The sequence below is a fragment of the Sander lucioperca genome, chromosome 4 (genome assembly GCF_008315115.2).
Source record: "Sander lucioperca isolate FBNREF2018 chromosome 4, SLUC_FBN_1.2, whole genome shotgun sequence".
Lineage (NCBI taxonomy): Eukaryota > Metazoa > Chordata > Actinopteri > Perciformes > Percidae > Sander > Sander lucioperca.
This window is the reverse complement of record NC_050176.1, coordinates 43,158,590-43,230,678: the sequence shown is the minus strand read 5'-3', so window position 1 is coordinate 43,230,678 and position 72,089 is coordinate 43,158,590. Positions and strand designations below refer to the sequence as shown.

The 72,089-nt window shown below is 39.8% G+C and overlaps 3 protein-coding genes across 9 annotated transcripts in view; all 3 read left to right on the top strand.

Moving 5' to 3' along the window:
• The window catches only part of LOC116040449 (rab11 family-interacting protein 4A-like), a 7,110-nt gene extending 6,120 nt beyond the window's left edge, over nt 1–990 (top strand). The window contains exon 3 of the mRNA XM_031285794.2: nt 833–990. Coding sequence (XP_031141654.1) covers nt 833–924 — 92 coding nt within the window. The 3' untranslated portion in view covers nt 925–990. The remainder of the gene's footprint in view (nt 1–832) is intronic.
• Nucleotides 991–21,178: 20,188 nt separating this feature from the next.
• On the top strand, nt 21,179–49,184 carry rab11fip4b (RAB11 family interacting protein 4 (class II) b). 2 transcript variants are annotated; one of them, XM_031285791.2, is made up of 14 exons: nt 21,179–21,760; nt 33,143–33,393; nt 33,933–34,118; nt 36,045–36,179; nt 39,006–39,041; nt 39,934–40,033; nt 40,589–40,692; nt 40,977–41,117; nt 41,504–41,585; nt 42,608–42,745; nt 42,934–43,092; nt 45,229–45,309; nt 45,771–45,914; nt 46,770–49,184. In XM_031285791.2, exons 1-14 carry the CDS (start codon nt 21,683–21,685, stop codon nt 46,887–46,889), a joined length of 1,755 nt encoding a protein of 584 aa, XP_031141651.1. In that variant the 5' UTR covers nt 21,179–21,682; the 3' UTR covers nt 46,890–49,184. The 2 variants fall into 2 exon arrangements, with proteins under 2 accessions (XP_031141651.1, XP_031141653.1); XM_031285793.2 differs by lacking the exon at nt 45,229–45,309 and having other exon boundaries at nt 21,180–21,760.
• A 1,076-nt stretch (nt 49,185–50,260) lies between these two features.
• Nucleotides 50,261–56,865, top strand: LOC116040593. Of its 6 annotated transcripts, XR_004102717.2 has the most exons (5): nt 50,266–50,558; nt 53,324–53,807; nt 53,979–54,115; nt 55,932–56,584; nt 56,690–56,865. XR_004102717.2 is itself a non-coding variant. In XM_036000188.1 (4 exons), the coding sequence occupies exons 2-4, from the start codon at nt 53,332–53,334 to the stop codon at nt 55,954–55,956; spliced, it is 753 nt and encodes a 250-aa protein (XP_035856081.1). In that variant the 5' UTR covers nt 50,261–50,558; nt 53,324–53,331; the 3' UTR covers nt 55,957–56,865. The 6 variants fall into 6 exon arrangements, 5 of the variants coding, with proteins under 5 accessions (XP_035856081.1, XP_031141938.1, XP_031141937.1 ...); XM_036000188.1 differs by having other exon boundaries at nt 50,261–50,558; nt 55,817–56,865; XM_031286078.2 differs by having other exon boundaries at nt 50,265–50,558; nt 53,313–53,807; nt 55,932–56,865.
• The last annotated feature ends 15,224 nt before the right edge of the window (nt 56,866–72,089 follow it).

The following is a 72,089-nucleotide window of genomic DNA, read 5'->3' as shown; positions in this document are numbered from 1 at the left end:
AAAAACAGAACCAAAAGGAAACATCACTCCAAATGAATGATAATGTTGCTCCGCAATTGCTGGAAATGTAAATGACCATCTATTGCAAACAAGATATCAACTTAAAACGTGAATATGCTTATGTTTTGTTTACTTGTTTCCTCTGCTCTCAAATGGCCAAAATAATTAGTCATTGCAGTTTTAAGGTAAAGTTTTCATTCCATGCATCAGTTTATTTAGCATTTTGCTGGATAAGGTGTTGCATCTTTACCTCATATCAACTCTGTAAGCCCTCCCCTTGGTGCCACTTCTGTTTCAACGAATTTGGGTATCTAAATAATAGATCGGTTTTATAAATTACACCACTTATCTGCTCTCTCCTACAAGTTTGATCACAGAGTGTTTTTTTGTTTTTTTGTTTTTTTGTCCTGATATTGACCCGCTGTTTTTAAAGTGGTTTGGAAGCATCAGAGAAGCTACTTCTCTACTTCTCTAAACCACAGGAGTGTCCGGTTGTTGGGGCTTTTGAAAGGTTTGCAGAACATTGTCTTGTTGAAAATCAAAACTAATGTGATGCTGATTTTCTTCCTTTTTTGAATTTGCTATTTTGAAAGTAAATACAAGTAATGGTGTTCAGGTGAATAATATAAATTGAAAACCTAAAATATAAAGTCACTTAACACCACAAAGACAAGCCTGCCAGTGCATTATCTCCAACCAAAATACAACACACAATATACAGCTGTTTGTCTCAACAAAGTTATTGTGTATTTAGCAGCACATGCTTTTAGAAATGATTGTAGTGCAGAATCTCAAACAGACTGAGATGAGTCATGCCTGCTTTTCTTTGCAGGTTATGTTGGGATCCTTAAAAAGGAAAGAAGGACACAGTTCATCACAGGGCCATATGAGACAGCTAAGAGTTGCTATCGGGTAAGTTTTTAAGTGTGTGTCTGTGTGTGTTGGATATACAGTACTGTATCTTGATTAATATCATCGGCACTGCAGCACATTAAGTGTGCAGCAGGTTAATTGTGATACAGCAAGAAACTACAGAAAGTACTGTACTTGGCAGCTTTCCTCTCTATTATTTTTACAGTCCACATGTGCACATGTGAGCAGCTGTTGGAGGGGAGTCTCAGCAGTCTGTGGGCTATACCACAGTTTAGAAGATATATGTAAAGTAAATAATGGTTATTTTCTGAATTATTTCTTTTTAGTGTTTAGTCTTAAATATATAGTTTTCGGTAATCCATGTGCAATAAAGAAGAACATGTGCTAAATGTTCATCTTCAATAGCCCTCAATACAAGACCAGTTACACTATGTATTGTGGGCATTAAATATATTTTACAAAAATGTAACAGCCATGTTGAGAGTCAGAACGACAGCAGTCAAGTGCATGCAGCTTGTACTTTTACTATTCTGCCCACTTGGTGGTAGTGTTCAGCTGCAGATGTGCAGTAGAAAGTATGTATATCAGGTTCACTTACACACTAAAATACTTGTATGTCAACAGGACAAAAATCCCTAATGAGTTCTTGGATTAGGTGCATTTCTATAAACTGATGGATTTGTTCTTCAAAATGTATTATTTTGGATTTTAAGCACCCTTGGTTAAATGATGAAATCTACTCTGGAAAGTTATTACAGTTTTAGTCATTTGGTCTTATTGCCACAAAGTCTTTTGTTCGAGTCCAACTGACGTTTGGGTACGCTGAGATAATTGGTTCGTTAATCATAGTCTAACTGAGATCCCTAGGTGTTACATGTGACGCATATTTCATGAACTCCTGTGGTTATCTCTTGGGAAATTTGGTATTTTCTACAATACCACTCCCTCTAGCATTAAGAACACGGGTACTTTGCATAGCAACAAAGTCAAATGAATGTAAGCTCCACTTCATAGTTGAGAAGTAACTGTTGTAGAATATTCTGTGCAACAGTTTGCGTCAATATTCTAGCTTTAGATTGTTTGTCTTTAAATGTGACCACAGGTTTAGAGAAGTTAAGAGTCTTTTCTCTGCCATTTCATTATACCAATGGAGAAGTGCTCTTAAAATATTCACACTGGGTGAAATACAATACGCTCACGAGTCACTACCTACTGAATCTTTCACGGGCAATACAAAACACTTCTCTTTTTTTGGAAATGCTGTCTCATTTGCAAACTTCCCTTTGAAACTCAGCTTATGAAGGTTTTCTGGTAGCAGTCATACCATTTTATATTCCAGGAAGAGGTGTGTGCTTTCATCCAAGATTATTTTTCACTATTTATTATTTTTTCCACACAGTGACAGGTACGTGTTGCAGTTATGGGTTTCGTCATCTGTTTGAATAAAAATGCATTGTGTTTTTACCCTGGAAATGTCTTTAGCATGACCGGGAAACAAGAAATTAGCCAGAATGGAAATATGCATGTTACTGTACTTACAGTATGTGATGTAGAGACTAGATAGAGTAGAGACTAAGGATAAATGATGACATTTTATATTGTGATAGAGGATTTTATCCATATGGCTCACACCTAACTTACAGTATTGGATGGCATAGTAATGGAGATGAGCATTGAGATGGAGATGATGAACAGCTCATGTGAGAGCAACTTGGCTGGTCTGTTTACATAATTGATCTGTTGTAACATTGCGTCTATCGGGCTGAGCAGCATAGATGGTCGTTTACAGGGAGTGTGTACATACAGTATACAATTTAAATATTCTACATAAAAGGACTTTCTCACTAAGACTTTTTTTCAGCTTGTTTTTATGTTTTATTGAATGTTTACCTCTAGTGAAATACGCTTTAAAGCTCTAAACTGCTGTGTGAAAAAGCAGCCACTGCATTGTACTGCACTGCACAGCCAGTTGATGCTACAGTATTGGTTTCCAGTGTAATTTGCAGATACTTCCTCTGTTCCTCTCGGTCTATGCAGAGCTTATCCTCTTGGACAGAGATAACCTTGAAATTAATAACTGCTATTTAACCTTTTTACTGATAGCAACCACATCTCCTCAGTCTACTGAAGAACTTCTTCTCTCATTTTCACATTAGAGAGGATTTCTCTCTCTTTTGCTGTATGAAGATATGTTGCATATTTTTTACAATTCGATTTATGATCTATAGAAGCTCAGTTATTTGAGTGCTGAGGTGTCTTGTTGTTAAGGAGGCGTAAAGTTGTGTTGCCATAGCAAGTAGAGGGGGGGGGAGGGAAGGGTGTGTGTGTGTGTGTGTGTGTGTGTGTGTGCGTGCGCGCATCAGGAGAGCAAGCTAATAAATCATCTCCTAAGTCTATTACACACACACACACACACACACACACACACACACACACACACACACACAAATATTAGTCATAACAGGGGAAAGACTCAGCATGGCCAAGGCGGGTGCTGAAATTAATTTTGGCACATAGCAAAGACAGATTGAACTAGTGTACTAAGCACCTATCCTGTGCATGTGCCTGCTAAAGTGTGTGGGGATGTCTTGGCCTATGTGCTCAGCTCCAGAGTAACAAAGACAGGGGTAGCAGGATCAATAGGAGAAGGGTGGGAGAAGGCTGTAAACGATACATTTTATGAACTGGAGTAAAAGACAGAAAATTAATTTCTAAATCACTTAAATCTGTCAAACATCCTTGATGATATTTAAAGCAGCTTTCTGTTGTGCTCCCTGCAGTGTGCACAGACAAATGCTCCTCCATGTAAACATTTTGGGACTCATATGAGTGACAGTGACCAACATATTGTATATTTAACCATGTTTTATACAAAATCAGCATCAACTGTTTTTTGGCCATGTGGGGACTTTGCAGCAAGCTGTAAACACACCACTTGTATATATGACATTACCACCTTATAAAGTTGCAATGACCAATACGTTAGCAAGCAGTTTACACATCCGACAAATAGGCAACATTAGCATTCATTTGGAGTCATGTCTGTTGCTACCCTACACTAAGTGTAAGTCCAATATTCACTCTATTTAGCTCTGTTTTTGTCTTCAGCTATTTCTAAGGGAAATATCTGGCTCTTTAGCTGTTAAGTGCTCCACTACTACTTCACCAACATACCGGTAGTTGCTGACGCCATGTCTATACAGGAGGTGTACACATTAGTATCACGTTAGCAGAGCTCTGTCTTTGTCTATACAGAATGTGTTCAGCAGGCACATGAACAGATAGACCCTAGGAGGTGCTCAGGAACCTGCTTTGGCCTCTCACTAGATAAATGTCCTTTTTGCAAGACATATTTTTCTGTTTCTTTTCTAATTTTATATATTTTTTAATTTATTTTTTTATTTGGCCCATGGCATCAATTCTCAATTATACAACAAGTAGATCCGACCAGGCAATCTGATTGGTCGACTAGACATTTAGAACGTTATCAAAACAGCATGATAGCACACCAAGAGCCGTTTGAGCACACCATCGCTAAAAGTATCTGCCATTTCCATGTCAGTATTACAAAGTTCAATCAAAAACGTTGTGAAAAAATGTATTAATGATAATAAATCATGAACAAATGTGGAACACACAAAAGAACATATTTATATAAAGTGATTCATTGGCTTAAACAACGCACTGGAGTTGACTTTTACTGGAAATGTTTAGATCACATCAGCTGTGCCTGTGATACGGCGCTATGTTGAAAAATAGCCTTCTACATGTGAAGTATAATAGCTAAATCTGTTTTTTCAGCAGATATCTTAGTTACAACAAGATTGAGTTAGCAAAGCAGTTTTGTGTTTATATGTGCGGTATTTATTCCGTTTTAGAAATCCTATGATCTTAACGTTATCTTAAGTTGGCTGGCTGACTAAACAGGAACGGACTACAAATCTCTGTGTCTGTTGCTTTTTTTATTTTGAGAGCGAATTGACCCACAATATGAATATAGTTTGATTATTTCTTTTATTTTGTTGGTAACCGTTGTATGTATAATCTCAATATTACGCTGAAGGGTGTGATTTAACGTCATATTATTGGCACATCAGTGATGCTTACGAACCTCGGCCCAAGTGCCTGTGTACTAGCCGCATCACTGCTGTACCGATAATGATGTTAAATCACACCCTCTTGTGTCATTTTTCTTAATTATTGATTAGCAGCTTTAACTAACCCAGCCTGTTTAATGTTGTTATCAAAAACTTGCCAGGGAGTTGTCACCACTAAAAAGAAATTACGCATTTGATCTGCAGTGATAATGCAAGTACATTATTGTTCTGGGTTTTGCAGGGTGCAAATGTTCCACTCCTTCCAGAAACTATTTTGCAGAGCCACCGTTGTTGCGTCCGGAGTTTAGCGCTGCCCAAAACTATCGTGATTGGTTTAAAGAAATGCAAACAACCCAGAGCTTTTTTTGTGTGGTGTGGCCAGACCTTACTCCACAGCGCTGTGGAGATAGGTCTGGCAATGTGACACTAATCACTTTTTAACAGCAGGGAACCTCAATTAACCTGATCCTGAAACTATGTGAAAACCGTGTGGTGGCCCAGATTTACTGAGCAGCTGCAGCAAAATAATCAATAATTTACACCTAATTTGTCCTCACGTTGAGGGATGTTAATTTCTTCTCCTTAGGGTTTCTAGCAGGTCAGAGGAATCATTTGAGCATTCTGCCTGTAAACTGCCTTCCTCTCAAAGCTTGTCTGCTCTTTCTCTGCGTGTTTTCTTTATCTCCTGCTTTTTTGCTTGATCTCTGTGTGCTCTCAGTTAAGGCACATCCTCCCTGGGTTATCACCAAGACGATTTTGTGTGTGTGTGTGTGTGTGTGTGTGTGTGTGTGTGACGGATGCAGAAGTGGGGTGTACAGGTCAGACATAAGCACAAAAAAATTGTTGCCATCTTGTCACCCTCTTCTCTTTTTATTAATGCTCTGCTCTAGTTCCCCCACCCCCCTTGTCTGCTTCATACTGTATATGCTCTTGTTTAGATCACATTTCTTGGTGTTATTTATTATCCATCACTCCCCTGCACTCTGCTGCACCCCTTTGCTTGTACTTTGTTCTTCCCTCATCTTTTTCTAGAATTCTCTTTCATTCATTGCTTCATTTTCTCTCTCTTTCCCCTTTGCTTGTCTCTGTCTTGATCTCCGTTCTGGTGATTTCTCCATCTCTTCCTACTTCCATCCTCCTCTTATCCCTCCTTCCACATTAGCACATCACATGAGTAGTGAGGAGGAGATTGCTGTGCCAGTCTCTGCTGTCATTTCATGGTCTAATTGAAGAACTGCGATGGAAGAAAAGTGAGACAGAGAGTTGCGAACCGAGACAGGAGAGAGCAATAATGACTAAAGTTAAAACCAAGAACAAAGAAAAACAAAAAGGGGATGAAAAAGGGATCCAGCAAGAAACGGAGAGAGTACAAAGAGAATGTTTGCTGTTTACCATTGTTTGTGCAAGAGCACGATGTGAAAATCAGCTATCCGAGCCGCACTGCAGACTATGAAGCAGAGGCAACATCCCTGTCACCATCTGCAACATGAACACTTCCTCATGAGGACTATCCACAAGCCTTCCTCAGAGCTGTGTATTGGTGGTCTTTGGCTATTTTTTACAGTTGAACTCTCTGTTTGTCAGTCAGCAATGTAATGATGCAATTGGCTCATGGTCATATCACAGTATCGTGGTTAAAATGACTCTTGTGGCCGTGCAGATTGTGACTGTTGTCTCTCAGAAGCAAAAGCGAAACAGTGTTGTTATGGAACCTCAAAACCTTCTAGTGAGGAAGTCTAAAAGACTACTTAATGCATCCTGTTTCCGACCAACTGTCAGTTGGTTTCTTTAAACCATGACTACAATCTTTCCGTAACCTTAACAAATAAGTTGTGTTGCCTAAAACCTGACCAAACCTAATCCATAGCAGTGGCAGCTCAGAAATGAATAATTTGTGTAACCTTCATATGCATTTTGGAAGGCACTGACAAATTATGTTTTCCATGTTGATTGGGGCACCAGCTCTGAAAATGCTATAGTAGCCTACTATTTCATTGTTAAGTTTGGCAAACTGAGTTTACTTTGCATCATGGGGAACCTCCATGCTGTGGGGATGTTGCTGAGGTGTTTAGGCCACTCTGCTAACTCTTGTTGCCACTGTGACCCTGATCAGGATAAACAACTCGAAAATTGATCGATTTTTATTAGTATCTTTTCTCCTACATATGTACTGAAGATCAGGCTTAGGATTACAAATGTATGAACATGACTTATGCCACTGGTTCAAAGTTTCCTTAGCAGGATGAAATGGTCTGGTTACATCTATGGTTCAGTTTGAATAATATCTAAGAACCACACTGTAATGAAATCCACTTATGTCAGATCTTTGTTGAAGATGGGGGCAAAAACTACCGGTATGGTTTGTAGAGGTTGACAAATCATTTCAGTTCTGTGTATGTTTTATGTTTTTGGCACACATGCGGAGCAGCATGTGTAAATTCCTGCAGGCATGTAATGTTTAGGCAATCCCAAACCAACACAACACAAACTTTCTGGCCACATTAAACGCCAACACAGCTGACTGATACCCACACTGACAGCCATGGAACCCTTACAATATGTGATGCCACATTGTGACCCATCTGGTATGATTTGATGTGATGGCACATTATGACAAGCTGTCTTATAGATTTACCATTTTCTTGTGATAAGTGCTGGCAGTGTGTGCTTTTTCTGTGATGTCTGCTAATGACCAAGACCTTTTCTCAGCTGCTGCTGTTAAAATCTTTTTGAAAGTCATACAGACGTATGGAGAGAGCTAAAGTTTGTGTTGCATCTTTTGTTAACTTTCTTACAGCAACAATCATTAAAATATTCAATGTACAAATGCATCTTAAAATATTTCTGAGAATTTTGGAAAATGTTTGTCTTACAGAATTACAAATATTTGTGTTTTAAAATAAACGTGAACATCACAGAGGTGTAACAGAGCCTAATTTCACATAGTGTGATGATTCAATCTTTCCTCTTCGATAGCAGTTAATAAGACAAGCTGATTTTAGGCCTAATGTTATAAATATTGCATTCAGGTGCAAAATGTATCATGTCAGCTGTAAATATATTACCCTGTCATGTAATTTTTGCAACCCAATTTAAGTTTTAGTTTGTTCTACACTTTTTTGACAATCCAACATTTACACCGGCTTCATGCCGTGATTGGCCAGATGTGCGGAGGTGAGAAAGTAAGCTGGGTTTGAACTCTCTCTAACTCTCGTTTTAATTTTTTTACACAACTAACAAATAGCCAACTATTTGTGGACAACAAAAACATGCATAAGTACAAACTACTTATTTTCGTGCGTGACCCGGTTCAGGTTTGCAGTGCATATGTAAAAGTAGTGTACATACAGTAAAATGACTACAGTACTGTAGCATTTCTACCACAGCATGTAGGAGGAGCAGAGCATGTAGGTTAATTAGCTGTCGCACATACAGCCTAAAGCAAAATCAATTGGTATTCATTTATTTGTTATATTGATAGTATATTGACTTTGACTACATCTAAAGGAGGTTATGGGAAGTAAGTGTACATGTGAATACACACCATGTGAGTTTTGTTTACCTCTGTCTGAGCAAGTGAGGAGAAATTGATGGAGAAGTGATGACAGTAGAAAGAATGACACAAGGGAAACTAATGGATTGATAGATGTGAAGGAACGAGAGTTTGGAAAGAGATAAGAGCTGTAGAAGGAATGCAGACAGAGTCTGAAGAGAGACGAAAGGAAAACAGAACAGGGAAAAACTAAAAAGATATGTGGACTAAGAGAACAGATGAACAACAGAGATGGATAAACTAAACAGCACCTTATCTAATTTATTAATCAGTGAATCATTTGGCCTGTGATGGTGAGTGACGGGCCCCATTACTGCAGATGACACTCATCAGGTCTCACTTCCAAATACGTTCTCTGTTCAGATGGAAACAGGAACGAATGATACGGTCAGGACGATATGGTCAACCGTGTGGGGGTCTGCACTGTTAACAATAAATTATCCAAACTGAAGAGCTACAATGCAGTTAAAACATTATAATTGTTATTCATCAGGATTTACTATGTTTGGAGTTCTTGTGACAAGTTAAAGTGAGAGAAATGGTACATGCACTATAATGTTGTTTTCATATTTGGTTGATTTTACAGTATTGTCAGAATTACTTGAATTGTAAAACTTCCTTTTATTTCATTCTATATGACATTAAAAAGGTAAGAAGTTTTGAATTTCACCTTATGGCAGCCTGGGGTCTAGATGTCTAAAAAACTCATTCTGAGCCTCTTATCTCCTAGTCATAATAGTCTATTCTTCAATTTAGCCTTTGAGTATGCATTATTTAAAGCTATCCGATGTAGGTTATGTCTGTGCCTCTCTGTGTGTCTGTGTGCGGTCTACTGAAACAGAGAGTTCATCTACATTTCCAAAATTTGGAAAAAAAACAAAACAATGTGATCACATGAAAAACAGTAACTATATTGAGCTGTGTGGAAAATACGCTCAATAGTTCACCCATCGATCACAGTGCTGCAGAAGTCTCCAAAATACCCTTGGGAAAAGCAGCCAGTCAACCCAAAAATGTGGAGTTGCTAAATCATTCTAACTCTGTTTAAGCAGAGAGTGATCAATGGATAGTATCAATAGAGAAATGCAGTGAGGCATTCTGGTAAAGATGGGACAAGGTGCATGTAGCTGCAACCGTCACCTCCCTTTTTCTATTTCATTTTTCTTGGTGCTTCATACTGTCCATTGCCAATAAATGCCATTTGAAAAATATTTTATGCAGAATATGGCACTCATTGCTGTTTCTATTGTTATACATCAAATTCTCAGAGGATTGGTAATGCGTACACAATAGGATGATTGGGAAGGAAGGGAATTACGTGTTGTTTATTTGGTAGAGCACAAGCATTGCTGCCTTGGCACCAGTGTGTGTGGCATAGTTGTTTAATTAAGGTTTTGAAAGACTTTGATACACATGCATACACACACATACACATACAGTACACACAGTCTGGAATAGAGACAAGGCCCAGCAGAGTCCCACCAATGACAGTCAAGGACACACAAAGCAGACAGGATTATTCTGTAACTATCGGGCTATAAGGGAGGACTGCTAATGAACAGAAACATCACTCGTTCACTTCACCCTGAGTCTCTCTCTCTCTCTCTCTCTCTCTCTCTCTCTCTCTCTCTCTCTCTCTCTCTCTCTCTCTCTCTCTCTCTCTCCCCCCCATCACACATGAACATGCAAATTTCTCACTCACTAGCAATGGCTATAAATCTTATACACAACTGGCTCTCACTCATTTCTGTCCAATTTGCCAAATTAATCTTTATGCATTTATGTGCTGTAGGTCTATATGTTAAAATGTTGTTACAGCATTTCTTTTGCATTAATACTCTTATATTTCCTGTGTTGTAGACCACACCAGCTTTCCACTTCCCTCTTTCTCTCAATTCACCCTCATTATCTCTGAAAGCCAGAATGCATCTTCACACAGAGAACCAATTAATACTTGGCATTTGATCACCTCAGCCGTGTGTGTGTGTGTGTGTGTGTGTGTGTGTGTGTGTGCACGCGCCATCACACCTAACAAGGTCAGTTAGATCTTTAGACCAGTTGCATGTTTATTCTCCCCACTGAGTTCAGGGGACTGTCTCTTTAGCTGTTACTTTGCATAGAGAATGGAGGCCCAACTACTTTTTTTTTACATAGCAGTTGAAGCCTGATAACGTGTATTCTCTGGATAAGCTTCCTGGTTTTACCTCAAATATGCTTGTGAGTGTGTGTGTGTGTGTGTGTGTGTGTGTGTGTGTGTGTGTGTGTGTGTGTGTGTGTGCGCGCGCGCGTGCCAGGGCTGTTTCTTCTACAGTATATTATGCAGAACAGAGTTGCAATATTTAACAAGTCACAAACTTCACTTCATTTGGAAGAGAGCGGCAATGAATGTGACAAGCAAGGCTGGAGTCAGAGTGGAAGGTGGTTTTCTGCCGTTATTTTTTAACTGGTTATTCTGTAAGTTGTTGTAACGACTGTGACTGTGTCTGTAAACGACTTTATTCTGACTTTGAACTGGCTTTGATACTGTGTTGCCACAGGTCCAGACAGTCTGTCAGTCGACAGAGGTCACCTCCTGCCAGGAGCATCTGGGTGGAGAGCATGAAGCATGAGCTGTTACACACACACACACACACACACACACACACACACACACACACATACACACACACACTAGCATACCTGCAATTATTTCTGTGTTGTGTACAGACAAGCATTGCACAGGCAGTCAGAAGGCAACTCATTTTCACCTTGAACTTGTCTTTGTGTGGCTATGCTGCTTCTTTTTCTCTATTGCTTAGTCCAGGAAGTTTCTCTTCATTCTATCGTGATTCTCCAGATGGAGAGTAGTTTTATTGTACACTCTCAGTGAAAGGTAGAGCATAATTGTACCTTAACTACAATGAAAACCCCAGTGGTGTATGCCTGACATGTCCATGTGTGTTTGAAAGAGATAAACAAGACTGTCCTCCCAGGAAGAACGACAGCATCAGTTGTTTCAGCAAGTACCTACAAATTACATATGTTTACATTCAAGTGACAAAGCTGTAGTAAAGAAGGAAGCCAGGTGATGTTTTTAGCAAGCAACAAAGTCCATGTAGTGAGGAGGTAGATGTGCATGGATGGGTAAATCAAACATTCAACTTTCAAATGACATGACCAAGCATGCCCACAATCATCCCCTAACCTTAAAGTGCCCATATTATGAAAAAATCACTTTTTCTGGGATTTGGGGTGTTATGTTGTGTCTCTGGTGCTTCCACACATATACAAACTTTGAAAAAAATCCATCCATGCTGTTTAGAGTGAGATACGGTTTCTGAATGTGTCCTGCCTTCAGTCTCTGGTTGAGCTGTTCAAAATCGGCACGGCTTGTGACGTCACAAGCCGGAACGAGCAGGCTAACTGCAACCATTAGCTCGTAGCATGCTAACGCTAATGCTAACGCTAGCATGCTACCTCGTTCTCAATAGCAAAGCACTGCTACAACACACACAAGTTCACCATAATCTACAAAAGAACTACTTACATGTGCGCCCTCATTTAGAAGTCTCCCAGCTAATCCTGCCTTGTAACTGACCGAAGTTGTAGAAACAGCCTGTCTTTTACTGTCTATGGAGCTAGCTAGCTGACATGATCTACATCTGAGCTACTGCACATGTGCAGTGCAATCAAAGATAGTACAGAAGAAGAAGAAGAAAAGAGGTCTCACTCTGTAGCTAAAACAGAGACCAGGTGAAAAGAGGATCTGCAGCAGTGAGAGAGAGCACTGCAGTACAACAAAAATATGGTGTTTTTTGAAAATTAAACCATGTAAACCTATTCTGGTACAACCTTAAAATACAATATGAACCTGAAAATGAGCATAATATGGCTGCTTTAACTCCATGTTTATTTTTGCAACCATGACGATGAATGTCCTTAACCTGCACTAGTAAATTAACCCAAACACAACGTTTCCCTAACCTTAAATACTTATTTTAACCCTTACCATGATCTTTTCCTAAACTTAACCCAACCTTAACCATATTGCTGTCCCATTATAAAACTGACCACCTATTTTGTCATTAATCTTGTAGGACTTGGGGAAAAAGCCAGTCTATACAGTACTGTATGTGTTTTTGTAAGCTGTTCTGTCCTCACTGTCTGTCTATCTCAGTATGTACGTGGGTGATCTCTACTGGCCCTTCCTTTTTTGATGACACCCTTCTTAACACTTTGCTTTGCCATCACTTTTAGCTGTGAATTTCCAAACAACTTTTCTTTCTGTCTGGGTGGTGCCTCTTTCATCGTTCCGTGCACAACAGAACAGAGTGCAGAACAGACAACATGCGAACTGGCACAGCTGTTAAGTGTCCTTTCTGCAAAGAATGAAGAAGAAAAGTATCACAGTACTCAGCAGAACACAGAGTGATTGTGCATGTAGATCTATCATCTACGTTGTTGCAAATGCAAACATCGATCTGCAGACATATTTCTTCATACACATGTCTATGTGTATATTAAACATAAAATCACATAACTATGTGTCAATACTAATAATTGGATATACACTCAAAAACACACAAATGTGTTATCATCACAGCTGAAATGAGAGATTGTACTGTATTTAATGCACCGATACTTAATATTTTAAGAAGCAATTCCACAAAAAATTACCCTTAATAACCCTCTTAGTCGCAACAGTTGCACAGACTACACTGTGCCTTTGTCAGACTGAATCTGGATGATGCTGTACATCAAAGTGTCAGATGGCTGAATCAGTGTGACCAACAGGATACATTCTGTCATTAAGTGTGGCTTTGGTATCCAGCAGTCTGCCTTCTTTCTCTTTACTTGTGTGGATTTTCCAGTTTTTCCCCAGTATACGCTATGCTCTACTGCTGGCCTTGTAAGGGCTGCAGACAGGAAATTGGACTGCTACTGGGTTTTTGTGGTAGTGGGAAAAAACATCACCCCTGTGCCATCCGTAAATGAAATACTTAACTCTGTCTCTCTTACTTTCTGTCCCACTTTCCTTCCTCCCTCCTTAATTTGCTGTCACTTTCCTTTCGTCTCTCTCCACTGTTATCTCCCTTGACCAGTGCTGGAGGTCTGGGCAAAGCTCTGCTAGTGTCTGTCTGTCTATCTTGTTATCCATAACATGTGGTCAGACCCTGTCTTCCTCATTTCAAAGTGGATAAACTGAAATGCTTGCAGCAGGCCTTTTGCCCCAAACCCCTCTCACTTTCTCTGCCCCCAAATCTGAGCCAGCATTTATTATGTTGTTCAAGGCTAGTGTGTAAAACACTGTACTCCTCCTTACTACCCCTGACTACATCCTTCTTTACTTTCTTTCTACTCTGCTGCTCGTGTTTTATTTGGGCCTTGCCTGATATAAGTTTTGTTTTTTTCCTACAAGCTCTTTAGATCCTCATTTTAGATCTCATTCTCTCTTTTCAGTTTTTTTTTTCTTTGATCCCCATTTTCGGCTTTGGTTTTCTCACTAGCTTTCGATCAGTCCACACATCTTTTTTTCTCTCCAGACTTCCCATCTTTCCTCTGTCTTTTTTTTGTCTTTTAATCCCTCATTCTCCTTTGTTTAATTAGGTCGCTGATTGTCCTGTGATGTGTGGACTGAATAGAAAACCTGTCACATAAGCTCAGTTCTGGATCACTGCCTCCTCCTTCTCTCCCCTTTTCTCTCTCTTTCTCCCCTCTTTCATAAACAACTCTAACTCCTACTCATAGTGGGAGTAATGGCATTGCACTACACTTTGTTGGGGTTGATTCACCAAACTGACTGGAAATTACCTTAAGGGCAACAAACCTTTTGTTTACAATTTAGAGAAAATAGCAATTAAATATTAGTGAAGTTGAGTATGATCACATTTTTGTTTTCAAATGTTTGTATTGTGATATTTTCTTACGCTGCTATCAATGATAAAAGTGACTTTACATTGTTCTACCACCGACCTGTTCCAGCTGTGAGGAGAGAGACTGATAAACAGCACATGTAGCAACTTTACAAGGCAATTTCACACATAAATGTTGCCTCCACCTCAGGGTCACAGTGCAGCCATAAAGGAAGTTTAACGCTTGCACAAACTGTTTCAACAGGTGTTTCAGCAAAAATCGTATCCCCCACAGTATCATAACAGGGTGATACACAAGAACGTACAATAAACTCACAGCTGGCACAAATCCTTTTTCCACGCAAACGACAACTGTGAGTGAAAGAAAGGAGTCATCTTGGTGTAAATGTTTACCACAGCCTACTCCCTGTGTCTGCACCCAGGTGTATTTAAAGGTGTCTTTAAACCAGAACACTGCTGTATTGCTTATTGTGCAACTGGAATAATAAATCAAAAAATGCAGTTAATGGTGGTCCCACTCGTTGAATTCAAATACCTTGCCCACTGTGTGTGTGATTTGTGTGTACAGTATCTTCTGATTTAGTTCATCTCTTTGCAAAGTGCATTTACAGAACATTCCATGACATTGGTCAGTAACTCCTTTCATGGTTCAGTGTCTTCCCTGTCAGGGCAAATTAGCAGCCATTGTCTAGTTGCATTGTTTCAGTTCAGCTCGCACCAAGTAACCTTTTAATAGAGGAAGTGAAAAACCTCCATAAAACCCTGAACATCCTGCAAAAGCTCTGTAGCACTTCTTCTTCCGCTCTGAGCTGCAACTACACCGGGGTTTTGAATTAATCACTAGAGTTTTGTAGTGTGAGAGATGTTGTAACTTACAAACACAAAGGTGTGTCTTTTTCTTTTTGTCTCTCTCCCCTTCCTGTCTTAGTTTTTATCAGACTAATCTTCCTCACTTCCTCATTGATCCCTCTGTCACTTGCTGTCCCAGTGGTCTGGTAGTGATTTGACAGATGGATAGCCACGGCGTGTATTGATCACCGGGCTTTGATCTGTTGTCAGTCAGATGCTAGCCAGGCCTGCTCAGCATTCCTACAGAAAATTCAGTGTGTCTCTTTTAACCAACAATCTATTTTTGACTCTTTTTAACATAGCAAACATCAGCTCACCACAGCATTGCATTGGCTAATAGGCCTACATGGGTAAAACTCAAATTGTGAGGCATGTTCACTGACTCATAACTAGTTGCAACATAATGGAGACATAGATCAATCCATCCATTTGTTATCTATACCCACATGCCAGTTTGAAATAACACTAAACATTGTTCTGATATGCAGTCTTATCTTAAAGTCCTTTGTTACCCAACAGCTGGTAAACATGAGTTTGTAATACAAAACATTTTGAAAAAAATTCTTGTTGGTCATAGATCTTAACATGTCCGCTTAACAAGGTTTTGTACTTGTAATGACTGGGAAAATATGTTTTTCCTGTGGAGCATTCAATAACACTGTAATTTGCATCGTTGCTGCATATAATATACTACTATATATATACTACAGTGTGTGTGTATGTGTGTGTGTGTGTGTGTGTGTGTGTGTGTGTGTGTGTGTGTGTGTGTGTGTGTGTGTGTGTGTGTGTGTCAGAGTACATTGTGTCCGTCCATAAACATGCATTCTCACCATATGAACTGTAATCAATACCTCAACAACTGGGTGTGAATTTTCCCTGCAGGCAACAATGACCCAGTAGCCTGGTTTCACTCATATTACAGCCATATAATCACCACCAATAGATAGACGTGTCTCATTCTTTACATATTTGACCTGCAGGATTTCTTCAAAATATTCTCTGTTATTGGATACATTACTACTTACGGTATATGTCAATTTAACTACAGTTCTGTAAAAGTAGATCAGACCTTGTTGTTAAGACTATTGCTCATATTTTAAAGACAAAGTTGTTCGTATCATACTAGATCTGCAGTAAAAGGAGATAATGTTGCATAGGTCCATGCAATACTGTACTACTCTTGCTTGCGAGTTCTGTATGAGTTGTAATGACTACACACAATGGTGTATATTGTTGCATAGATTAAGTGCAAGAAGAAGTGTGAGGAAGTTCATACTAGATCAGTGTTCATTCTTTTTGTTTGACAGTATTTATTTATAGCTTTTTTGTATATGTATGTTTGTGAGAATGTGTGTATTTATATCTATTCTGTGTTTGTCTATACAGGGTATGTGTACAGTCTGTGTTTATTGCTTCATGATGTCGTGAAACTAAATTGAAATTTCATATTGCATAGATGTATTTCTCTGCTCTGTCATTCTCTTCATTTTACCTTTATATTTCCCCCTTCTCTTCATTTGTCCTTTCCTCTTGTAAACTTCATCTTATTTCATCACACGTAATGAGACTCATGATCTCACTTTTCCTGTCGAGTTTGGCAAACTCAAAAAGTTTTTAGCCTTTTCAATCTCTCACTCACACTCTATCTGACCCCCTCCTCTCACCGCCTCATTATAGTGAATTTCACAGAGTTGTGCATTTAGTGCCTGAATGTTGTCAGATCTTAGGCTCTGTAACAGATGTCAGCTTTAAATATACTCCTCCAAACTCCAAACTTATATAATGATAGAGGATAATAATGGCATCGAAAGTGTAACATTTCAAATTATGTGTGGTTATCCTATAGGTTATCAATTATGCAAGAAATTATACATTAATTTTAAAGGATCAAATCTGTGAATGTGGCACGGTCTAGTAGTCTGATCAGTCCATGCCACGATTCAGACTAGGGTTATGGAAATTATCGGGGGCAGGAGCAGTATAGGAATTCAGTAGGCTGGAGAATCAACTGCAGCATGTAATAGTGAATACCCAAGGGTAGTGGTTCCATACCATTAGTGGCCAATGATCTGAAATGAAATTTACTTGTCACAGGTAAACTTCTGAGTACACGTGTGGCAGTGCATACATGCATGTTTACAGCAAATGTGAATCTGGACATGCATTTGAACTTTTTTCTCGTATGTCCACAGGAAGTAGCAGCAGATTCTTTGGCATTCTCACAGCACTCAACCCACATAAGCAGTTGGTTGGTAGTATAACCCTGCCTCGTTTATTTCTTGTAAGCTTCTTCTGCTCTCCTTTCCCTCCCTTACTCTATGGGGCCTCTCCCTCTCTCACTCCATCCATCTCTACCCCCACCCTCTTCCTCTCTATCATTCGTCTTGCTGCATTGCGAACCCCAGCAGCTGGTTGAGAATCCCCACAGAGCTGTTTCAGCTGCAACACGAACATGTTAGTTTTTTTATTTATTACTACTGTACAGTATGTGTGAATGTACTTAAGGGTGTATGTGTGTTGGCTTTAGCCCTGTGTCCATTAATCTATGAGGAGTATAATGCAGGTTTCTCAGTCCTTATCACTTTAATTTTACTTCACTCCTTTTATAACCATTACAGAAAGTAATGTAATAATAGCTTTTCCTCTCTGAAAAGCGTTAACTTAACCATGTTAACACTTTGTGAAAGCACTTAGTGAAAACCAGGCCCTTGGTCCATAACTATGTGTTGCCGTCTGAATAAGGCAGGTAGACATGAATAGAATTGTAAATGGCTTCTTTGAAAAGGGGGAAAGGGGCCAGCCCTCCAACAAATTGCACATAAACAAATAGCCACAGGCCATTGGCTGAGCCACTGCCAACATCTTTTAAAAGTGAAGGAGAAAGAGAGCAGGAGGGAGAGAGAAAGAAAGGAGACTGTAGGAAGGGTGCATTCCTTTCCACATAATTAGGTTTTATTTGGCTCCCTCCACTTGGATCATATCTCTCTCCTCCTCTTCGTCTTTCTCACCACCTCTCCCTCTTCTTTTCATCACTCCATCAGCGTTAAGAGTACTCAGATCAAGCATCAGGACTCAAGCGTCTCTGACACATACTATATGCGACATAGAGATTAGCCGGCATGCAGAGTATGAGTCATGAAATAAACACTGAAACACTGAAAACATGTCAACAGATGGAAGACGGAGAGAAATAGCAAGAAGGTAATAAGTTCACTAACATTTCCTTGTAATTTTAGCAGGATTAAGTTTTGGCTCAGCTGCCATTAGCTCCTGCTAGTGGCTGCTGAGTCCAGTAACTGGAAGACATGAAGTGGTGAAACCTGAGCTGACATCATATAAACAAAAGCTTGCAAACAGATATGCATACTCCCAGATTGTATCATCATTATAATGACAAAATAGGTTAATATAATTTAAAGACATATATATTATTCATGTTATAAACAGCCAGAAGGTGAAAATGAATGCACAAAAGTAGCATACAGCAAAAAAGAAACTATCATCCTTCTCTTTTTTTTTTGTGGCACACAGACCGGAGGGGATTTGTTGTGATGGCAGTGGAGTGTGTGAGATTCATGTTTCAACAGCATGCGGAACAGGTCCTTCAAGTAAAAGTAGGACAAGAAAAATATGAGAGGCAGGGATGTTCTCAGATAACACTATTAAGAGAGAGTGTATCATAATAACGGCTTGTATATAATGCAGAAATAAAGCAAATACAGCTGAGAAATTATTCACAGTGAAATATAATCTTGTTTGTGATCAGTTCTTTACAATGTATATTAACAAATACAGAACAAAGTAAAAACAGACTAACAAAAATATAATACATTCAGACTTACTATTAAGGGGTTAATGTTCAAGGGAATTCATACAGTAATTTGAATAATAATCCAAATTCAAGAGTCAGTTCTAGACCAAATATAAGGAGGAGTAGTACATGTGAGATATACAATTGCTACTGTTTGTAGAAACAACACTTTATCCTCAGCCTTTATTGCTTTGTGCAGCACAAATGAAACCAGGTCATCTTGTTCTCTTTGTGGAAGACGTACAGCTTCACAAGGACACATATACTGGTCATTAAAACAGGCTCATAACAGCACTGGGTCTGCCGTCATATCATGGTAATGTCCATATGCTCCACATTTCAGTTGTGGGCCATGAGGGTGTAGAGTTGGTTGAAATTAGGATCATAATGTTAGAGCCATTAAACTACAGCCACATTCACCTTTTTCACTAGGCTAACAATATGCAGTCTTGTCTTTAAAACAAGTTGAATTTGGAATGCAAAAAAGCTCCACTATGGACTGACACCACCAAACAATATTAACACACATGATAGTCACATTTTTGGAGCTCTAATTAGAAGAATTTGGGGATCTCCAGTGCTGACTCCAAGTATCCCTCTTAAGAGGGTCTGGTCAGCATCCAACTAGAATAGGACCAATTTAAAAGGAGTAGGGCATAGAGTGGCAGCTGAAAGAAGGATTGATATTCCCTGCAGAACTGAGATAAGAGTTGAGAGAGAATCTATGGTAAACATTATGAAGAGCCCACTCTGAGAATATTTCCCTACATTTATTTAAAACTTCTGTAGACTCTTTGAGGAATAGATTAAATGCTTTAGGGCACATCAGTAAGACCTTAAGTTCTGTGAAATTATTTAGAAATGTAGAAAATGGCACAGCAGAAAAAAAGTTGTTTTTGCAATTGAGCATATAGTTTTGCTCTTCAGAGGTGTTGGTGCAAAGGGAATTTGGAGTTTCCATTCTGCACATCATATAAAAATACCAATATGTTTATATAATCCACTATTTTATAAATATGAAGACTTTGAGTTTTGGCACATCATTTTTCTCAATTATCACATCAATCTGTAAAATGTCAACTTCTCAGGTACCATGAAAAACAGCTTTATGTGTATATTGTACACCATGCATTTTTGATAGGATTTCAAAAGAGATTTGAGGATTTTCTCCACTTTTAATCAAATAATCTTACAAATGAAACATGGACATGTAAGTCTCTTGCATTGTATGTCTGTTTGAGATATGAGAAGTAACTGGATTGTTGGGAGTTTATGCTAGAGTGGGGGGATACAGTTTATATAATATGATTATGATTGGATTGTGGTGTTTATAATGCTGCGTAGCGCTCCAACTAAATATTATTTTCATTATTGATTAATCTGTTAATTATTTTCTCGATTAATTAGTTAATTGTCCATCAAATGTCAGAAAATAGTAAAGAATATTACAACACAATCTTCAAAAATATTTTAAAGTCCAAGTTGGCATATCCAAATGCCAAAAGTCCAAATTCAATGTTTAATTTTTTTTCTGACTAACAGTCCAAAACCCAAACAAATTCAGTTTAATAACATAGAAGACTTAAGAAAACCAAAAAAGTATTCACCTTGGGGAACCTGGGACCATAGTATTTTGGGAAGTGTTACTTAAAAAGTATCCATTATTGAAATAGTTGCTGATTAATGTTGAGTTTAAGCTCCTAACTGTAATGATACAGCTTAATTGGTGTCTTCTCCTGTTTTTTAAAGAACAAACTGCTGCTGTTATTTTCTGAACAACAAACAAATGCCTCTGGCTGCTTTGCCATCAACTCTCTCCTTCTCTCCTTCCCCATTGTGACTAACCAGTACGTCTTTTCTTTTTGACCCATCTTGTGGAATCTGCTGCATCACTGAAGACAAACTGTTTCAGTTTAAAGACAACAATCACCTCAATCCCCCTCTCCACACAGCCCACACAGGGACTGGCCTCTGACACAGAGCCAGGCAGGACTTGATATGCAAATATAGCCTGAGTAGGCGGCAGCCGAGAGCAGAGTGTGCAGCAATGTGAGGACTCTCACAGGCCCCGCCCACAGAAGCCAGTTGCTAAGCAACGATCTGCAAGGGGGGAGGAGTGGCCATGAATTCAACAACTGTTGCCTGATCTGAGCTCTCTCACTGTGTGAATGCAAGTCAGCCAGCGAACCAGTCAGCGAGAGAGGGAAAGTGTGTGAGGTGCAGAGTCTGTGCTTGTGTGTGTGTGTGTGTGTGTGTGTGTGTGTGTGTGTGTGTGTGTGTTTGAGTTTCTGTTTCTGTGTGTGTGTGTGTGTGTGTGTGTGTGTGTGTGTGTGTGTGTTACAGAGAGAGAGAGAGAGAGAGAGTGAGAGAGCGAGAGAGAGAGAGAGAGAGAGAGCGAGAGAGAGAGAGAGAGAGAGAGAGAGAGAGAGAGAGAGCGGCAGTCTGTTGGTGTAGAAGAAGCCAGGCAGCCGGTGCAGTGTTTTAAAGTGAACGATACATCTTGCTTCGCTCCTCAGCCTCTCTTTGGACTATACCACTAACAGGGACTCACCCTTTGGACTATCCCGACTCTTACCTCGTAAGGGAACACCTGCGTGGGGTGTGAGCCAAGACAACGGACTTAGACCTGGTGAGCAGGGAACAGTGGATGACTTCAGTGGATGAGGGTTTTGCTGGTGGGAAGAGAGGGACTGCTGACCATGGACTCCCCTCACTAGTAAACGGGGTAAGCAACCAGACTGCACCCATCCAGCTGGAAAATGGGGGTGATGAAAGATCACTTGACAGAATGAGAACAAAACAGAGAAAAGACTCAATAGCGAGACGTGAGGGTTCAGTAAAAGAGAGGCAAAAACATAAGCAGAGATGGTTTATATGTTAAGGAGTGGGTTAAAGACTGGCGAGGTAAAGGGGAACAGTTCAGCAGCAGTGCAGAGTCCATTGTCCCCGTGTGTGTGTGTGTGTGTGTGTGTGTGTGTGTGTGTGTGTGTGTGTGTGTGTGTGTGTTGCATGGAGTTGACCCTGCCTCAGAGCTTCCCTGTCTGTCTTGCTCAGCTGTCGGTGTCTGTGTCATTGCAACCCCATCACGCTACACTCTCCTGTCTCTTCTGTTCACTCTCTTCTTGTTCCTGTCTGCTGCCAGTATCCCTTGTTATCATTTTCTCTCCCTTCCTCAGTCACTGGTGGCTATGTTGCAGTTCAACATCTCTCTGATGGTAATGGGATTAATTGGAAACCAGGGTGGCTGCAAGGAGAGGGAATGACAGCGTGACTGAGATCAAAAGAAGTGTGCAGGGAACAGGACAGATGTAGTACAGATAGATCAGAAAAGAAAGAGGAATATGGGAAAACAGGTTAGTTGTCTAACAGGACTGAGGAGCATGATATTTGGCACATAGTGTAAGACAGTGTAGGTGTGAATCATTTTGTCATTTGTATTTAACTTTCTCAGTAGCCTAATATTAAGTAATTTGGAAACCGTCTCATATAATTATGCTCTATTACGGTAATTCAAGCTATTCCAGTCTGTTTATTCAGGACATAGTTCAGTGTAAAAGGGAAGTTTATACCATATAGATTACGTTGTGTTTTAATCCAACCCCACTGAAATTGTAAACATAATACACACAACATGGCGTAGGAATGATTTAATTGTATTTAAAGAAATTTGATTTACTACTAGAAAGTTTTAGATGTCAAAAATGTTACAGTAAACAATAAAAAACAGTTAAAAGGTTGTCTTTGTGGCAGAAAAAAATAAGTCTTACTGTAGATCATCTAGAAAATTTAGAAAAATTGCTGTTGACAATACAACAGATACTTTATGTACCTTTTGCACCTTCTAATATTCATTCATTATTCCAAAAATAGAGAGGCAAGGTGAGTTTTATTTGTATTGTGGGGATTTCAATGGAACACGTGACGTCAGACACTATAGTTGTTTTGAATGCTCCTGTTCTGTGACTGGACATTGCATAGTGAGATTTACTATTCTTCAGCTGAGCAGAAAAATTCTCTGTTGATTGTCCCTGGGCAACCAAAAAAAAACCAACTTATTTTCCACTAAAAGAGTTTTGCTTTTGGTCATATAGTTGAACATTTTTGCTTTTTACAGTAATGTGTATTCCGTAAACAAGATTGACATTTAGCCAAGCGTCTTTGACGGTGCAGTGTGTACACCAGGACTAGAATAACTAGATTAACATGCAGTACTTAGCTGTACTGGTTGAATGGAGGTTAATCTGTTAGAGTTAGAACAGTCACTCCTCTCTGATTTCTGCCATACTGTCTAATACATTGATACTGTCAGAGACGAAAGAATAGTCTCTAGACAAAACAAACAATTATCTTAACACAAATACATTTCCCCAGAGTTAAAGGTCCAATATGTAATATATTTACTGTAATGAATCCAAAAATGAACCCAATGCGTCATCAGATATTAAGGAAACATGCTAAGTTGAAATACTATATTTTCAATGCTAATGTCAGTATTTTCTCCTTTTGAAATTTCTGTTCTGTGACGGAATATCTGTTTGTGTTTTGGCCTGTGTGTTGTTATCAACTGCCCAGTTTGACAGCCAGGCCGGGTTGCCAGATATACCTGTAAAAACTTAAACAGAGCATGCTACAGCTGTAACGTTAGTACAGCCATGAAAGCAGCAAACAAACTAACAGGATCAATGGAGATAAATTCTACCCAACCTAAAAAAACGGCATGTTTCTAACAGTTGCATGACCAGAGACGTAACAAACCCCAAGTAAATATTGGAGATGTATTTGAAAGATGGAGACAGCTTAGAGCCCAAAATGACACAGAGTTGGCTAATTTCCTCCTGAACAGGTAGCTAAGCATTAGCTTCAGGCTAATTCATCACGGCTACAATGGACGGGCATTTTATGTCATTTCAACATTCGTGTACTCACATTGAATTATATAGCTAGAGTACTCGAGTTGGTTACTTGCAAAAACAAATTGAGACACAGCCAGTAAAGTGATCCCGACTGGTCCTGGCTAACGCCGCCATGCTAACACTGCTAACGTTACCGGAGGACCAGGCAAGCAGACCATGGCTGTTTACAATGTGTAGCCTGTTCAGCGGCCGTAGCCGACAACGGTGAGTTATTTTAAGCCAAGAGAGGAGGGCTGTAAATCGGGAAGAGAGGACTGTGAGTTTGCAGTGTGTTTAGCGATTGTTGCCGTAATTCTAAGCCAATAAAGTATGTTCAGTCGGATGGAGAGGACCACAAGGTAGTGTTATTTTTAGCGGTTCCTACCATAATTCTAAGCCGAGGAAGTGTGTCTGTTTGTCAAGTGGCACGGCAAGGTTGTTGTGTTGTTAGTGGTTCCTACCGTAATTCTAAAAGCTGTCTGTCAGTTGGGTACAGAGCTCTGCATGAGCACGGGCTTTTATGACTGTCAATATAGCCAGCATCTAACGTTAGCTACCTCGCTGTGCTGTGAAGTATGTCTGTCTATGTGAGACAGGCGTCTAGCAACATTGTCGTGGATGCTGCGGTCTCAGCCTGGCAACCAACGTGAACTTTGAGTCTGGGGAGGAGGGGGCGGGGGAGACAACTCTCTCCAGTATTTTGAATTTGTACTGCAGTAACTATTTTAAACACTAGCTGTCGGTATTACATATTGCACCTTTAATATACTGTAGTTTTAAAGTCATATTATCTGTGAACTTCTTATACTTGTTTTCCTTTTAGAAAATGTTTAAATGAGTTATTGTTGGCACAGAATACAACGTTTGAATGACAAAATTTGCATGCAACAGCTGAAAAGAAGCAGGGTCCAGACCACCTGCTGAGGGTCTGCTGCTAACGAACACACTGAAATGCCCCCATTCAAAGGCCGACAGCAAGAGGGCTGACAAACAGTCGCTTAGGAGAAAGACAAAGCACTTTGTTAAAGAAAGACTTTCTTTTTCTTTTCACTGGACATGAGTTTGATAACACTAAGAGGACATTCAAAACGCTAGACACAACACACTTTGGCTGTGAGAGGACAGACTTCAACAATGAATGAGACTGAGAGTTTGTAAGTGTTTGTGTTGCTACATATGAGTCAGTGTGCTGTGCTTTTCTTTGAAGATGAATCTAACTTCTCTTCTTGTAATCCCTAATAATACTAGTGATGATGATAATTCAAGGGAAACATGACTGAACCATCCCAAATGCTAAATCAGTGGACTGCAGACCTAAAACCATTAGTAAAAAAAAAATGAATCCGCAAAAAATTGATAATGGATTAATGTTTTTTATTATCAAGCAAAAAATGTTAGAAATTCTCAGGTTCCAGCTTCGGAAATATGACGATTTGCTGCTTTTATCTGGTATATATCATTGTAGATTAATGGTTTGGGGTTTTAGACTGTTGGTTAGACAAAACAAGAAGTCTGAAAATGTCACCTTGGGCTCTGGGAAATTATAAGGGATATTTTTTTTTACTGTTTTCTGAACCACAATTATCCTTTGTTGCAGCCCCAGTGGTCTGTATTACGCTGTCTGTAGCAGGTTTAAAAAGGAAGCACTTGGTTTGACTTCTGTGGGTGAATGCAGACTTCCTTGTTTTGATGTGAAGCAATAGTGCTTTTTGTTCAAACATACGGTGTAAGCAGTTGTCAAACACTTAATAGTTCAGAACAGGTGGCTGGTACGCAGAGAGCAAATAAACTAATAAACCTACGCACACCAGCCTACTTGTTGTCATAGTTTCTCTTAATTACACTGCAGTGTGCCATTTTTGTTTCATTCAAGAAATTCAGACATGCAACAGAAACACAGGCACTCACAAAGTTTCACCTGTTGGGGTTTCGTGCATGTAACTTACTGGGTTTCATTGAGAATACCTCCACAAAGTCTCCAGTGTACTGCTCCAGTCCCTCCCTACATTGTCCTTTGTCCAGCGCAACATTCCTAGTAATCCAAGCAGCTACATGTTTAGACTCAGGTGGAAACAAATGTGTGTGTGTTTGTAATGCTTTTATATATTTGTAGTTGTGTGTGTCAAGCTTCAAGCGTTAATGTTTTACTTACAGTTTTGACGTAAAGATAAATGAGCAGGGAGGAGGGGAGGGTTTCTCACATTGGGGAGTCTCAGGTGTTTTTTTTTTCAGCATTTCAGATGGACAAGTGTGTGTGTGTCTCATTTGCTAATAGTTTCACTCAGTGTTGGCCTAACAAAATGTTCATGGAATATGAGTCATTACTTCCTCTTTGTGTAATGTGTGAGTGTGTGCATGCATAGGAAGAGTATTGCTTACCAAAAGAGCTGAATAATACAGACACGTAGGCAGAAACATGCACATACACACAGAGAGTGTTTATGCTGCCCTGTTATGGTATTTTGCTAGAGTGGTATTAAAGCAATGATCATTACTCAACAACTTAAGACTATTTAAAGGTAATATCTCTACATTAGCAATGGGTTATTGATTTCATGAAAAATTCATCCCTTGATTATTTTCTTGATTAATTGCTTATTTGTCTAAGAAATTTCAGCAAATAGTGGGAATTGCAATCAAAATTTTCCTTAGCCCAAGCTGACATCTTCAAACAAACAGTTCAAAAACCAAAAATATTCCATTTAATATTGAATATGTCAGAGAAAATCCCCACATCTGAGAAGCTGTAACCAGTAAATGTTGACGTGATGTTGTGACGTCTTTGCTTGAACAAAATACTCAAGTGATTGACCAATCAAAATAATCAACTAATCGTTCAGTTTTTGTGTACACATTTGTGATTTAGAATATTCTGTAAAGCCTCTTAGGCTCTCCTGTCCCGGAGCTTCTTGTTACCCACTGGTGCGATCTGAGGCTCAGAATGACAAAAGCATCCACAGGTAACAGTCACAGCGCTAAATATCAAAGCAGAAGCATTAAATGATTCACTTTATAGGGGCATATTTTTGTGGTGGCAGCACTTGAGCTAAGGGCTTAGAAGAATGGGGAGAAAGAGAGTAAGAGACGATGAAATAAACAGAGAGAGCAAAGCCTCTGCAGAGAAACTCATCTCTGGAGCTCGCTCAGACAAACACAAGCAGAGAGAGTGCTGTTCTTTCTCTCCCTTCTCTGTCTCTTTCTCTCTCAATTTGCTTTATTGGCATGACAAAAAAATACATCTGTGTTGTGAAAGCATAAGAACAAACATACATGTATGAAACAGCAACAAGGAGCAAATACATCTGATATAATAATACAAGTGAACAGGATAATTATTATATAATTGCAGATACTAAACAAATTCTGTGCATGTCACTCAAAGGGACTCCTCCTTACACTCTCTCTCTCCTTCTCCCTCATTCTTTTTTCTCTAACTGATCCATCCTCTATATTCCCCCCTTTTCCAGTTTCTATACTGCTGACTTCAGTGTGGATTGATCCAGTTGTCAGTTCATGCGCCTGCACATCCAATTCCTCCCCACACTTATGTAGCACCCTATCTCTGTTTGGTCTTCTGTTGTCTTTTGCACAACACTTGTTTTGCATGATTGTACAGCAACAAGATGGTTACTGTCTAGCTAGTTATACAACAAATAGGCGACAGAAACAACACCTTTTTAAAACCCTATGAGCTGTATAATTCTTTCAATCTAGCTTTGCTGAAATGACAAACCACAAAAGATTTCCTTAAATATTTTTAGAGGATGGTCCTAAATGGAGAAGATCAGCTCACTTAAAGCTGTATAAGAGTGCTGTAGGGAAGATGCTTTAACTTTTCAAATGCAGAACATTTGTAATTGATAAAATATCTCATGCAGATCAACTTGCATCAAGAATTCTTTTGATTATTGTGTCTTTTATTGATATTTGTGGTATTATCGGCTGTATTCTTTGTTTGCTAATTGAGTTTTTATGTAAAATTCTGTAAAAGTTAGAAAACAAGTTTATGATAAATACGTGAAACTAAATTAGATACATGTGGTGGGAATCTCACTCTTGGCAGCATTTTCAGCTGAGAAAATAAGATATTCAGGTTGTACCACTCTTTCTCAGGCAAGTCCAAAGCCATCTTCTCCCTCTTTTTCCATTTAGATCAATAGGGCTATGGCCGGAAGGGCAGATTAATGATTTGTTCAGCACTAAACTGGTATTGACTCTATAGCACTCAGCATAGACTAAAGGGGTGTGAGGAGGAGTGGATCTTTTTAATGGCCGCTGTTTACAATGCTGCTGTTGTCCAACCTGATAAAGAGTTTGGGCCTTTAATGACTTAGATATTCAACACTAACCTTAAATTAATTGGCCTCTGTGTGTGTGTGTGTGTGTGTGTGTGTGTGTGTGTGTGTGTGTGTGTGTGTGTGTGTGTGTGGTCAGTAAAGTTGACTTGGTTCTAATTGTGAAAAAAAGGAGATGTCAAAGTGAAGACAATGAAGAGAAAGAAACAAAATGAACTTGTACATTTACTTTTACTTTTTCAGAAGATGAATATATATTTGTTTTCTACAATCGTCTACGTCTACCAAATTGAACAACTAGTTTTACCCATGCCCTCTAGAAGGACACATAGTACATTATACATTCAGTTTCCTATGAAAAATGAGTCAATTTCATTTGACTTCCTAAGAACTGTTGGTGCATGTATGTCCATGAGAAATTTGCATTGTGTATTTGAATAGTTTAATGATTTGACTGCAGGTCACCTCAGAAGAAATAAGATCGAGCAGGAGGACTTTGTGATAAACTTTTAGTGTATCTCTGAATGCACGTTTGCCTCCCACACACACACACACACACACACACACACACACACACACACACACACACACACACACACACACACACACAAATACTGCCTGTCAGTCTCCCTAGCAACTGTATTGTAGCAGTAATTGCAAAACAATAGCATAATTTGCGTCTCACAATATTCAGTAGGCTTATACAGTGTTGCTCAACAACTGTAGCATGACAAATACATTACTCAACGTTTTTGAGTTTCAGGGCTGTGTCAACATGGTGTGATTGGTAGTCATCATTCATGTTACATAGACTTCCATCTACGCACTGCTGAAAAACGTATGTCGCTAACCCTAATTAGGAAGTCAAATTATTTTCCAGTTACTTCAAAAAGATTTCCAAAGTTGAGGCGCATGTGTTGCCAGATATATAGCAATGCTTGTTGTTGTTTTTTTTTTTTTTTTTTTTAAAGTTTGTCTTAGTTGTCTCTGGACTTTTTCTTTGCTCTACCATCTGTCTCTCTTATTTTTTCCACATTTGGTGATCTCTCTCTCTCTCTCTCTCTCTCTCTGGTTCTCTCTCTTCAGTAGAGAAGTGACAATGATCCTTTATTTTCTGTCCCTTTATCTCTATTCTTTTCAATTTTTACATTTCTATTGCAGCTGCAGTGGATGTAAATAATACATTTTTCCCAGAGAGCCTGGCTTTGTTAGAGCTTCTTCTTTACTCTGTATCATACATAAGTATCCATGCCGCACAACAACTGTACCTGGAAAATCTAGGCTAACAATCCCTGTATCTATACTGAAGGTGTGTGACTTGTATTTTCCTAGATAATGTTGACAGTTGAGTACTCATTAAGCCACCCATACACGACATGTAATAAATTACCTAAGAAATCTGTCACATGTTAGTAATCCAGTGATGATTGAGAATGTGTAGAAGCTCATCTTTAAACACAACACCTGGGCGGGGCTCTGTTAAGGGGTTAGTTGGATAGAGAGACCATTCACATACGGCTAGTAGTTGTTGTTGTTAACATGCATACAGCCAGATACAGTATACACATATATATTTGCATTGTTTTTTCAAAAAAAAGAAAAAAAACACATCACCAGACTCAAATGGACCACAAACGCACAACAAAGGTCTGTTCACTCAAACTGAATTTCTCATTTCAGAAAAGGGAGAAATGTTTTGTCTTCTTCATCGCTCCATCTTTTTCTTCTCTGACATTAGCCTCACCTGGGAGAGTGAGGAGAGAAGTAGGGAATATAGGAGGTCTGTATTTAACTAGGTCATACCCTGCAGCAACAGACTCACAGAGAGATCAGAAATATTTTCCTGTTTTATTAAAAAAATGCTTTATTGCATGCAAGCAGCATGCTGTACAGAGTAATGCTATAAGGCTGCATAGTTTTTTTTTTTTTTTTTTTTTACATCTGTTCTGACACTATGCTTTTATAATCCGTGGACATTATAAAGAAGCAATGTATGTGTAAATTCTCATTCAGCTAATACAGTTCCGTAATGCACCCATTAGAATCTTGATATTTCGTATACATTTTAACTATAAGGCATTTATCTGAATTGAGCCTGTTTTTACTGTCTTTAAAAAAAAATGCTACTGATGTGTTAATACCATCCTGCAAAACAATTGCACTAGTATATAAAATAGATGTCGGTATAATACATTAGGAGTACTGCCAAACACTGAAAGTCTTACACACTCATAGATTTATTCACCTGCTGAAACCAGTTAAAAAATCATCAGTAACAGAGCTTTGGCCCATTCAAACATTTAATGGTGATAAAAGTCCTCCTTAGACCAAACAGTGATGTGAAGGCGTGTCGGGCTTCAGGCAGAGCCGCTGCAGTTAAAAGCACAGCAGATTTTGGCGTCCTTGGTTCAAAGCCATTGGCAGGTTGGATGCTGTTTGGCAGGTTTGTGCTCCGGGGAATCAAGCAACTCAAATCTCATGTTTTGGCGGTTACAGCCCCCAGGCTGTTCTGGAGCAGGCGAATACAGAGAGAGGCATACTGTAAACACACACACACACACACACACACACACACACACACACACACACACACACACACACACACACACACACACACACACACACACACAGAGTGAGTCAAAGAATGCTGACGCGTTCACCTGAGCAGAGGAAAATGAAAGCTCTTTAAATACTTTGATATTATTAACTACAGCCTCTACTAGGTATTGTATTATTGTAGCATGGGCATGATGTAGTTAATGAAAATGAAGGTACAACATAACATAATAAACAACATAATATCACTTTATCAACTAGAAAATGTGTTACTCTGCCAATGAAGCGATAATTTAATGTAAATGTATTGCATAAGCAGGATTTGTCATCTTTTCAACCCTTATTGAGAAGTTTAGTTCTGTATTTTGACTGGCTCTTCTACCATTATTTGTTTATATTAGGTGAGCTAGCACTACATATGAAAAAACCTCTTTGTCTCTCTTCCGCAGATCAAGCGCAACAGGTGTCAAACTTCCCCGCTGTGTTTGCTTGTTCATTTCTTCAAATTGTTGTGGTGGACGACAGTGGCATCACACTGTTTATTTTTTCTGCTGCAGGGGAAAAAGGAGACTGGTCTAAGGAATGCTTAAAGAGATCTTTATCCTTCGTTTTATTCTCGTGACTCAGCTCCAGACCCCATAGTGACTCTTTGTAACAGCACAGAGCCTCAGTTTAGAGGTTCAGTGGGTATGTAGACAAATATTAATATATTATTTGGATATGTACACATAATTGGCTCTAAACACTTGCAGTAATATTAGTTAGTTATTAGACCATCTCAATTTTGACTCGTATTTTCACACTGTCAAAAAGCTCTTTTTCCATTTCTATTAACAGTCATTTTGGTTCTTTTTGGAAAGTCAGAATCTAATGCAAGTCATGACTTATTTGATTATTTAGGTACATGGTTACATTTTTTTGTTTTTTTTTGGTTATAGATACAGACTTTTACACACACTAGACATTTTCTAACAGCTTTTTGGTGTAGGCCCTCCCTGCTCATGTCTGGTATAAATTTGACTACATATAGTTTTGTGACATAGATACATAGTAGCAGATAGTAGCTTTGTGTTGCATCCTTTATCTAGACACCTCCTGTATCTTTCTTCACAGCTCTCTCACTCTCTCGTCTAATCTCGCCCTCACACTGTACTGCTATTTCTTTTGCATTCCTTCTTGGCTTTGTTCCTTATGCCCCCTTTTTCTTCGTGTTTTTCTCTTCTATGCTTATTCTTCCTCCCCACCTCCATCCATACCACCACCCATGCCTTTTCACTCCCTCTCCACCTTTCTGTCACTCACTACCTAACATGTTACTCACCCTGCTCTCTCTCCCTCCTGTCTGATCATCTCCTCCTTCATGCTCTCAGCTGTTCAGTCACGCTGAGATAAGTCCTTGTTCTCTGTTGCATTAGACGAGATTTGAGCCGTTGAAGAGTGAAACTAGATGGAGCGGGACCTGTGACCTTTGATCTGTTGCCCTTTCACCTTTTCTAGCCCTCCAGACCCCCCTACGTGAACTTAAGACCATTCCCACAGTGAAGGAATTTACTAAATGGGAAATCTAGCCTAACACAGAATCCACAAGTGTTAATACTTGCAAACAACCATGATTTGTGAACAGCTCCCCTAAAACTAAAAACAAAATAAATACCATTTTAATGAATTTAAAAGGACTTCCATTGTCTAAAAATGATACATTTCTAAGATGTTTGGATGTATTTTGGAGAGATATGAACATTTCTCCACCATTTGGCTGTCACTGATATAATACAAGATCTGAAACTGTTTTCATTAGAATTTTTTTTTGAACATAATTTAAAAGTTATTTGAATTATTTGCCCGTATGCCTACAGGTGAGTTAGTGTCAGTGAGTTAGCTGATTTGTTATGTACTGGCTAACTACTAAATAATTTGTGATTGTTTTTTTTACTCTGTATTTCTTTACATTTTGTTGAACCTGCACCATAACAAGTCATGCTGCATAAGCTGCTAGCAGTTCATGTTTGCACTATAACCATGGATATACAAACAGAAATCACTGTTTAAGAAAACATCTTAACATGATAGTCACGAGGCAAGCCCTGACGTCATATGGAGCGTCTTTTTTGTTTTGTTTAAATGAAGTGGATTTATGTTTGCTTGCAATAGAAAAAAATTGGTAATGGAAATAACGCTATCAGTGCAAAGAGTCAGTTGTGGTTGCAAGATTTTCACTAAGAAGATTTTGGCAACATCACTGTGATCCCAAAAACAGCCTCACTCAATCTCTGTTTCTGCAGGCCAGTGTCTGTAAATGTGTGTATATACTCCCTCTCACCCCCCTTCCTCTCTATCTTTGCCTTTCTTCCCATCATGCTCCAGGGTGGTGAGGAGGAGCGGCTTTGTCCGGTCATCATGTGCACACGGGCCTATCCTGACCCCGTCCCTGAGCGCCAGCTGTTTCCAGGAGAGGTGGAGGAGCCTGAGGAAGAGGTTGCAGACGAGGCCAGGGAGAGGGAATCGGACAGAGACAGTGCAGTGGAAAGCACCCAAGGGTCAGACACCTCTGACGGGCTGATCAGACCTGGAGACAAGGAAGACGCACTGGGGGATCTCTTTTTCTCTGGGGAGAAGTAAGCGTTGTTCCATCTTTTTTTTACTACTGCTTTACTGTCTGTCACACTGTCTCTAAATCATATTTCAGTCCACATTCAATGATGCTCCTTGTTCCAGTGCTGCATACAGTAAAGAGCTTCATTCATGGGGACAGATGTCTGTTTCTTTTCACCTAATGGTCATCACTGCTGTTTTCTCAATCAGACTCTATCAGACTAAAATTCTCTGTCAGACTAAAAAGATAAAAACAATATTTTCAAATAAAGGCCAAAGTCCTATATTCACAGTAGCACCTCTCTCCACTACTTCTTCTGTAAACTGTATCAACAGTTGATATTTTGGGGAAAATATATCCTCTGAACTCAAATAAAAGTACAAGATACCAGGGGCTACTTTGTAATCATGTGTCATCATTACTTTCAGATCAAAATCTGAAACACCTTCTGTAATTTACTATTACTTATGGAGTGCCTTTGTTTTAATTCACCACTCAAAATGAAGATGATGAATACAGAGTGTAAGTAAGTGTGACACCCCCCCCCCTCTTTTTCCTCAGGTGTGGTCAGACCAGCGTCTCAGTGACCTCTGACCTATCAACACGTTCCTCCGCTTCTCTGAACGAGGAGCAGTTTGAGGACTACGGAGAGGGGGAGGAACCGGACTTCACTCCCAGCAGCCCCTGCCCAGAAGACGAGACTCGGACCAACGGGTACTCTGACCTCGGCTCATCTGTTCCCTCTAGGTAAGAGAGAGTTAGAGAGAGATATATAGTGAGACATTGTTCTTTATGTTTAAATGCCGAGGTGACATTAGTGAGGTACTGGAATAAAGTACAATTTTGGTATCGGCACTGAACTTCAACATTGTATACCATAACCACCAAAATGATCCATTAATGAAGCCTCCGAAAAACACCACCTTGTGCTACCTAACCTTAAATGTTGACCATCTTTGTTACATCATAACAATGCACATTCATGTTCTAGGTGCTATTTAACACAGTGAAATCTAAATATGAAATAGGTGTGGATATTGTTTAGACTGTCATCTACTACCTACGAGACGAGATGGATTACGATCAAGTGGCTTACCACCCGTGCCAATAATTTCCATATTGACAGTAGAATGTTTTATATGCAAATATTGTGGAATGCTCAACATGGTGAAGGCGTGCATTTGTTGTGTCGCGACCACAATAAAAGTCAAACATTTGGATTTTAAAACGCGTAGTTTAGGTTTATCCCCTAGTTCCTCCAAAGAAACATTTTTTCTGTTAAATCCTCTCTCAAACTCTTGACGTTTTTGCTTCTTACACAAGTTAGCTTGTTGCAAAAGTAAAAGGAACTCCGCACACGCCAATTGTGTAGCTAAGTGGATCACAGTTGATGACCTTGTGTACTGATGGCCTACTTCAGTTCAAAATTAGTATCTTGTTGTTTTGGGCGTGACAGGGAGTGATTTGGAGAAAGTACAGAGGCAAGGTCAAGGTAGTTACTGCAAAAATAGCCTTAATTAGCCTATTAATTTCTATAATTATTATTCAGCTTTCTTGACGAATCATAGCATTCTTCCCAGGCCTAGTGGCAAGTGTTTGGTGGCCGTGCAGATAATTATACATTTCAGTTGTGCCTAGGCTTCTTTGCTGTTTGTTGAAGGTTAAGTTATGATAAAGACATTGACCAGTTTCTGTAGCTGCAACTCTGTTAGATATTATGGACTTGAGGCTCCACTCTGCAGAATCATTACCTGACTCATATTATTCTGAGTCTTGACTGTAGAAGTGTGGCTTAAGGGTTCTTGCCCTTAAGGCCACATTAATATTCATCAAATGCTTGTGTTTAATGGGATTAAGTCTCCCGGGCTGATAGAGTGGCAATACTGCTCCATGCTCCTTCCACGCATACCAAGCAGACAAAACTCACCAAATAGAGTTGGCATGGAGATTTAAATTCAAAATGAGGCCCAGATTTACAAGAAGTCTTAGACAGCTCAGCATGGGAAAGAAGTTTGAATAACTACAGTACAAAGTGGGTTGAAGGTACACTTGCACATTTTGGTATCCTCCTAAACCCCCCAAAAAATTTTGAGGGTGAGATTTTGAGAACTAAATAATGAGATTTGGGGGAGTTATTGGAAACTATTATGAAATCAGGGTACATGTATGCATTATGGCTTCTCCTTATTTTGGCAAAAGATCTGGTAATGAGTCATTGTTTTGCTGTCTTGCTTTAAGCGTCGGCACCTTCACAACATACTGTAACACAATAAACTAAGACAAGATTGCAAGTTACATTTCTGGATCTAAGTATAATTATTCCAAACAAAGTGCTATACTGAGTTCCTTTTTAGCAGGATTTGTCATAGAAAATATGGATCATCTCATAGATGGTCAGAACTTTATTCTTTCTCTCCTTCTCAATCTTTGACATCTCTTTCTCTCTATTTCAGTTTCAACTTGTATTGCTGTTATTATATAGCGGATAGCCAAATCCATTTTCTAGGAGTCTTGGCACAGGCTACATGGTTTTATATCACCCTCACTTCTCTACACACTCAAATGGTCATATATTCCCACATGCTCTCGTAATCTTAGTCAGTTGAATTTCAAAGAGTCTTTCTCAGTGTGTCGGCAGATAAAAACTGCATTTGTCTCTGTGTGTGTTTACAGTGCGGGCCAGACTCCTCGCAAGGTGCGTCAGCATTACACCGGTGAACTGATGGATGTCTACTGTTCTCAGTGCAGCAAAAAGGTCAACCTGCTAAATGACCTGGAGGTTCGCCTCAAAAACCTCAAGGCTAACAGGTAGGACACACATATGCACACTGTACAAACAAACAAACACACACACACACACACACACACACACACACACACAACACACTGTTACACAAGATCTACACCCACCAAATACCAGTTGCTAGTACAACGTCAATAAAAAATAACTTTGAGCTATTTCTACACTGTCCTTTCCTTCCCTCAACCCTTTCTAGCTGACCACCACATTCTTATTCTGACTGTAAACCTAATATAACTCTGCATGGTGAAATACAGTATACTGTAGCATAAATACAGTACCTGCTTCCATACATTGAGAAAGGTATCTTTTTCTGTGAGAAATTAGCGTTAATTATCCCAGCAGGTCATTTTTAGACACAACCATGGTATATTAAAAGAAAATAACTTAATTATTAATGACAGGAGCTATACACCACGCTGTTTTAATGTGAGACAGAAACAAATGTCAGCTACTGTATTATGTGTATTGTACAGGATACACACAGAGGGATTTGAAGCGTATTGGTCCACTCACATTGGACTGGTGAGGTTGACTCAGAGGTCACTGTTTGCTTTGTGTGCTCTTTTTTAGTATCATTTAATAAGAGTATGATTTAAGTGTTCCTCCTCCTGTTTCATGCACAGACAAACACATTATTATCATTAACATGTACGCACACACACAAGCACACACACAAACACTAATTGATTGTTATATAAGGCTGTCACTCCTGTGCTTACCTCATCAACCATTGTAATAGGGAATCTATTATTGGAAACATAATCCGTGGTGACACAAGTGCGAGCGCGCACACACACACACACACACACACACACACACACACACACACACACACACACACACACACACACACACAGACACATACATATAGTTATTTGAGAACACTGAATGTTGTAGAATATTTTTTTTGAATACTGTGTGAACTGTGAAGTCACTTTTTTCTATGTAACTTGGACTCACAGCTGACTCTGCAGGATTTCTCCCCAGAGAGAAACAGCTCTATAATCGAACATGTCTCTGCTTGTCATCTCTATGCTTTCCTCTTATGAATAATGAAAGAGGAGTTAGAGAATGAAAATAAATTGATTGGAAAAATTACTTTGAATGGAGTGAGCTCATAGAAAATGGATACAGACTGAATAGGATGGTGGTGGGAATGGATTTTGATGGAGAAGGGTAAATATGAACCTGTCTAAAATATTTAAAACGGCAACATATATATCAGTCCAAAGAATGAAGGATTTTAGGCAAGACTAAATGGATTCAGAATGGCCAGGAAGGGGCTTTTGCTACTAAGCAGCATACAGTATTTAAAGGATCACTTTTGCATGTCAAGCTCCTTTACACACAGTTAATTAAATTAAAATGGCCACACTGAGGCAAGGGTAATAACTCATGAAATTAGTGGGTGGGGTTTGGTTCATTTCAAAATGGGTCATACATAGATGGGAAAGACATACGTGCAATCACACAAACAAGTCCATGTAAAACCAAACATATTTGCTCTCACTGACAAATATAGGCAATATTGGTAATGTATTCATGTGAAATATTCTCTGTCTAGGGCAGTATATCTCACTGTGCATTCACTTTTAAGAAAATCTGTGTGTGGGAGCAAAGGAACGGTGCTAGGGTTTTTAGCATGACCTTAAAAATGCACTGCTCGTATTTCTAACAGTGTAAAACCACAACGTGAAATGTTTAACTTTTAATTATAGTACAAGTATAGTTTGTACATAAGAGCACTTTCATAAAAAAATGTTAATTCATAATTGACTGCATATTGGGTAGATGAAAGTTCAGAAATTAAAGATAAATTGCGAGCAGAACTTCTGCTCTACACTTTAGCCCCTTTAGACTTCTTCAAAGAGGACATTAGGTTAAGTGGAACCTTAGCTGCAGGGGATTTGGGTTGTCACACAGGATTATTGACCCTCTGTACAACTTTGCTTCATCTGAATGCTGAGAGGATCCACCTGGAAGATCAGCCTTTTAGACACGCATGTCAGTTATTTCTTGGTAAAGCCAATTTCAATGTCAAGTTTCTTGATATACCAATCTGTTACCAAAAAGTAAGAGTTTTGAATAAGCTAAATGCTTTTGAGGTTCTTCGCAGTTTGCGTGACGAGAACAGTACTGCTGAAGCAGAATGAGTGAATTCAAGAAAATCTTAGTTGTGAGAATTGTATATGACATGATCGACTACAACCTCTAAATCATTAGGAGCTAACAAATTTGGGTTGACATGACACAGATAGAAACATGCGCAAAGCTGTTTCACATGGATGCAACAGTGATGCATTTCTTTATTTGCACAGAATAAACTGTTTGTATAGAGTTAGGCACAGCGCTCCTGTTGTCTTACTGTATATTCTACTACTGTATTCATTTTTACCAGGAGTCTGTGATCGTGTTAGTTAGTCAGTCTACATCAACTGTCATTTCTGTGCCCCCACAATACGTTTGCTCATTTTTGTTAATCCAATGTGAAACCCAGCACAGACAGACACATCAGACTGAAAGAGTCTTTGGGCTTTTGTCCCCCTGAGACAGTTGCTGAGCTGACAGAAACCCCCGCTCAACTGAACCAGGAGTGAAATTGTGTTATCATTGACATGTCCTTCAGTCTCTCTCTCTCTCTCTCTCTCTCTCTCTCTCTCTCTCTCTCTCTCTCTCTCTCTCCTGCATGTCTGTCACACTGAACTGAATTGCCAAAATCTTAATTGACATTCAGCAGTTAGTGCCAGTGCATTGTTGAACTGCAAGTCCAGACATATCCATGGCAATTCACTGTAATAAAAATGTCTGTCATTTTGTTTTTCCATTTGTAGCCCCAACAGGAAAATCACCAGCACTGCCTTTGGAAGGTAAGTCACTCACCTGTGTGTGTGTGTGTGTGTGTGTGTGTGTGTGTGTGTGTGTGTGTGTGTGTGTGTGTGTGTGTGTGTGTGTGTGTGTGTGTGTGTGTGTGTGTGTGTGTGTGTGTGTGTGTGTGTGTGTGCGCGCGCTTCTGTGTGTGTCCACAGGGAAGGTCACTCACTTGTACTGTGTATGTTTATGCATTATACAGCCTGTGCTGCATGTGTGTTTGCTCTTTTTGTTGACATAGGCACACAAACCACCACCTACAGCAAGATTAGTTATCACTCAGCTGCCCGGCCATTGTGCTCTAACCGCCAGTTAATTAGTAATTGGTCATTCAGAGAAAATGCACAACATCTGGATGGAAATAATCTGATCTAAAACCAGGCGTGCTGTAAAAAAAAAAAGAGTTTGGACATCAGCTTTTTCAGTGTCAGCCATGTATCCCTCTTCATGGCCTGTTGGTCTGTACTGAGTGAAATTTTTGTGTCGAGGGTTTTGTCCTATATCCACCCACAGTAACTGAATTATAGCGACAGAGTGAAAATGGCCTGTCAGACCTGATCTATGTATTCAATTTAAGCTTTGGCTCTCTCCCCTTGTTCCTTCCACTGTCCTCTCTGTCTGGTTTGATTACTTCTTCCACTTTATTGCTCTCTTTATCTGTTCTTCTTCTACTCTTTCCTCCTCTCCTCTTTCCTCCTCTCTTCTTTCCTCCACTTATCTCCTTTCCTCTCCATATAAGTAATCTCAGTAATGGATCAGAAGCTTGCTGTTATTTTCATCAGAGGAAAAAGAGGGCTGTGTGTGTGTGTGTGACTCAGAACCAGCTGGTCCCTACCCGGCTCTATTCCGGGCAGATTCTTTAAGTTTGTGTGTCTCTGTGTGTTTGAGCAGGCAGCTGCTTCACAACAGCAACTTGAGCAGCAGTAACGGCAGCACGGAAGACCTTTTCCGAGACAGCATCGACTCCTGTGACATTGATATTAATGAGAAGGTATGAATGTGTTTGTGTCTTTTTTTGTGTGCAATTGTGATTGTCCATATGTTGTATGGACAATCTGTGTCAGCAGACCTTTATTTACCTAAGCTCTTGTAGGAAGTTATAATAACCCTTCCTGTTTCTGTGTGACTACTGAAAACTCATGAAAGATTTACTATATCTCACCTTCAGCATTTTTTACGCTCTTGGCACTAAAAATCACAGCAAAAAAAGACTTGTTTCTGGTGGATGCACAGCTTAAGTTGAGAATGCTAATTCATAGGATGAACCCTGTCAGGATTCCTCTTACGTCTGCAAATTCAAAGAATACGGTTATCATTTTTAAGCCTTTAAAACCTTGGGAGTTGCACAATTACTTTTAAGAAGTCTGAAAAGTGTTGTTCAGTGCCAATGTGATATTTCTTGTTTTATTGAGTGATATGTCCTACTTTTTACACTGGCCAGAGTTTAGCATACATCTTAAATCCCTAAGCATTGTCGTCACATTTGATTACTTTTACATGTATGGTGCAAATTCAGGTTTTAGTAAACTGTCTCTATTTCTATCAGGTGAGTTCTCTGGAAAAGAAGGTGGCAGAACTCGAGAATGATATTATGATGAACGGTGATCTCAAGTCCAAGCTGAAGCAGGAGAACACACATCTGGTGCACAGGTGACAGAAGTTGTTACAGTGACCATTTTCTGAGAGAAAACTGGCTTTCTGAAATACACAATTTGTTTTAGAACAAATATATGACCAGCCCAGTATCATATTATACAGATTATTCTCTGTAACTTCTCATTGTTGAAGGTTTTCTTTCCTCAAACGAGAAATTATGTAGACGTAATGCAACAGAGTGTTGCCGTAATTTAGTATTCACTGTTTCAAAAAAGTAACACTCAGCTCAGTTATGATACTGTATTGAATAATTTTGTGTGATGTGGTCATCATCTCAGGGTTAATGAGCTCGAGGAGCAGCTGAAAGACCAAGAGACGCGAGCAGAACAAATTCTACAGGAGGGGCTAAGACGACACAGAGAGTCCTACAGCAAGATGGAGAGAGACAAGAACACGCAGATAGAGCTACTGACCAACCGGTGAGAAACACAAATAATCAAGCACACATACTACACATATTTAAATGTTTTTTTATTTATATGCAAATGAATGAATTCATTAAAGTGTATACTCTGATGCTGACATACAGTTTAGATTAGGAATTTTGTATGTAAAAAAGTGAACATTATCCAGGGGATCCTAAATTCCCTGGATATGGACATTGACGTGCCTGCCTGTTTGGAGAAAATGCAGAATGTTGCTACTGCTAAACAGAGCTCACAGATCTCTCCTGGGGTTAGTCAGTTGCCTCTGCAGCCACAGCATATTCTGTGGACATGTGCTTAAACCGGTGCCTTAGCTGACTAAGAGACACACTCAGCTTATATATAAAAGTAAACTGATGTACAGGATTTTGTGTTTTTAGAGTTAAGCAGGTGGAGGAAGAGAACAGTGAGATGAGTCTTAGCATGTGCCGGCTCAAATCACAGACAGAGAAACTGGATGAGGTAAGCCATATTTACTTTGTATGTTTGCTTTCTTTTATCTTGTTTGTCTTTTCTTTGTTCTGCCCTTATTTTTACACAGAAGGGGGATCTCCACCGGTTTTACACATCAAAGTCTGTTTACAGGTCTCGGGGAGTACTACTGCATATGTGGAAAAAAAGGTTGTATGAAGCCTTTAGTGGCTCCAGAGGGAGCTGCGTGAAGTCTGATCAACGGACTCAAGTGATGTCACTTGAGTCAGCGTTGAGTTGGAAGACTACAGGTTTAAAAATGAAAATAATCTGTGTGTGTATGGAGTTGAAAGAAGTGAGTTTACCAGACCTCTGTAGCCCGCTCCTCATTTCTGCTTGAGGTTAGCGGCTCGAGGCTACGTTAGCTGCTACTTGCATAACACACTTGAATGAGTAATGCACACCAGGTTTTGACAAGGAAGAATAACGTTTGGAATAAAAAAGACTATCTTTCATTCTGCATCGATTTTTACCTTCTTTTTAATTTAAACTGCCCATTGCGAGTCTGACAATGTTATAGAAATGCATCCTTAATCGGTGGAGTACTCTCACATCCAGCTGATGCTCTTATCTGGAGAAACTCTTCAGTTAACTGTCTGTTTCTCTTACTCACATGCAAGGTCGTTGTTATTTCTATATTCCATCAACACAGTTCTACTGTCCTGAACCACACCACTATTTTAAAACAGTACCTATGTAAATAACACCAACGCAGATAGATGTCAACTCTTGCTCACGGAATGAGAATGTATGACCAAAGGTGTCACAGAAAACTTAACTCTATAAGTAAATACTTGTTTGTTGAATTTTCATGAACAAATGCAAACTGAAAACCTTTGATACCAAAGATCTGTGTTGTTTAATAGCATTCATACAAAAGTGTCTGACTGACATGACTGCATACTGTAAATAGGAATGCCTATCACATAACTGAGTGCATGTGTGCTTGTCTGAATCGACACAAAAAAAAAACTTTAAACTGTAACTGTGTGTGTATGCCTGTCCTTCCTCAGGAGAAGCAAAGGATGACAGACAAGCTGGAAGACACCAGTTTGCGTCTGAAGGATGAGATGGACCTTTACAGGAAAATGATGGACAAACTGAGACAGAACAGACACCAGTTCCAGAAAGAAAAAGAAGCCATGCAGGAGGTGGGAGGGACTTTTGTATGCAATCAGATACATGCATAGAGTGGGTTGTTTGCTCTGCTGCTCACTCTGTTTCCTCTCTTTCACTCATCTCTCTCTCACTGCAATTATACTGCCTCCAACACCCACACCTACAAAATACTGCACTGGCATTATATAACATTGTTCATCTGTCCTTTCTCTGTGTGAAGCTGATAGAGGACCTGCGTCGAGAGCTGGAGCATTTGCAGCTCTTCAAGCTGGAGACAGAGAGGCCGGGCCGCAGTCGCAGCTCTTCCTCTGGGCTGGCGGACTTCAACAGCAGGACCAGGGAGGTGGAGCTAGAGCACGAGGTCAAGAGGCTCAAGCAGGTACTGATGAAAGACTGTTCAAATGTCTTTGTTCTGCACAGTCAGCTCAGTGAGTACTATATCCACTGAGTGTGCTTAAAGATGCACAGATAATCATAAAACGCTTTCACGTTGATTTTAGAGAATGGGAAGCCAAAAGGCGCCTGTTGTACAGCTTTGGTTTGGATGCACTGAAGGGAACAAGATGTGCAGGGATGTTAAGTCTCAAAGCACGCTAGATAATTGTACCCTTACAGATTGAATTCTGCATATTATGTATGAATACTTGCTTTCTTACAGAATACTCATCATGGTGGATATTTTGACGGCTGATTATTGAACACTCCTATTTTTGATTTACAAAGTGTGTCAATGTTTGATGGAGTACATGTTGATTGTATTTATCAAGCTTTTAAAAAATATTTTTCAACATTTAACATGACTGAGCACCATGATACTTACTATAAGTCTCTGACTCTCTGTTACTCCCTTCAGGAATTTGCAACTTTGTAATCTTCATGATGAACACAAACTTGTCTAATCCCTGCATTATTTCTAAGAACAATTATTCACACACAATGGCCAAATTAGAGCCTTGGAATTTTGTCCAATTTACAGTGGTTCAGATGGGCTACTTGAATCATATTTATTCCTTCAGAACACAGTGCAGTTAACCTGGCTCTTACAGGAAGTATAATAGTTTCCAATTAACACAATAGATTTGTTTGTGTTACTGCCAGAGTAGTCTTTATCTACGACGTTCCACTTCTGGGATTGCTCCGGCGCCGCATGAAATTCCGCTGGATGCATGTATTTTTCGCCAATTTCCGTTTCCTTCCGCTTTCTTTGGGTTGGATTTTTATTTTTTTATGGTTGACTGCTCCTCAGATCTCTGCATGGTAAATTGAGACAGCTAGCTAGACTATGTGTCCAATCTGAGTTTTCTCTGGCACGACTATTTAGCAGCGGCTCTGTGCGGAGCTTAGCACCGCATATGATGATTGTGATTGGTTTAAAGAAATGGCAATAAACCAGAACATGTTTTTCTCCCATCCCGGAATGCTATGTGGACTAGCCAGACCCTCCTCCGATCCTCAGCGTGTGGATGGTCTGGCAAAGGAGACTACTGCCAGAGGAACATAAAGTGTGCCGCTGATTTCATAAATCAAGCCATACTTTTACATACCATGAACGTTATGTACATGGTTGCAGATGCTAAGTTGATCACATTGAAACAGGGTGGGTTGAGGCAGAATATATTATCATATAATACCAGTGTGGTTAGGGGCTGGTAACGTTGACAGTCACTCACACTGGCTCCTCTCATTACCTTGAAATCCCCTTTAACAGCAGCACCATCCTCGACATGATGTATTAGTTTGGTAATGGAGATTAACCCAGCTTCATCACAATTTGTTACAAAATGTGCTCTGTATATTTTCTCTGTTCTTTCGTTTCTGTATTCCCAGATACTGTGACATTTGCCTTTGAGGTATCTGCCTGCCAGATTTAATGTCATGTTACTGTTTCCAGTCCTGTAAAGTGTACAGACCTGGTGCAAAGTAAACATCAGAGACAAGGGAGTAGATGAGGGTGTTTTTTTAGATCTCTCTGATAAGACTAGTAAGTAGATGGTAATGCTCCTTGAAGTTGCATAGAAGCCTGTCTGACTCATTTTCATGCATTAGAAATGATGCTTCCTAAGCCAACAGAAAATCCAATAAAAGGTAAAAGTTACTAAAACAAGTCCTGAAGCAGCTCTGTAAGTGGTGCATAGCCAGTGAGTTAGAAGTGCTGATTTGTACAGTGTGTGTATCTTATCAGGTACTAAGATGATAAAGTCCATGTCCCTGTGTAGTTGCCTCAGAATAAACTTGTCACACTAAGTGCATGCAAGAAGGGGAATAATAATGGTTTTATTCCAGCTTCAATCTGCAGATACTTCTTCTTTATGGCTTTCTCTCTCAATATATCAACTTCTTATTCTGAGCTACTTCCTGCAGTTTTAGATATAGAACAATTCAGTTTGATTGTCTGTGGACAGATTATGTAGCTGTGTGTCTTTAAGAGGCGCTGCCCTGTGATATCCATGAGGATTAGCTCACTATCTTATGCCTGCCTGTGCACTTCTGTAAATGTCTGTATGTGTGTGTCCAGCGATTTGTGTCCCAGGACTTTCTTCCCCCTGAATTCCAGCACCTGGTGTTGTCTGGGGCTCGGCTCCGTCCTGGTCTGATGGTAAAATGACTTCTGTGACCTTTGACCTCCTGATTAACCACTAATCACAATGGAGTATAGTGAACATGCCTAAGCTGAATTGGGGTCAATGCTGCAATTCCCTCACTAATGGTTCAGGATAGAGCGAGGGAAAAGCAAACTGACCGCTTGTCAGCGCTTAAAGGCAACTTAATCATGGAGCTTTCATAACACACCAGACAAAGCAGGGGAGCAGTTTGTTCTGTAACACGTATAACCCATGTTATGTCCTGTAGGTGTTGAAAAATAGAATGCTGTGTTTGCTGCTGGATGAGGTACATGAAGTGCATTGTTTTGTCGTATGGGTTGAGTGAGGCTTGAGTAGTGGCCATGTTTTTAAAAGCATTAATCACAGCTGATACAGTGACTGAGTGGTCCAGATACTTATCTTATTCTCTATCTCTCTCTCTCCTCTACCTCTCTCCCTGATTCTGTATTTTTAGGAGAACCAGAAGCTGAGGGAGCAGAACGACGAGCTTAACGGTCAGATCCTCAGCCTCAGTCTATATGAAGCCAAGACCCTGTTCGCCACACAGACCAAGGCCCAGTCTCTAGCTGCTGAGATAGAAAATGCCTCCAGAGACCAGGTAAAATCAGGACAAGATACAGATGATGCATGCATATTTTATTCTTAAACACTTTTCTGCCTGTATTTTCATTGTTGCCTGTTCTGCAAGCTACCGAGCTTCTTAAATAGATTTCATCTGAACAATGTTATTAAAGGTGCCTTACAGTAGTTAGAGCGTTACTGTATTTCTTAGCACAGCATGATAGTGTTCTAGATATTACATTATTGTAGATTTGAATCTATTATTCATAATATAGAGGTCATTTGTCACACATAGACACTGACTAACACCATGGAAATAAGCTATCCATGCTTAAAATGGAATAAGCACTATGAAATCTGCACCTCTAACAGAATTAGAGCTGAACAAGTAGTGGATTGATCAATTAATCGGTCACTAGAAAATTAATTTTCAACTATTTTGATAATTGATTAATTGTTTTTAATCAAAAATGCCTCTGGCTCCACCTTCTGTAATGAATGTGAGAATTTGCTGCTGCCTTTTTTTTTGGTTTAGGAAAAGTAATTTCTTTTTTGCCGTTTTGGACGGTTGGCTGGACAAAACAACACCTGGGGCTTTATGAAATTGTGATTGCCATTGATTACTATTTTGTGACATTATTGACCAAATGATTAATTAATGAATTGTGGAAATAGTCAAGTTTAATCAATAATGAAAATAATTGTTAATCACAGCCTTAATCATCATTTTTATATAAATAATTAATGCACCAGATTATTGCAGGTGTACCCCTTAACAAGTGATTTGTATGCAGCCAATCTAGTCCCAAATTAAAACTAAGAAACTCTTGTGTTATAATACTTGTTAATAAACTGAAATGAAAATGTGTTTGACATACGTCTCTCTCCCCAGTTAATGGAAGCCCTGAAGGAGCAGGAAGAAATCAACATACGTCTGCGACAGTACATGGACAAAATCATCCTGTCCATCCTGGACCACAACCCCTCCATCCTGGAGATCAAGGGCGACTAGCAGTGACTCAACTGGAATGAGAATCGTTCCCGCTCTTGGGAGAATGAGGAACATTCCAGTTGTTTGACTAGAACCTGCAACTCGAGTCAGGAATCTGTAAAGGAAAGCAGAGAGAACCAGAGCCAGTCTGAGGAACTGGAACATACCGTATAAATAGACATGCATCGCCCCCTGCTGTTTGTGGCGGTGAAATAACTTCTAGAATGGGATTCTGCGCTGAACTAAAGGGAGTTTTCTCAACCAGGGACTGCTCTCTGGCTGCAGGTCATACTACTGTGACTCTTCAACTTGATCTACCCTGCTCTGTTTTTATTCACTGTCTATGCTGTGAACTGTTGTTACTGTCACAACGTTGATCTCATTATGACAAAACAGGTGATTTCTTCCCAGGAACATCCTGCGCTCAACATGCTTTGAGGATCGACAAAGTTGCTCGATGTAGTACACTGGACATAATGTACCTTGGAATTAAAACTGGAACAATGTAACAAACCTGATGTGGGTTCTACTATTTCCTGTTGTAATATTAGTTGTATTATTCACGGACGGATACAGTTTGGTATGATGTTTTAGGAAAATGCAGTGAGACAGACGAACCAGTTGGCAAGCAGACTGTAAACCTGACTCTCAGAGGCATGAAGGCAGACCAGTCGAGTGTTGCCTGATCTGTAAACTGCCCATCTTTTCTCCTCTCATGTAGGTGTTCTCTGAAGAGTGCATGTTGACGACGTTTTTGGACAGGCACGTTTTAAGAGAGGATAGAAAACAGTGTCAAAGTGGTCAGAGAAAGAAAACAATAGGAACCCCTGTAACTACAAGGAAGCAGAAGCTTCGAAGTGAGCTTAAGAAGTGGGGCGTCAGATGATGGACCTTGTATGCAAGCAAAGGAGGGTTTTGGTGAAGTCGGTGATGGTTAATTGAAGGTGGATTTGCTTTATTCTCGAAAAAATGTCTTCCAGTAACCTTGCAACAGCACTTGCAATGTCAATCAGTCCAATAGTGAATCTTTTTCACTGAGAAGTGGCCCTTAGTTGGTTCAGATGTGTAGGAGGGTGTCACTTTATGGAGCAGAAGCTGCAACCAAGGAGTGTCTTTAAACTGTAACTTCCATGGATGCTATTTGCTAGCAATGCATTGGCTTAGTACATTGTTGCTACCCATAGACCAATGATGTTGCACAGAAATATAAGGATATGAATGTACAGGGTGTATGGTGGATTTCCATCGGTGTGACTGGTAGCCATTGTAACATGATTTACTGAATCATCTCTCTATGCTCAGTGAAATCACCTCAGATATTGTACGTGAGCATGCACAGGAGATTCAGTTTTGGTACAAATAAAACTGGATTAGCAGTCTCATTGAAGCCTACAGGTTGCAGATTGTTTTTAAAGCCCTCTGAAACTCTAATAATGTAAATATCATGAATGTACAACTGGATATTTCACTTTCTGTGAGGCCAAAAAGGCTTTTTGACTTTAAACGCTGTAATTGGTTCAGATGCGTTGTAATGAAGAGGGCATTGTACAGGGAGGGAAAACAATTACAATCTGCTGCATTACTGTATGTTATCATTCTAAACTTGAGTTTTGCTTCCTTGCACAAACAAACGTTTTGCTTCCTTTTGCATGGTTCACCTTTTCTTCTGTCTGTGCCTTTGAGGATATTTTTCAAGACGATGTTGCTATACATTTACATAGTTTTTACATTCTTTTACATTCTATGTCTACATCTGAAATATTTTCTTGACTTGTAAATGTTGTAATTATATAGTGATAATTTGTATTCATGTGCCACTCACCACTCTTTTTTCAAATTGATACTATGAAAACGATTTTATACAGTTTTATCAAGAAAGAACTTGTGATTGCTTAGGTGTCTTATTAGAAAAGCGGTATAGCACAATGCTTTGTATGGTATGCAGGCCAGGTTAGCATTTTGGAAATATTTTTTGAATTTTTTTGTTAGTCACGGTAAGTCCATTGCTTTTCAATCTGCTTTATATTGGCTTTTACATGGTTGTAAAATGTCTTCCTAACTTAAACTAAATGGTGAGCATTATGAGCAATATTAACTTATTTACCAATACCTGCTGATTTGTGTTTTGTTTTGCTTCACAAATATGTTCACTCTATAGCTGCTCGTGCCATTCTAGATTAAAAAAAACAAACAACAGTACATTAATATGTAAAATTTGTCACAGACCCATTTCTTGTAGCTCTTAAATTTTGAATCATTAGGGCTATCCAATGTGGTGTAGTCACTAAAACAGCAATAAAATGGCTTTGGCAGTGATACCGTCTCATTAAATTTATTTTAAATTAAATGTATTTCTCATTTCCATTTATATATCTGTAATATAACAAGAAATCACTTATTCTATGCCTACACTGCTGATGTCTTAGCTGCCATTGTGTTTTACATACTGTTCTGTAAATAAAAAACATTTGAGCTGACATTGAACCCATTATAACCCATTCTTATCCAGTTACATGACTGATTTCAGAATTTACAATTACAGTTAATTGAAAGCGGGTTGCATCTGAAGGCATATCTATATTGAGATAATTTAAACATTAGGCCAACACGACTGGAAATAGAGCTATCTAGGTATGTATAGTACTTTGCAAACAGCAAAACAAAGTATGTACCCCAATATTACACCATTAAACTGCTTCTATAACAGACTACACTGTACTGGGAATTTCCAGTTTCATGTGCAGGCCAGCCAAGTTCCTCTGCACCAAACACGGATAACCATTCAATCATGGATCTTGCTTTGTGTATGAGGTGACTTAAATCATGCTGAAACAGGAGGGGGCCCAGCCTTCTCAAAACTGTTGTTACAAAGTTGGAAGCACACTAATGTCTTAAGTACCACTGTATGGGGCAGCATTAAAATTTGAACAGGACCTTGTCTAAACCAAGAGCCCCAGAGTCCATACATGCATGAGGATAGGACAAATTGTCCACATACTTTTGACCAAAGGGTATAGTGTAGGCTATCTATAATAAGGCAATTTTTAATAGATTATTGAAGCCAATTATGATCAGTCTGAAATTCTTTGATATTCAAAGTTTAATTCTTGGTCTAATTTATAAAGAAAGAATAAATATTTCTGATTTTTTTATTTTTACGTTTGTACTTTGAAAGGTGGCTTTGAAAAGTTTGCAGCTTGCTTGCAACTTCGCAGATGATAACGTAAAGAAAAACAGAAGCGGTAGGCTATTTATAGAAATATTGGCGCAAATATGAGTGTTTATAACTAATAGGCAGCAGAGAAGTGAAGTGAAACAAATTCGAAAGAAGTGGGTTATGTCGCATGCGTTGATGAGAAGTTGTTTTTTTGCCACAAGGGGTCACTGTTCGATCATTGATCATCGTTCTGTATCTAAGCCAACTACACAGCTACACATCTACTGCTGTTTCGTCTTCTGCTAAGGCCCTGAGAGGAACACACTCTAAACAAACATAATTATCTTTAACGCCTACATGGGGTTAATGTTTTGATATTTGAAAAAGACTGTACGTCTAACCTAAAAACCTAACTCACCTGGTTATTGGCGTATCGTCTAACGTTACTTCCTCTTTGTACATCGCGGGATTCCCAGTTTGTGCTAACGTCACACCACCGGGGAGGTGTGCCTCTGGCTGCAGTAACGTTACAGGTAAGAGGTAACGTTAGCCAATTTTAGGATTTAGAGTTAGGTAAGTTATGGGATTGATGTTCCATTAACATATTTATTGGAAGATCACCTAGCTGTATGTTGTTAACTGGATTGCTTTTCTTTATGGTAAGCACATTAACTGTCAACAGCCAACACGACGGTTAACGTTAGCTAGCTAGCTAATGTGGGATGTTAGCATGCAGCAGCCGGTCAACTGTCTTTCATCGGGGTTGGGAAAAGTAGCTAGCTAGCTACTGCTGAGTAAATAGCAGTGATTATGAATAACGCTGATAACACTCACGAAGCAGGTACAACGATGGTGTGAAAATTGAATTTACATTTTAGGGTAACGTTAACATAACCGAGTGTATTTGAGTGGTTTTAAGGGGAGCATGGCTAATGTTCTAGCTACATTGTAGCAGTAAAAGTGCACAAAAACAACGCCAGATCAGCGAGGAGAACCAATAGTGGAATAAAAGGCAAAAGAAACTGAAGATGAAGATCAAACCAATAACTTTAAGGGGCCTTGACACCGCTGCGCGGTAACTCGCCGACTCCAGTCATTTCAATGAGGGGAAGACGGCAGGGGGGGAAGCGGTTATGATCACGCCGGTCGGAGTATGAAGCGGTTGCCGCCCACGTGAACGCGCACAGATTTTGCTCTCTTTTTCCGCGCCTAGGTGTAGGGGGATTATTACAGGAGTCATACTATGCTTTAGGGTCAGTTTCACAGTAAACGTTAAGTCATTTAAGTTGCTAATTTACACTCAAAGTAAAGATTTGTGCACCAGACTTAACTTTATAAATAAATGTAGCTAAGTTTTATGACAGTAAATGTACTCTTCTCAGTAAGAAGGGAAGGATATTTACTGGTATTCCCATTTGAAAGTTATGAAGAATTTCTTAAAGGGGTGATAGAATGCAAAACCGATTTTACCTTGTCATAGTTGAATAACAGACAGTTTGGTGGGTAAATAGGACATACATAGAACCTCAAAATCCCATTGACACCTCTTTCCTCTGCAAATCTCACAATTTGAAACTGCCTCTGAAAACGGGCAAATCTCAACGAGCAGCCTAGTTGACGTCAACTATGTGGCTGTACCTTATTTGGCTCTGGTCTCTATCTTTGTCACGCCCCAACATTTACGTAGGCTACACCACAGATCTGAGATCAGGTATTCTTCTGAATAGGTCGCGCAGATCTCAGAAATTGTATACATTGTTCATCTGCTATTTTATCACTAAATTCACTTCTGAGACTTTTTTTATGTGAGAAATCAACTATGTAGAGGTCAAATATGGACCGTTTTACGAAAATTGATGGCTAATTTTGTCCGACTGTGTGTCGGAATTCAGCGTCCGGTGCTGTCTGGGTTGCTGCCCCGCCTGTCCTCCTTCACAGACCCCAGCCCGCTGTGAGCTAGATGAAGCTCCGTCACGGCCGGCAGCCCGCGGTGCTCCATACCCACATAAAGTCACCATTTCTAGGTTACTGGACTACCAAATGCCGCTGCCCTGACAGAGCTCCAGGGCCTGCAGCTCCCCTCTTCCTGCTAAATGGCCAGTGTGTGTGAGTGAGAGCGCGGTCAGCTCGCAATCTCTTGCCACAGGTTCCAGTTAATCTTATAATGGATATGTGTGTTGAGTTATTTAAACAAACGATCGGGGAAATAAACGCCTCTTGTCCGCGAGTGAGCTGGATGGAGCTCTATCAATGAGAGCTAGCTTGCCTCCTCCTAACGAGACCTCTAAAATTCACAAAAATGCTAACGCAAAAGTGTTAGCTAAGCTTTGTAAGACCTTAGGGTAGCTGTAATATACATGCTGTGACGAAATTTAAACTGTAAATATACGATAGTTATGCCGCCAGCTGGCAGCCAGCCAGCTCCGCGGAGCCCCGAGCCCCGGTAGTCCAGTAACCCAGAAACGGTGACTTTGCCCTGGGGGCCGCTTTCTTGTCAGACTGTGTGGAGCTCCTGAAGTCCAGCACGTCTTACCAAATTTGCAATTAGCCATAAATTTTCGTAAAACGGCCCATATTTTTGATCTTTATATAGTTGATTTCTTGCATAAAAAGTCTCAGAAGTGAATTTAGTAATGAAATAGCAGACGAAAAATGTATAACATTGCAGTGTCTGAAATATGAGACCTGCTGCTCAACCAATCAGCGCACAGCTCATCTAAATATTCATGAGCATACCATATTTGGAAGAAAAGCTCTTGTTCCAAATAGAGCCATATTCACAGGGTAGTTAAGGGCTCATAGAATAGCACTCGGGCCATTTTCAGCCCAACCAATGTTACAAACCCTATTAGGAGACCTTAAGGAACAGTGTGAAATACCCTATATAATCATTCTATCACCCCTTTAATACATCTAACATTGACTTGGAATCCAAATGATTTAAACTGTTGGATGCATTCTTCCCTACTTTTTTTTAAATTTTTTTTTATCAACGAACCACATAAATTCTAGTCTGATTTTAAAATATCCCAGAGTGTTAGTTACGTTTACTGGTTTTATTGTTATTTGGATTTTATTATTTTTTAACAGTACTAAGTGCAAAGGGGCCTAGGTCAGGCAATTACCAAAGTCATAAAGATTTATTCTCCAGGGACCAATAAGGAGCTCAATTGCATGGCAATGCATCCAGTAGTTACCAAATGCAATATTAAATTAATTGATATATCAATTTTGATTATTGTCACGTTGTTTTCTTTCATTCTTTGCACTTATATCAAACCCTCCAGATACATTACAGGTGACGTGATGCCTCAGAATGGTATGAACTATGAGGGTGGAAGAGGAGGGACGCGTCACAACACCTGTAAAGCCAACGGTCAGGTTCCAGGCACAGGTTTGGTTAATGGAGCTGTTGTTCACAATGGCTGCCCAGCTGATGCCACTAGAACCAGTGAGAAAACCCCAGCTGGCACACTGAACGATACCAAACCACAATGCATGGTTGATGGTTATATTTACCAGAGCTCCAAGGGCAGCAGTACAAAAGCAGCGCCCCCAAGGACAATCAGGAGACAAGGAAGCACGATTTCAGCTGTCACTGATGCCTCAGCAGCTGGCAGGGTCCGCAGTTCAGGAACTCCAGGTGGTATCTCAGTGAATGGGGACACCGGTCTAGACACTGTTGCTTTGCCATGTAATTCTGACCAAATGGCACCGCAGCCCAGCCTGTTGGCAGCAGCAAAGATCCAGAGAAGAAGGAAGAAATTCAGACATAAAAAGAGGTGCGCCACCTTCCTTACAGCTGCTTTGAATACATGTACATTCACATATAGGTACTCACTCCTGTCAGTCAAATCTCCTCTATATGACTTGAGTTACAGTTACAAGGCTGGTGTAGACGATTGCATTAGTTAAAATGGAAATGGGTCTGTTCAATCTGCCAACTTTTATAGAGACACAGAAGTCGTCCATCCAGTGTACCCTATTCTCCCATTGATGCCCCCACAAGAGAAGGAAGACTGGGAAAAGGAGATCCAAGAGGTCACAAAGACTGACTGGGGAAAGTTCTGTTTCGGAGACACACCCTACGGTAAAGAAAAAAAAAAAACATTTAAATATTACGATTTCACCCTCCAAAGCACTGTATTGATACTATATGTTAAAATTAGGGCTGTCAGCGTTAACGCGTTAATCGCGATGCGATTAAGGGCCGACGCAACGCGATTCATTTTTTTTAATCGCATGCCGGCATTTATTAATTTATTTTACACTTCACTCGGCTTTGCGTCGTGCCTAACAGGCTACTATTTTGACCCTTTGCAGCACAGTTACTTATCATCAAGCTGCCACTTCCTTGTAACACAGGCAGGCTGCAGGCATGATGGAGAAAGACAGCAGCAATAACTCTGAATGGAGCTTTTTATTTTCCAAAACTCCCGGACGGCTCGTAGACAAGTCGAAAGCCATATGCACATTGTGTAAAGCCGAATTAAAATATCACCGAAGCACGTCAAGCTTGAGCTACCACCTACGAGCTAAGCATAGTAGTACAGTTAACGTGATGCTACCCGCTAGCGGGCTAAACGGGTAGCAACTAACTGCAGACCTGTCAGCATCGTAGAGGACTCGGGTCTTAAAGACGTACTACGGTTGACCTGTCTCGTTGCCGTCGAGGGAGACGGTAGTTTAACCATACACATACCACACTGAGAAAGCAACCACACTGGAACAGCTGCAAAGTGCTGCAAACGCTGTCTCATTAACCGGTGATCACTGGATGTCAGTGAGTAATCAACATTATTTAGGAGTTACTAAACACTATATTGACTCTAGTAAGGATAGGGATTTTTAGTTTTTTAGTTAGGTACATGGAGGAATTGTGCAATAATGACAGATTCACACATTTTTCTTTTGTTTACAGTAAATAAATAATTACAAATCTTAAAAGTAAGTATCATAACATAACTTTCTTTGCATTCATTTGAGTCTCAATCAAGATACACTGGTAAAAATTGCTTTTGATTGTTAATATGTACTTAAAAACTGTTCTGAAATGCAAAATAATAGAATTTTAATCATGCGATTAATCGCGATTAACTATAGACATTTAGCGATTAATCGCGATTAAAAAATTTAATCGTTTGACAGCCCTAGTTAAAATACATACTAGTTAGTGTATATACTCATTTTCTTAAGTTATATGAAATAACCTTAAAGTGTTCATATTATGCTCATTTTCAGGTTCATAATTGTATTTAGAGGTTGCACCTGAATAGGTTTATGTGGTTTCATTTTCAAAAAACACCATATATTTGTTGTACTGCACATTGCTGAAGCTCCTCTTTTCACCCTGTGTGTTGAGCTCTCTGTTTTAGCTACAGAGTTACGCATCTCACTTCTGTACCATCTTTGTTGGGAGGTATGAGTATGAGGGCGTGCCATGTTAGCAGCTAGGCGAGCATTATAACGTGTGTTACAAAGTGACGAAAGTTCGTCACGGAAGTAAAGGCTGGACTACAATAGAGCTGTTTGGAGCAGTTTGTGAACAGTGTTTTCTGTTGGAGATGGTAAGTCCCTTTAGGGTGAACTTTGGGCTTTTTCACTTTATAAATCTATAACGTGCACAAAAAAGATATATAACACGATAAAGGAAAGGGAAAAAAGCCAAAAAGCATAATATGAGCACTTTAACCTATTTTGCTGTACGGGTAATTTCAGTAAAATTGATACCACTGCAGTCAGATGAAGGAAACAAAAAATGTATATAGCCCTTTTCAGCTTTTTTTTCAAGGTTTCTCTCACAGCAAGCTGTTTCTACTCAGGCTGACGTTGACTTTCAAAGCTGTTCCTAGGATTCAGGTCAGACCAAGCACAAATGTTCTACTGGTGTTCTGTGCCTCCTCCAGGTCCACAAGATGTTATCCGTTTTGATTTGCACGATTTGACACTTAAGCAAAGGGACACAGTTGACCTGCCGGTGACAGCCAATTACAAACCAGCCGTACACCACCCTCCCCCTGTCAAATGGTCCTGCTACAGCATTCCCACGGAGACGGACCAGTTCGCAGACGCTGACGAGTAAGCCAGACGCATGTTGTTATGTTAAAGGATTGGTAGAAGTCAATGTTCACATACCAAAAGTAACTAAGGGGTTCTGCTGTAAATCGTGTTAGCCCTTATTGGCATTGTGCAGATTTGGGGATCCTGGGTAGTACCCATGCTTAGAATATTTGTTTAGTCACCATGAGTCTTATTTTCCTCATCTAAAACATTATTGGACATTTTTTTTTATTTAAAACTTCTCTGGGTTAATGGTATCTCAGGTCAAAGATTATAGGGTGGAGCCTAGGTTGCAATCAGGTTATTTTTATTGCATGTTTTACTTTGTATTTTATATTCAGATTTTATATTGCAACATATTAATTTGTCTTCTGTGATCTTAAGGAATGATTTTAGATAAACTACCATACTTTGCTGTTGTACCGCTTCAGTGACTGTTGTTACTGAAAATGGTCATGCATTTACTGTTCTTCCATTTCATATCTTCATCATTTTGCTAGTATTCAAAAAAACTCCATTAATAGTTTTTATGTAAATTCTGTATTTTGTGTTTTATAATGCCTGAAATGGGCACACTGTTGGCATTATAAGTTGCTCTTTTGAGCTATCAATTCTATTGTTTATCAATTGCACGTTCACAACAAGCACATGAAGCAACTATTTTAATTTGGAGCCAACCTAACCAAGAAATTATGGTTTGATTATGTAACAACAACAAATCGTTATTTGCCCTTTCAGACTTTCATTTTCACAACCACAATAAATCAAATTTTCTTTTAACTTGTGGTCAAACCTTGCACGTTTATCTCCACTATTCACCGCTATAGTTCTCTGTTCAGATCTCTCACACCCATTTTACTACAGAAACCAATGTGATGTTGCCTGGTTTAAATTGTACTGGTTTGCCATGACAGCGTTTGGCCACTAGATGGAAGAGTTGTTGTCAGATTTAGCTTTCTGTGTTATTCCACACACCTTTGGGAGTTCAGTGGGTTCATTCCCAAAGACTTGGGAGACACAAGCACGTTCTTGCCCACAATTCAAACCCCATTTCCCCCCAGGTAGTTTATTCAGAATGCAACTAAAGATGGCGGTTACTAAGATGATTCATGTAATCTATTAGTACTAAATCATTCATGTCCACAGACACCATGTCAATAATAGACTGAGGTCATAATCTCTGGTGAAAGCCACAGTTGTGCGCTCTGATAAGACTTTGTAGTTCAATTCTAAGTAGAGCTCTTTTTTTTTTTTTTTTCTTCAAAAGAATACAACATCAGATAATTCACTATCAAAGAGATTAAGTAGCTTTTGATGTTCCCCGGCCATCTGTGTGAATTGCATTGTTGATGTAAAGGCTAAATGTGACTGGAGGAGTGATGAGCATAGGGGAGGATGATGTAGTACTTTTCTGGTGTTTACAGACACTTGAGACGGGGATTGAAAGGTCACTGAGCACTTCCTGTTGAACTGTTGATAAGAGTTTCAGACGGTTAAGAATGTAGTGTCTGAAATAAGAGAAACATGGCATGCCAAAATTAAGGGTGTCAAAGATGAACAACTGCCTCTCGATCAGGCATGCAGGGATAGCCTTCAGCCTATCCACCCCTGAACAGGATAAGTAGTTAACAAAATGGATGGTTGAATGTCAGAATGTACATTTTAATATACATTTGTCTGTTTTAAAACATAAATTTCCAGGAAACTGACTGAATGTCACTGTTAATTTACCCTACGGATGATCATTCTTTGCAAACTTGGCTTGACTTGGCTTTGGAGTGAAACTCCACTCCAAAGCAGAATTCACATATGCTAGGCCTATTTGTTTGATCTTAGACAATTTGATAAATATGTGTGAGCATGAAGAACTCTCTCCCAAACCTAGAAAACCCAGATTTAAATTTGTCATGTATTCATAAGATTAGGTCTTGTAGCTGCTTCTTTGACAGGAAGTGTTACACCGTTGCTGATTTCACATCCATGTGACCTATTTTGTTAGCTTAAATGCTTTTCACAAAAAATGGCCCGTTTCCTCATTTAAAGTTCCCCTCAACACTAGGAATCTGTTTACCAAATCCATCTGTTATTCATTGTCATTGGAGCAGCTCACATACTCTCACATTTAGCTATTTGAGAGGCTGCTTCACATTCACAAAACTTGACTAAACCAGCATCATTTAAAAAGTGTTTTTTCTAGGGTGGATTTCTCCTTGAATGCTGCAGTAGCTGTAATAGTCTTGCATTATAATTGTGTGGGGGTGGTATTAGAGAAATAGAAATAGCATGTCTCATACATGTTGTAATCTTGGTGAGTGATTCATGTCCCTATATATCTCAATGGACCCTTTCTCCACATCCTGCATTTGGACAAATAAGCGGACTTCTTGCCCTTTTTACATCCACACTGCAGTTATTGTATGGGTCAAGTTCAACTCATTGCTTGTAGTTCATGTTTTAACTGAAGTTGAGTACATTATTAGAATGTAGGTAGTACGCTGACCACCCACGCTGTTTTATTGTATTGATAGCCAGATTTACTTTGATGATAATACAAAGTTACATTTCCCAGTGCTCAGAGGACTTTGGGAAAACAGTTACAGGCCTTTTAGCGCCACATTTCTCAGATGTGAATCACCACCAGTTTTTTCATCTGGTTCCAGTGTGACCAGTCATTTAGCATTCAGCGTGTTGATTGATCTGGCAGCATAATGGTTTGTTAGTCTGGCACAGGAAGAAACCCAGGAGGAGACAGGAAGGAGGATTGTGGTCATTTTAACCTCCTCCTGCTGACCAAAGCAAACAGTGTGCTAGTGGATATAGACATTTGTCATGAAAATCGCCATTATTCAAAATCTGCTTTCCTAAATCACTAATCCTTCCTTTGCTTCCACGTGGAAGCTGCAGCCAAATGCTCAGCCTAGTGTAGGTACAAGTGGTAACTTCAAGTTAACTTAAATGGTGATATTCTACTGTATATTTTTCTACATGTAAACAAGTGCCACCTAAACACCAAAACCAAAAATGTATTGATCCTATCAACAAGTATTGTCTGTTGTCCAAATACTATAGTATTAGAAACACATCAATGAGCCACACCTGTGCACTATGGCATGTTACTTCAGTAAGATGTACACGATCACTGTAGTTTATTATGAGGCAATCCCCCCATAGACCGTCCTGCTGCCGTTACTCACTAAAGACCCAAATGTATATTTATCTGCCGTTTTAAATAGACCCCAATAAATTCTTTTATCTTTGTTTGAGTAATGTTTGCTAAAAAAAAAAACTACAGTGCCTTTTTGACCCTGTTTTAAAGATTTGCAACTTCAGTTGGAACCAATGGCCATTGTGGCAGAGTGCCACAGATGGGGTCGGGGAGTCAAAGTATTGAGAAACGTACTAACACAAGAAAATACAGAATATCAATAATAGCTATTGTCAAATATTAACATTCTGTGGTGTTAATTCAAACAAGTTATCAGATTTGAGCTTGGGTATCCTCAACTGTTTAGATTTAGTGTGTATGGAAACTAAGAAACAAGACCAAAATGTATTTTATAATAATATGCATCCGTTCTCCTGATCCAAAGGGCTTTATTGATGCAGGGTGCAATTAGGTCACTATTGGGGAGGGGGGGATGACCATCGAAACAAATCCTGTTCCTTCACATTCTTCCATACAAACAGCAAGTAATAATATGTGTTGTATCAATAGGATTATGTCCCCCTTCCGCCTCAGTTAAATGACCTGCAGTACATATTAGATTCAGGGTTGATACGTTTTGAAAAAACCTGGAAAAATTATGGAATTTAAAAAATGCAAATTCCAGGCCTGAAAAGGTTTTGGAAACATAAAAAACCCAGAAAGTTTTGGAAAAAATGTTTTTTTAACACAGCATAATAATATGTGATTAATAAATGTATTTTACGTCGTCCTAACCTCAACGTTCTATTCGGGGCGCGATATTACTAATCCCACTATGAACCACATAAATTGTCATTAATTTTATTGTTAAACCTCTGAGGGTAAACTTTAACACAGATTTTTATTCTTATTGTATAATGTCGACTGACATTTTCAGGAATACATAGTCATGGAAATTTGCCAAAAAGTCATGGAAAAGTATTGGTTAAAATGCGTATGAACCCTGTAGATTGCACACCTAGTTCAGAGGCACTTGGCTCTCTGTTTCCCCTCTGTGACTCACCTCCAGTCCTGGCTTTTTCATCTCTCTTCAGTGTGTCCGGTCATATCCCATGCCTTCTTTTGCTAGATCTTGTAACAGTGTGTTGGCAAGTACAGGAAGATGCCTGTGGTTAGCCAACCACAGCCAGAGCTAACCAGTACAAAAACATAAATAAATTGGCTGTTTGGGGGGTTAGGGATTCCGGTAAATTACAACAATTATCTTCAGTCCACTAGTGAAAATTGGTAAAAGATGGAAACTACAAGGCCCTTTTGGAAAACTTGCCTCATTTAGGGTATAGTCATGCCAGTGTTATTTAATTTGTTTTTTTGTTTTGTGTTCATAGACATTTGGCAGTGTTAAATTTAATGACTCCTTGGCACTAAACTTTCTGGAAATGGTGGGTACTATGATTAACAGTACTATGTAATGGTTTGTTTTTAGGCTGTGAGGATGTGAACACATTAATTTCTCTGAGGTTCTATAAAGCCAATTGTAACGCTCCTAAAGAAGAAGATCCATGGTTTCATAGTGACTTGACCCAGTAGGAAGACAGTCAGGGTGTAGGGATCTGGGTGACAGACCCTATCGAGAAAGAAATGCACATAGCCTGTGGAAATAGCTGGCAGCGGTGACTGTAAAAGTTAGAGCAGCCTGATGACAAGGCACATTGTTTCTTAACTTTGTGATGAAACAAAAAAAGTTCTGCAATGCTTCTGCATGTTCATCCAAGTAGGTTAGCTTACACACTAAACCATATGTGGGCCTTAACCCTGAGCCAATCTATTAAGTAAATAAGTAAAGTTTATTTATTTATATAGCACTTTTAACAGATACAAATAACAAAGTGCTTTACAATTATAAATTGGAATAAATTGGAATATGATAAATAGAAGACATAAGAATATACTATTAGTATTTATATTTTGGAATTTAGGACGCTCTCATTAAGTTTTAGCATAATTTTGTGTTTTTGGGTGGATTGTTCTGAAACAAACCGTCGCCACATCTGTTGAACAGAGGAAGGGCAACAGATTTTGCTGAGTCAGAGTGATTGGAATCAAAGGGCGTTTGCCTTACCATATGGTGAAACTGGAGCACTGCACCAGTGCTATAATCCCGGGTCTGGTAAATTCACTTCCTGAGTGTCACTGTAATACTTTTCTCAGACATTATTGTTGTAACATGATGGTTTTTATTAGGGTACAGTTAAGGGAATATATATGTTTTGGCATATTCCTCCTGAATTTAATTATAGCAACATATTTCAGCTACTGCCCAGTTTGTGGACACTCACAACTGTCTCTAATATAACAAGAGACAGAGAATATTGTGCCATCCTTTAATGTTTAACATCACATTAACACAGACATTTCCACACAGAATTAATAGAAAAAAAGGAAAATACCAGCATAATTTTCCAGGGTTATGGGTACATTTTACGCTAAGGAATATTTAAGAATTTGTGTGTATAGTTAATCTCCTTTTACAAAGAACCTAGCCTTGGTTTATACAGCCTGGGATTAGTTTTGCTCTCATTTAGACTTGTTCTTATCATGGCCTCTTTTGCTACATAGGATCAATGTTTTATGTTGAAGTGACTGCAGGTCCTCTTTAAGGTCTTAGTATAAGTAGTAGAGACTAGACTGTAGTCATTTGATTAAGTTAATTCAGTCTGTACTTTTTTTGCTTTAATACTCAGTCACTTTACACTAAATGTATCCAGTAGGGCTGCACCTAACAAATTATTTTCAGTATAATTTAATCTGACAGGGATTTTTTTGTTTGTCATATAATATGTCAATAAACACCCAAATTGACATTGAGCTTGTTTTGTCAGACCAACAGTCCAAAACCCAAAGATTTTCATTTTGCCAGAAGAAATCCAATTTAGAGTAAGCCAGCAAATTAGCAGATAAGTTGTCTGTCGATCAACATTTCTGCTCTACTATGAAGCCGTTGGGGAGCTAAAACTGTTAACCTTATTTAAATTACAAATTTCCCACTATCATTTTGACTGTTCCATGTTGAGTTGAACCCAAAGCCCAAAGTGACCTTAAAGGTGCTGTAGGTAGGATTGTGAAGATCCAGGATTTAGCCAAAAAATTTGAACATCAACAACTTCTCAGTCCCTCCCACTTTTCTGCTAAAGCCCAAAACTGTCTCATAAGCCCCTCCCCCCACAAGGGAGAATGAATGCGCGTCCATGAGCAGTGATTGACACGCAGTTAGACACCCCCCCTTGGCCCTGATTGGCACATCTGAACAGGGAGCTGTGGATTTTTGCAAATCACACTACAAGCTGTAGGTGGTGCCAGAGGAGCTGGATTTTCTTTTCTTTTAATTACCTGCTTCATGTAGTTCTACTCGAACATAGGGTCAGTTTCAGCAAATATGACAGAAAGTTAGTTTTATAAGTCTTACCTACTGCACCTTTAATGTTTACTATTCTATACTCCAGGGATTGTCAAACTTTATAATCAAAGGTCCAAATCTGATTTATATACAAGGTCAAAGGTCCGGAACGATTGGCAATAAGCAATTTACTTTTATTAAACTTGCTTATAACTTACAATCAATACGTTTGTTAGGTTAATTAAAGTTTAAGGCAGTCAGAAAAAAATTACATTCAAGCCTAGTGGAAAAGATGTCACGGTTTGACTGCAATCTGTTGCCTAAATTACAGCAACTCTAACTTTAAAAGCAACATACATTCAAGTGTCAGACATTTTCAAAATACATTCCAAACTAGTGCAAAAGAAATGGCATTGTCTGCTAGACTGGGTAAACCCAGCCTGAGCTGCAGGGCGAAATCAAATCGGCGGCAGATCGGGCTGGGTTTACCCAGTCTAGCAGAAACCTGTATGTTTATCTATCCTGCTTCCGTTACAGTTTTGCGGCGACCAATCACAAACTGGCTTATCCACCTGGCGCGCTATTGGCAGGTTTAACGCGATGACGATAGAGAAGCGACCAAGCAGCTTCTTATTTGGCCACCGAAGCGCAGCAACCCGTTGATGCCGCTGTCGCTGCTACATCACCCGGATCGTTGGTCTGATTGGTTGAAGGACTATCCAATTGCGTACAGAGTAATTTGAACTATGCGCGTTGATCACGCCTCTTGTGCAGTAGAAAATACAGAGCAGTCTCCCCAGACTAATGTTCAATCTTAGAAGATTGAGCTTGATCTGGTGATAGCCAGACTCAGTGTCGGCCCCAAAATGGTTGCTTTTGAACCTAAGCAGCTCCAACATTTATGATAAAATTTACAGGTGTACAGTATAGTTTTAGAAGAAATATTAACAAAAAGAGAACAATCTTCATTGATTGATTTTCATGCCTAAAAAAGTAAATGTTACAAACTAAATAGGCATGATTGATTGAAATGATTAAACAAACTGACCTTAAAAACTACAAGGCACAGTAATATAAAGGCTACTCGGAGAGAGGCTTCAGTAGCACTCTCTTGCTGTGTCACAGGTCTCACAAAAAAAAGTTGATTCATTGGAAGATTTTAACTGACAAAGTTTTATTGTTCTCACCTCTGTATTCTGAGGATATTGCTGTTTGAAATATCCGTGCTTTGTGTCATAGTGGCGTTTAACGTTTCCAGTCTTCACAACTCTTTCTGTGCAAATCAAGCACAAGAGCTTCATGCTGGATTGGGGCAAAATTAACGCATATTTTTCAGTCCACTCATCTTTGAAAACTGTTTTCTTGGTCAACTTTTCTTTACATATTTGGAAAGTGACATCCTCACCGCGACGTAGCCTTCACTGACAGAATACGTCGAAGTCTCACTTTCTTGTGCCCGCAGGACAGATGTGAACGCCAGTTAGCTGACCCTGAACTCACTATGAAAGTTTGGTTTCGCTAATATTTAACGTGAACGCCAGCCGACCTATAACTCGGTAATATTAAACGTGTAGCATAGCCTGTTAGTCGACAGTTAACTCGGTAATATTGAACGTGAACGGCAGTTAGCCGACGTCAAAGGCTCTCGGCTGTCAACGTTGTCATGACAACGATGTCAAACAGGCAAACGATAATTTTTATCCCGGGACATGAATGATCACTGTAACGTTTCAAATCAACTACTATATTCTACAAGACTAACAATGTATTGAGTACTATACACCCACTTCAATAAATTGTATTGTTGCATTCCTACGAGGTGTGGGCTGGGTCCCGATTGACTTGCCGTCCGGTCCAGATCCGGACCAGAGTCCGGACTTTGAGAATCACTGCTATACTCCATTCCTCCAATATCCCCACCTGAATATTACTTCAGGTTTTAGGAGGAGATAACGTCATCTTTTGAGTCTTTGGCTGAACATGCAGTAATTAAATGGTTATTCGTCTCCATGCTGGCATCATTTAATGTGTGCAGTACCGTGCCAGGCCCAGACAGAGGCAGTGTTTATCAGCCATGCAGCTACTGACCCTCTGGCCTGTTGGGATGCTGGGCTCGTAGCTCGACTGACTGCTACGCACCAGCCTGTGACGACCTGCTTGTCTGGCTGCTCAGCCTATGTCTCTCTATATTTCTACCAGTTTGGTAGTCTCTTATTAACAGCCTTTCTGTCTTCTCGTCAAACTACTTGCATGGGTGTCTCAGTGCTGTCTCTCTGGACATTTCCTGTCCAGTTGCATTTTTTTCTCCGGCCTTCTCAGTCTTGCTGCACTAGCTGCCGAGCTGTCAGTCTTTCCTCCTCCTCCCTGATCGTCTTTTGTCATTCTATCTGGCTGTCTGGCTTCCCAGCTGAGGGATGTCTGGATAGGTGCTGGATAACAAGGACCCCGCAGACCCACCACTCACATACAAGAACAGTGATGAGGAAGGAGGGTGAGAGAAAAGGGGAAGGAGAACGCTGTGACAGATAAGTAGAGAAAGATAAGGAGGAGAGGATTAAAGAGGGAACACATACAGTAAGAGAGGGTGTGGAGGGAGAGGGTGAGAGGCAGGAGAGGAATGACCACAAGGAGATAGACGTGCGTTAACGAGGAACAGAAGTAGACAAAGGGAGGATAAAGCAGATGGATAGGATGGGCATTGGAAATGAGCAGTAGCTGTAAACGCTGTGATATATTGCATTTGACACTGTATTTGTCCCTATCAACTAAATATTAAATGAATTTAAATAGGTGGACTAAGCAGGGCAGAATGAGTGAAAGAAGAAGTGAGACAGAGAAACAAGGCATACTGCTTATTATGAGGCTCACACTTTGCTGCTGTTCCTTTTTATTAAATTAGCACGCAGACATATTGTTAGTCTGAGGAGCAGAACCATGGCTCTATAGGGACTAATGCACAAAAACTCGATCCTTTTCATACCTTCACATACGCATGCACTGAATGTCCAACTCCTATATTCAGATTAACTCCCTTTGCCTTTTATTCTGTGTGTGTGTGTGTGTGTGTGTGTGTGTGTGTGTGCGCGTGTGTGTCTTTGAACCCAGAACCCTCATTCTCCACATTGCTCTGTGGACCGACAAGAGGAGTTGTTGCTAGCTAGCTTACACCTCCCACGCCCATTTCTACAATAAACAGACGCACACATACACACGCTCGCACTCTGCACCCCATACATCACCTAGAAATCTGCCCTTTTTAAAGATGACTTACATTCACTTTCCTGTCTCTGTTGCCTCTCCCTTTCTCTCTCTCTCTCTCTCTCTCTCTCTTTCTCTCTCTCTCTCTCTCTCTTTCTCTCTCGCACACACACACACACACACAACCACACACACACATGCACACAATCTGTGAACTAAACAGGCTACATGACCAAAGTCCAAAGGTCTTCAGCTCTCCTGCCATCCATTCAGAAAAACCTAACCGTTTTTCCGCCCCTCCCTCCTGTGACTCGGCCCATGTGTTGTCTTTCCATGCCTTTTGGAGCTGTGGTCAGCGGAGCCATCTTTGCAGCTGCATCCACAGTTATAACTAACTTTCCGTAGGGGAAGGCCCGTCTGACAGCACATAACAAAGGAATGTGACCAGTCTGTCACAGCTGATAGAGATATCTGTGGCCTTGTGTGTTAATTAGCTCCCTAGCAGTAGCTGGTGGTGGAGTTCAGCAGTTTCCTCCATTATTACACTATTGGGAAATTGTCTTTTAATACAAGTCTGACTTTGTAATATTAAAGCGGTTCTCCCCTTCATCTACGTTTGGAAAAACACTCAAATCGTCGGTTGCGGAATGGAATTTATGCTTGTAAAGAAAATAATTATTTGGAGATGAGAAGCTGCATCTTTCATTTAGCAATGGCATGCAGATTCCTACATTGCAATATTTTTTTGGTCATCTGCTGTGTTAGGATGCTGCCTGTTGACACTTTCTCCTAAAGCAAAGCTGTCAAGTCATTCTATTGGAACACCACATGTTTGTTTTGTTGAATTTGACTCTATTTTAGGAGTCACTTCCTTCATGATGACATATAGAGGAGTATATCAATGCATTGATTTTGATTAGGAATGAAACAATTAGTTGATTAATCAATTAGCTGATCCACAGGAAATTAATTTGCAACATTTTTTATAATCAGTTAATCATTTAAAGTGCTCATATTATGCTTTTTGGCTTTTTCCTTTATTGTGTTATACTAGTGCAGTGCCCATTGAAAATGTGCCTGTTTGGAATGGGCCTATTGCTTGGCCTGTGGTATTGCTGCTTGTAGAATTCATCAAAACCAAATTGTACCCCAAAATTACTTACAGAAGGAACCCAAACCACTTCATATGCAACTCCCCTGTATACCCTACTACTAACTTACTGATTTACCTGACAGTGAACGTTGCAGATTCAGAATGTAATCACAAAATATCACAATGACAATCTGGAGTAATCAAATATTAGCCTCATGGACTCAGGGCGCAGTGTGCTACCCACCCGGCCCGTTATGAGAGCTAATCAGCACATATCTGCATTAATCAACCACCAGAACCTGTGTGTGTGTGTGTGTGTGCGCGCAGAGAGAGAGAGAGAGAGAGAGAGAGAGACGGTGTTGTCTCATGTCTTATGATCGTTAACGAATTTAACATTTCAGCAGAGGTGTTAATTTCCATACAGGTTTAGTGGCTTGACGGTTAACGGTGAAGTAGGGGATTTGATTCACGGGGTATTTTGGCGACGGTAATGTTATTAGTTAGCAGTTTACTTAATTAACCTGGGGTGAGTCTGATGAAAACTGATGTGTCTGCCCGGTTCAGCTCTGAGATTTTCTTGCATTGCACAGCGCTGTGAAGGAATAAACTCTTAATAATAATCTTTAGGGCTGTCAAACGATTAATTTTTTTTTTATCGCGATTAATCGCTGAAGTTCTATAGTTAAAGGAGAATTCCGGTCGATTCCAACCCGTAGCTCTGTTGTTTGTAAATTAGGAGTACTGTCAGTAGCGAGAAAAACAAAACCAATCGGTGCTGCCTACACCGAGTTATCCTCCTGCTAGAGTTAGCACCCAACAGGCTTAAACAGGGCTTAAACAGGGCAAGTTTTAAACGTGTTTTTAGCCTCTAAACATGCTCGAAATGCCATTACAAGTGCTTAGCCATGTGCAGTTATTCCTTCCAAGGGAACACAGCGAATCTGACTGCAGTAGATGTGACAGAAAGCCATAAAAGTTGTGTTAATCCATACCTCTGTTTAATTCCTGGTTTATGGTGAAGCCCACACTAGTCGAATGCCGATCTCATACAATCCAATATTCCAAAATGCATTTTTTCCACAAAAAAAACGATTTGCCGAGGTTCTTTCCATAGTAAAGCGTATGTATCAACAAGCTGTAACCTGACACCACAGTGGAGCGAGCAGAGCTGCAGTTCAAGAGTTCAACAGCTAGGTAACCTAGCAACGGCAGCAGGGGGAGGAGCTCACAGAGCTGACAGACGGAGCTTGGAGTTAGATAAGGACTAATATGAGAAAATGGTTCCAGTTTGTGCCTTTCCAAATTGCGGCAACCAAATGAAGAGATATTTGAGCTTGAGCTTTCACCGTCTACCCCTCCGCAACCGGGAGATTTTACAGTGGTGGCTGGTTGCACGTGATGCGGGTACATGATGCTCGTGTGGATACTGTAACGCAATGACCACCGAGGAAGAAAGCCTGTGCTGTGAGGAATGGGATCTCATCCAACCTGGTCTGGATGGTCCCCAGAAAACGGACATTGTTTCGGCCATACAGAGAGGTTTCCCCATACTGATCTATAAGGATGTTCTGGAAGCGTTTTTGTTTTTGTCCTGAAAGTAAATTGGAAGAAGCGGCCTAAACCGGACGGACCTGATGGCCAGCTGTCTAATGAGTGAGTACAACAGGCTGTCTTGACTCTGTCCTAGCTTAGGTACATGTACATTTGTTGTAAATACACATTCAAAACACTAATCAAAACACACCTCTTCAGATTAGCTTTCCACATACAATAATCTTACATTTCTCACCTGATAGTTAGTTTTTATTGTTTTTAATTGCTTCTAAATATGCTTGTTGTATGTGTTGGTTTTATTGCTTATCTGTTTTTAATGTGCTATATGTGCTGGTTTTTACTGTAAAGTGTCTTTGAGTACGATGAAAAGCCCTCTATAAATGAAATGTATTATTATTTATTATAAGTAAATGCATCACTTCTTTAGTGAAATAACCAAAGCTCGCCCTTCCTCCCCCCAGCCAATGCAGACTCGTGGCCTACCGGGTGATTCTGGAGTGGGTTCTGAGAGGAGAGCGCCTTGGCCGTGGCACCAGAAGAACTTTGCCTACCTGTGTTGTAGCAGTGATCAGACAAGAGTACCCCTCCCCCACTGGAAGTTACACGGGATTCAAAGAGGCAGAGGACATTTTCTGAGTCTAATAATATGATTTCTAGTAATACTTGGTATTGCCATTACTAGGAATAAACAAAGCAATTGCACAGTTATATTAGGAAAAAGTGTTGTACAAGTAAAGTAAATTGTAAGAATAAATAAATTGTAAGAATAAGTACATTGTACAGTTCTATAATATATTGCTGCACCTGTCTGTTATCAGTGGTTTTATAATATAACAGTACACATTACATTTGTGCTTTTGTGTCTTTACTTCAACAACAAAAAGGAAATTACAATATCACAATCTAGACACAATCAATGTAAAGTATGTACAGTGCAGTGTGTGGTTTTATACATAATCATGCTACACACAACAGTAAAATCTCCCGGTTGCGGAGGGGTAGACGGTGAAAGCTCAAGCTCAAATATCTCTTCATTTGGTTGCCGCAATTTGGAAAGGCACAAACTGGAACCATTTTCTCATATTAGTCCTGATCTAACTCCAAGCTCCGTCTGTCAGCTCTGTGAGCTCCTCCCCCTGCTGCCGTTGCTAGGTTACCTAGCTGTTGAACTCTTGAACTACAGCTCTGCTCGCTACACTGTGGTGTCAGGTTACAGCTTGTTGATACATACGCTTTACTATGGAAAGAACCTCGGCAAATCGTTTTTTTGTGGAAAAAATACATTTTGGAATATTGGATTGTATGAGATCGGCATTCGACTAGTGTGGGCTTTACCATAAACCAGGAAATAAACAGAGGTATGGATTAACACAACTTTTATGGCTTTCTGTCACATCTACTGCAGTCAAATTTGCTGTGTTCCCTTGGAAGGAATAACTGCACATGGCTAAGCACTTGTAATGGCATTTCGAGCATGTTTAGAGGCTAAAAACACGTTTAAAACTTGCCCTGTTTAAGCCTGTTGGGTGCTAACGCTAGCAGGGGGATAACTCGGTGTAGGCAGCACCGATTGGTTTCGTTTTTCTCGCTACTGACAGTACTCCTAATTTACAAACAACAGAGCTACGGGTTGGAATCGACCGGAATTCTCCTTTAACCGCGATTAATCGCATATTTTATCACATGATTAAAATTCTATTATTTTGCATTTCAGAACAGTTTTTAAGTACATATTAACAATCGAAAGCAATTTTTACCAGTGTATCTTGATTGGGAATCAAATGAATTCAAAGAAAGTTACTTTATGAACTTGATTTTAAGATTTGTAATTATTTATTTACTGTAAACAAAAGAAAAATGTGTGAATCTGTCATTGCACAATTCCTCCAAGTACCTAACTAAACTAAAAATCCCTATCCTTACTAGAGTCAATATAGTGTTTAGTAACTCCTAAATAATGTTGATTACTCACTGCTTCCAGTGATCACCAGTTAATGAGACAGTGTTTGCAGCACTTTGCAGCTGTTCCAGTGTGGCTGCTTTCTCCATGTCATACAGGCTGTGTATCCGTGAAAACTACTGTCCCCCTTGACGGCAACGAGACAGGTCAGAACATGCCAACCGTAGTACGTCTTTAAGACCCGAGTCCTCTACGATGCTGACAGGTCTGCAGTTAGTTGCCACCCGTTTCGCAAGAGCTGTAGTAATTTTTTGGGATTTGGTTTCATCCACAGGTCGGCAAGTAGCACTCTCCAAAATAGTGCTTTGCCTGAGTGGGTAGCATGCTAGCGGGTAGCATCACGTTAACTGTACTACTATGCTTAGCTCCGTAGGTGGTAGCTCAAGCTTGACGTGCTTCGGTGATATTTTAATTCAGCTTTACACAATGTGCATATGGCTTTCGACTTGTCTACGAGCCGTCCGGGAGTTTTGGAAAATAAAAAGCGCCATTCAGGATTTCATTGCTGCTGTCTTTCTCCATCATGCCTGCAGCCTGCAGCAGCAGGATGTGTTACAAGGAAGTGGCAGCTTGATGATAAGTAACTGTGCTGCAAAGGGTCAAAATAGTAGCCTGTTAGGCACGACACAAAGCCGAGTGAAGTGTAAAATAAATTAATAAATGCCGGCATGCGATTAAAAAAAAAATGTATTGCATCGCGTCGCCCCTTAATCGCATCGCGATTAACACGTTAACGCTGACAGCCCTAATAATGTTATTTTATATTCTGCCTCTGGTTAGAAGTGGTGAATGTAGGCTACAGCTCACAGCAACTTAATACTATAGTGTCTGGCTTTTGTTTCATATTTAGTGTTGGCAAATGGCTTTTTGTTGAGTCTCCTCTTAGCGAAAAAAATAGACACGGAAAAGTGTAGCGCCTTTATTTCGCCAACCTTATTCCACACAACAGTCGCGACGTTCCTTTCAGCTATCTGCTCGTGCTCCAGGAAAGTGAAGAAAAGTAAGTTTGGTATATCCAGCAATCATGTAGCTAACGTTGGAAGCAGGAAAAGAGTCAAAGGCGGTAACCCCTCCCCCACTGTTGTAAAGCGTTCTGCATGTGGCGTGCAGGTTACCTTCCCACCAAACACGCCCCCAAACACGGTCAACGATATGACTCAAAAACAGTGTCTGGTAGCCTGCCTGTAAGTAGTATCACACTCTGTCTGCCACAAAAAACTCTGTAGCTGGTTGTGCTTTGCACATGTGGGATTCTGAAACGTCCTTGAATTCGGGAATTGTCGTTTGTTTATTCAAAGTAAAAGATCGTCCAAAGTAGTGCTACTTTGCACATTTGTGTGGGTCTGAGGTGCCGTGCTGTGCAGTGTGAGAGGGGGAGTGGCCAGCGGCTAGAGCAGCAAAAGCCAATGTGTGCTTCTTTTACCGATATTTAACAATATCTTTTGCATTTCTAATCCAAACAATGTCAAACTTGGCACTGCACTTACTCGTGCCAGTAGCAAGACACCTGTCAAGTTTGAAATCCATCGGAGTAACGGTTCAAGAGATATGCGCATAACGCACAGACACACACACACACACACACAGACAGACAGACGTTCCTGCAATTTATAGACATATCTTTTGCGCACGTTATAAGTTTAAAAAGTGAAAAAGC

Bases quoted from the DNA above. Each gene is read 5' to 3' on its own strand.
- rab11fip4b (XM_031285791.2), top strand. From the start codon at position 21,683: ATGACTTCAGTGGATGAGGGTTTTGCTGGTGGGAAGAGAGGGACTGCT. The intron at 34,119-36,044 runs GTAAGAGAGAGT...GTGTGTTTACAG, and splicing joins GGCTCATCTGTTCCCTCTAG to TGCGGGCCAGACTCCTCGCA. The intron at 40,693-40,976 runs GTGACAGAAGTT...TCATCATCTCAG, and splicing joins AACACACATCTGGTGCACAG to GGTTAATGAGCTCGAGGAGC.
- LOC116040593 (XM_031286078.2), top strand. From the start codon at position 53,332: ATGCCTCAGAATGGTATGAACTATGAGGGTGGAAGAGGAGGGACGCGT. The intron at 53,808-53,978 runs GTGCGCCACCTT...CAACTTTTATAG, and splicing joins AAATTCAGACATAAAAAGAG to AGACACAGAAGTCGTCCATC. The intron at 54,116-55,931 runs GTAAAGAAAAAA...TGCCTCCTCCAG, and splicing joins TTTCGGAGACACACCCTACG to GTCCACAAGATGTTATCCGT.